The following is a 70728-nucleotide window of genomic DNA, read 5'->3' as shown; positions in this document are numbered from 1 at the left end:
CTGGAGGATGAATACCCTACGAAGAAATTTGTTTTAACAGTATTGGTGAACTTATTTCTAAAACCAGATCAAATATAGATATTGCATATTGTAAATAGTATCTTGATGTATATAAAAAGATGGGGGCATCAGGATTACCCAGTAAGTAATTAAGTAAACACGTAAATATTCATTATGAAAAGTAAAGTCACAAAAATACTGAACTTCGATGAAAATTCAATCGTAAAGTCTGTATTCAAATGGTAAAATAAAATGACAAAACACATCAAACGAATGGACATCAACTGTCATATTCCTGGCTTTGAACAAGCATTTTCAAATGTAGAAAATGGTGGATTGAACCTCGTTTTATAGTACTAAACTTCTCAGTTGTATGATAGTCGCATCGAATTCCTGATTAATTATCTGATTTATATTCAATTATTTATTGCAGAGATTTGATGGAAACTTTGCTATAATCAGAGTAGGATACTCTTTTTGAGTTTAAATATATAACAATTCCGAACGGCTCAATACTGAGATGAAGTTAAAACTCATTGAGGTCGACATAAATATAGATTTTTTACATCGGTACCAGTGGATCATAGTATTTTATCCAATTGAGATAGTTGAATTATCTCTTTTAAAGTCCGAGCCTCGGCGATGACTTTAAATCCAATATTTTAAAAGAGGGACGAAAGATACCAAAGGGACAGTCAAACTCATAAATCTAAAATAAACTGACAACGCCATGGCTAAAAATGAAAAAAGACAAAGAAACAACAGCACACATGTCACAAGATAGAAAACTAAAGAATAAACAAGACGAACCCCACCAAAAAACTAGGGGTGATCTCAGGTGCTCCGGAAGAGTAAGCAGATCCTGCTCCACATGTGGCACCCGTCGTGTTGCTTGTGTGATAACAAATCCGGTAAATAGTCTTATTCGGTAGGTCACATTCATGAACGGGAAGGGGATTGTAGTTACGACGTAAGGAACATATCCGATATCATTTGAGAAACGGTTATTCCATAACGGTCAACCAACTCGTGATGGCGTCCGTAAAATTTACGAAGGGATGATTTCAACTTCACCATTTGGAACTCTTGGTTTAGTAGCTTCCTTGTGAGCAGCAACCCTCTATCAAGACAATCATGATAGGAAATGCAAGCACGGGAATATCGTATCAATTGGGAGATGTATACCCCGTATGCATGTGCAGCTGGAATGTTGCTACTTAGAAATGGAAAGTTCACAATTGGAAAACTGAAATCATCTCTTTTGTCGTAAAGTTTTGTTTTCAACCGACCCTCATTGTCAATTTCTAGATGTAAGTCAAGATATGAGGCCGACTTAACTGTATCTGTAGTATCCTTTATCTCTAGTTCGATGGGATAGATGCGTTCCACATAGTCACCGAATTTTGAATTGTTTAGTGAAAGAACATCATCTATATAGCGGAAAGTAGAGTTAAAGGATAATTGCTAACTTCTTATCTTTCTTTTTAAGAAGTTCCTGCATGAAGTTAGCCTCATATTAATAGAGAAACAAGTCGGCAAGTAGAGGGGCACAGTTTGTTCCCATTGGAATGCCGACAGTCTGTTGAAAAACACGTCCTCCGAACGTAACAAATATGTTGTCAATCAAGAAATCAAGCATCTTGTGACCTACCGAATTAGACTATTTACCGGATTTGTAATCACATAAGCAACACGACGGGTGCCACATGTGGAGCAGGATCTGCTTACCCTTCCGGAGCACCTGAGATCACCCCTAGTTTTTGGTGGGGTTCGTGTTGTTTATTCTTTACTTTTCTATGTTGTGTCATGTTTACTATTGTTTTTCTGTTTGTCTTTTTCATTCTTAGCCATGGCGTTGTCAGTTTGTTTTAGATTTATGAGTTTGACTGTCCCTTTGGTATCTTTCGTCCCTCTTTTGATAATATCAGTTTCAGAGAATTTTTTGTTTGAATCAGAGTGATCCTTTACAAAGTAGGATTTATCCCTCCCTAAGACAAGATACTTGTATCTACGTTGGCCATTCTTTTTAATGAAGCAAAGCAATACCAACTCTTTCAATTTGTCTTTTAGTTTGGAATGTGGAATGCTAGTGTAAAGAGTAGAAAAGTCAAATGTTTTAATACTGTTACAAGATGAAAGAGAGTTAGATTGTATGTACTCTAAAAGATCTTTGGAATTTTTAACTATCGAGGTTGGATAAATCGGATGATCCACGAGTATATATGAAAGAATTTGTTTTTCTAATGATTAAAACATGTTTTTTTGTTAAACAAAAATCTTTTTCGAGTGCCTTCTACATTCCACAAAGTTGTCAATTTCATTAGCACCTGTTAATATGTTTTGATTCATCCAGTAAACGGACAAGGCTGTGACCCCTAATCTGATCCAATCATCTTCTGAGATCACCGACAACCACACGTTGATCATATTTTTATACAATGAAAGCAGAAAGGGATTAATTATCAAAGAATTAGAGAAAACATGAGTAACAGTTGTTAAGGTAAATCACATTTCAAATATTTGCCAGATGCATGAAACAAGCCATTGCTACGTAACGTAAACAAACTGTCAAGTAGTAATTTATATTCATCAAATAAATTTTAAATGGTGTGGCGTTTCGTTAGTGTCTTGATAGTTATCAAAGGTACCAGGATTATAATTTAGTACGCCAGACGCGCGTTTCGTCTACATAAGACTCATCAGTGACGCTCATATCAAAATATTTATAAAGCCAAACGAGTACAAAGTTGAAGAGCATTGAGGATCCAAAATTCCAAAAAGTTGTGCCAAATACATCTAAGGTAATCTATGCCTGGGATAAGAAAATCCTTAGTTTTTCGAAAAATTCAAAGTTTTGTAAGCAGGAAATTTATAAAAATGACCACATTTTGACACACGGCATACAATCATTATGCTATTTATAATTCTCAGTATGCATTTTAGAGTTTATTAATTTCTCTAAGATCTCTTTAAACACTTGAATATATGAAGAGAACGTCTTGTCATACATTTGGTTTTTTGTTATCTTCATCACAATATAACTTTTATGCGATGTGGTGGCGATACATTAACAATGACTCAATCATGATGTGTTTTGTCTGACTATATACAAAAATAATCAAAAACAAAACATGAGATAAAGACATTATTTCGCGCTCTTATTATATGACCAGTAACAAAATAATCTAGTCTGTAATTATCCGACTGTGTCCAGTTTCCCGACTTTTGGAATTTCGAAGGTTTTGATTGGCACGGTGGGGGATGCATCAAAATAGATGGAAGATGCCACGTATCGACGCAACCAATGTCGCGTTTTATGAAGGTTACATGTCCTCTTATTTTATTCGCTATTAATGAGATTCAAACATTGGTTATTTACTCTTACCTGAATGCGCTTATTACACAATATTGTATGCTCTATTTGTTATAAAGACACGAAAAAGGATATGACAATTGATTGTTAGTGACCTAAAAGGTTATTTAAATACACAATTTAGATACATCAATACACTTAATGGTTTGCTTTAGCTGTGCATGTTTCACCTCTCACTTTAGAGATTACGAACTGATGTAAACTGAGTATAATTCTTTGTTCAGAATAAAACGCAAAATATGTTATTGTGTACTAAAAAAACCAATTACTTAAGATTCTAGTGATTAGGATGCCGAAGTATAATTTGTTTTTTTTTCTTCTGTTTTATCGTTAGTTATATGTTTCTTTACGCATCTTCTACATTGTTGGCTTTATATAATTTGGTTACAGCGTTCCTGATGACAGTGAACCCAGATAAACAAGCTTCGGAAGCACGAATATTTAAAATGTTATTCTAATTTCATAAATAAAAAAAAAATATTCTATCAATATAATATTGATTCTTCTACTTTCTGTATCATGCTTGTTTTAGAATACTGATTAAGTTATACAGCAGATTAAATTAAGATTGTTTTCATTTAGTTAAAAATGTTAGTATCTGTTCTTATTGAAGATGAAATTTCTATTGAACAATTTTTCAATGAGTACTTTGGATTCCGTTATTTTCGTGATCGAATACCAATTTTCTTGGATTGAGGAAAATTTGCATTTTCGTGGATATCTAATTTCATGGTTTTGGCAAAATTTGCATATATTTAAAAAAAAATTGTCATTCGTTGAATATTTAAATGAACCAACGAAATAAACAAAAAATGGTATCCAACGAATATAATTGAATCCACAGTAATTGATATATAATTCATTCGACAATAACAAGGAACATCATAAGTAGTTTGACAGTATCTTAGTTTTGTGCAAACAAAAAGAGAGAAAAATTCGTCACGACAAGGTGTACGCATTTTATATTATTTATAGATGAACTAAAGGACCTTGATTGCCTGAAATGTGATGAACTGTTACCTGTCATCGAAGATCTTTCATTAGCTAATCCAAATTCGTTATCATCGTTATTGGTCGTGCGTGAATTACATCCACCTGCTAGATACATTAAACTTCAAGTTGTAACAAAAGATGTACAATTTACAGTTGCATACTGGCCTTATATGTTCGAGCTAAAAATAGATCGTTCTCTTAAATAGTTATCAAAGGTAAAGTTGATAGATCGGAAAGAATAGTTTTATTTGATTTTTGGTACCAGATAAGACACTTATTTTACAATTACAAAAAAATAAACCTGCTTTAAAGGCTGAAAATTATTATAGTTTGAACACAGATACTGTATTTTCTTATCGATGCACAACATGGCCTACAATGGCAAAGAAATTACTTTCCCGTCCAAGACCTTTTGGCTGGCATTCATCCGATACGATTCAAGAGTTGACGTGAAAGGTCATCCTTTTTCATCAGACATAGATTTAGAATGGAGAATTTCACTCTCTTTGCAAGAACGGAAACTCATAACGAATCTTACAGATGTCCAACACAAATGTTACGTTGTTCTTAAAATGTTAAAATCGCGAAACTATTATGCTAGACTGCATAACTTCCTATCATTGGAAAACGTGTTTATTCTATGTAATAGAAGAAAACAACCAAAATGTTTGGGAAAAGAACCTATTTCATTGAATACAACTGTATGTCGCTCAAATGTTAAAATGGATTAAATGTGAGTTTGGTCCAAACTATTTCACTCCAAAGGAAAACTTATTTGATGGAAGGCTGAACACTAGCTCACGATTAAAATCAGAACATATATTGAAGGAACTTTTGCATGTTGGACTGCATTGCTTCCTGCATATACAGGGAAATAGTATATGTGACTTCGTTAGATCAGGGTGATCTGTAGAATGGTTTCAGTGGCTTCAAACAAAGAGTGAAGTCTATGATGAAGTTGTTTACCTCATAAATACATCTGTTATCCGTTCAGCGTTGACTGTATTTAAACACATCATTCTATCATGCTATGGTTTCCAACGCAACACAAAAAATGCTACTTTCATTACATTAATGTGGACTACAGTAGATCGAATTGAAAATAGCGGACCTATAACAGAACACACATGCGATGACCCACATGAGGATGAACACGGATGCGGCCACTTTCATTTTTGACAAAAACCATCAGAAAAGTGATAATTTTTTGACATCTGAAATTTGAGGCCAAATCGGTCCTTACCGGATCAACTCATTTAGCCTTACTTGGTCACAATCATCATTGGGGTATCCAGTTTAGAAAAATGTGTCCGGTGACCTGGCCAACCAACAAGAATAGCTGCCATGGCTAAAAATAGAACATATGGGGTAACATGTATATTTTGGCATATTTCTCTGACACCGAAGCATTTAGAGCAAATCTGACATGGAAGAAAAATTATTTATCAGGTCAAGATTTAACTGCCTTGAAATTTTCAGATGAATCGGACAACCCGTTGTGGGGTTGCCACCCATGAATTTTAATGAAAATTTGCCGTTTTTGGTTATTATCTTGAATATTACTATAGATTGAGATTAACTGTAAACAGCAATAATGTTCAGCAAAGTAAGACCTACAAAAAGTCAATTGGCCCCTTAGAGAGTTATTGCCCTTTATAGTTTTTAACAATATTTCACAAATTTGTTAATTTTTGTAATCTTTTTCAAGGTATTTTAATCTGTAACTACTGGGCCAAGTGTATCATAAGTAGAGACAGTTGTAAGCAGCAAGAATTGTCATTAAAGTAAGATCTATAAACACATCACCATCACCAAAACACCATTTCGTCATGAATCTATCTATGTCCTTTGTTTAAAAAGCGCATAGAACAAAGGCGGGCAACACAGGCTCTTTAGAGCCTCTGATTTTATATTTTTTGCATATCAATTAAAGTATGTATTAGTGGAATCAAGATTATTGGACATTCTGGAAATTTCAATAAAAACAGTGTATTTTTTCTAGATAATGGAGGAGGGTGATTGGAGCTAACTCGTCACATTATTTACTATCAAGCATGGTGTGTTATTGTTTATTGTTTGTAGTGATCTTCTCGCTTTAAAGAAGAACACAACTGTTTACTAGATACAAATGTACGGGTTAGATACGAGTTACGGTCTTCTCATATATTTTATGATGGTATGATACTGAAACCCTAACGGGAGAGGTTGAACTTGATTTTTATATGATAAAAATATAATCTGTCAACCAGTTTAGTTGAGATCCTGAGCTATCATGTCAGTAACTGTAATTAGTCCTTTAATAATTGATGTATCATTGTGTTTACTTTCTTTTGACGACCCAACTAGTGGCCTTCGGCTGTTGTCTGCTCTTTAGTCGGGTTGTTGTCTCTTTGACATATTCCCCATTTACAATCTCAATTTGAATATTTGTTACAATCACTATAAGGTCTAATGAAGTTGCATGACTATCTTTAATAAAAATAAAATACAATCTATAATGATTATAAATAATGTCACTCAACACCATACACTTCAACTTCAGTAAGATGAAATGCCGTTCGTTCGGTATTTACACTCGTTAATTTTACTATTTGTCCTTTTGGTAATGTGTTACACGATGTGACTATGATCTGTCCACTAACAGCTGGACCAATGAACTGACCACATAGCTCAGTGTTAGATGTATCTAAGTTTTCTTTGACATGAATCAGCATTTTTCTTAGTCGACCACCTACAATAAAGAATCTTAATAAAATATCAAGTTTCTATGTCAACTCAGTGAAGATTTGCTCGCGCCGTACGTAACACATTTACAAGATGGAAACACAAAACTACATAGATATATGAAGATGTGGTTCGATTGCCAATGAGATAACTTTCCATCCAAGTCACAGTTTATGAAATTAAATCATTATAAATCAAGTTATGGTCTTCAACATAGAGCCTTGGCTCACACCGAACAGAAAACTATAAAGGGCCCCAAAACATTACTATCAATTTAATTTATTGTGGGTTGTTGTCTTTGGTTTTTAACCTTCAACATTTTTATCTAGGACTAGATAATAGTAAAAGGAATTTTATACGATAATTGATAGCTCATTAAATATTTACCACATGTACTAATTGTGTAAACTGGAAATAATCTAATCAAGCAATTAATAAATATCTATAGAAAAGGGATTATTCAAACATCAGTATTATGTAACCTTGAAAAATCACATTAAATGATCATCAAAGGGGTGATGATTCAGGATTTACTGATGACTATAATCATTTTCTTAGGGTCGATAAAGGATGCAAAAGCTTTGTTCTTATTCTGAAATATAATATTGTCAACTTTTCAGGGACGAGGCGATTTCTGAACTTTTAAAGGTAATTTATAGCCTAAGGTGCTAGAAAAAAATATGCTCTGACGTTACAGAGGTTATGACTAAAACTGATTAGCTTAAAGTGCAAACCCTGGAAATATGCTCTTGTTTATAACCCATGTTCATTTGTTTTATTCTTACAGGAAACCGATTAGTTGAGTATCGTTTTGGTAATCGTTACTTGGCGCCATCGAGTGATACTCGAGTACTCGAGTACTCGTTAACATCCCTAATATAAATTTTGCTTAAATTTGACATACATCGTGGGATTTTTAATGAACTGATGGAGAGAGAGCACAAAGCACATTGAAGAGGACTACAGTAAGTGACTTGGGTAAAAATGTTAATGCTACTCAGGTTTAAAAAATACAAGCTTTTCTAAATTATTGTTATAATCTGAAAATATATGAAAATTGTGAAAAGAAAAGTAAGGGTTGCAGGCAAAATTTGAAATGAAACTACATTGGTTAAACCTCAAAATATCAAACTAAGCTTCTAAAATAAGAGAATCAAATATCTTTGAAGAATGAATATTTTGATAAAATATTACATACAGAGTTAAAAAAAAAAGTGTCAAATATGTTAATGAAACAAAACATAACAGCACAAATTACAACAACAACAAAATCCGAATTTTTATTTTTATTCATCAAGTTTTATTGCATGTTTAACCCTGCCGTATTTGAGCCTGTCCCAAGTCAGGAGTCTCTAGCCTTAGTCTTGTATTATTTCTAATTTGAATTTCTTGTGTACAATTTGGAGGTTAGTATGGCATTCATTATCACTGAACTAGTATATATATTTGTTTAGAGGCCATCTGAAGGACGCCTCCGGATGCGGGAATTTCTCGCTGCATTGAAGACCTGTTGGTGACCTTCTGCTTTTGTCTGTTCTATGGTCGGTTTGTTGTCTCTTTGAAGACGAAACGCGCGTCTGGCGTATATATTAATTAAGTCCTGGTATCTATGATGAGTTTATTTGACACATTTCCTATTTCGATTCTCATTTCTAATAATAAAAATGCTGGTAAATTGCTGAGTAAACTATCTTAATAGTCGGTGAATCGATCTTGATGCGATTTTTAAGCATACACGGATGCTAAATTTAAAATTTGAAATACTTTAGGTAACAACGTCCTTCCGCTTGATAGTCAGAATTCGATCCTAGAAGGATTTTCAGCATATAATTAACGTTTTACGTTCCTTTTATACACCGTTGATAAATTTAAGATGACAACTTCATACGTCATTGACTTTGCTACTTTTTATTGGTTCTATGTGGTTATGCGCGGTATGCGCTCCTGGTGGATGGATCGTTCTATGCGCTCCTGGTGGATTAAAGTATTATCAATATACATAAACCTGTCTTATAACATAGTATACTTCTTACCACAACACCTATGCATCCGATTCGTACTGACCACCTTAAGTACCGTATACACCTGTCCGAGATTGACCCACCAAAAAGGTTCTAGTTCCGGTTTTGTATGGAAGATGTTGGTAAGCTGTTTAATTCCGTCAACCCCTGCTTCTGGTTCGCATAGGTATCCCTTAGCACAGAAAATAGAGCTCTGACCAGTTTGCTTGTTATGAGAAACTAGAGATCCATTTCCTTTAAAATACATATAATAAAACTGCAATTAGAATTGTCTTAATCTTATTACTTTTTGTACTTAATGAATCTTTACTCAAGGAAGTTCACTTGTCATGTATTGGGATTTTTGTCAGATTTTTTTATCTTGGATTTTGGTTTGATCCATGTGAATATTAAAAAAGAAAAGGTGCATATAAAGTGCGAAACAAAATAGAAACGAAAAGAAACGAAACGAAACGAAATAGAAACGAAACGAAACGAAAAGAAACAAAACGAAACGAAAAGAAACGAAACGAAATGAAACGAAATAGGAATAAAATTGAAATCAAATTGAATATTAAGCCGATTATAATTATAAATATTATTTATTGTCTAGTTTGATACAATTTCTTTTAAAGTTGAGAAAAAAAAAACCTGTGAAATTCAGCGTAAACGTTAACAAGCTGTGGTTTAGGAACGACTTAAACACAATATATAATATTTGATTATGAACTCTATATGTTTTACTAGACAGACACGATTAGACACCGACCATTTGACTTTATAAGGGAGGGAGTGGGGTCTTTTTTAAGAAAAAAATATCCAGCACTTGGATTAAAAAAAATAAAAAATCTTGCCAACATTTTTCCAATAAAAAAAATTAAAAAAATCTAAAATAATTTGTCTACATTGTACATGAAAACAATAATCTGTTCCGCGTAGCGTTCAAAAAAAGAATCCTGGTCAACATAAAAAGACCAGACCCCCTTTTCATTTCTGTTATCTTATCAAGATATAGAAGAATGCAGTGCAATTAAAGTGCTCAAGATCAATTTGGTATTCGATGGTATCATATTTCTAACTATGAACTATGCCGAGCTTTAAAAAAATAAATGATAATATTAATCAGAAACCTCTAAATATTTTCGATACTAATACCTTTTTGCAATAAACAGGTCATGCTTTCTCTATTTGTCTGACTGTAGAATAATCTGTTGGACGTGTATAAATCAGCTGAAAACTGCATATTGTAGTTGTAATTCTCTTTGAACTAGCTTTCAGTAATTTATATATTAAGCTTTAATCGATACTTTATGAAATTTATTTGTTGGTTGTTTTGGTTTCATGTCGAATTCAGATTGATCTATACATTGTGTTATTGTTTTATATGTGTCTTCTCTATATTTTTCGGAGTATCGGATATATTACCCCTGTGTTTTCTCTATACTTGACTACATATAGCTACACACAGTTGAAGACCGTACGGTGACATGGCTGCTCACATCAGCGTCGTTTTGATCCGTGTTGGATATAGCTGCCTCAGTCGCAATCATACTAACTCCTGTTATATTAACATTGAGCAGTTTAGTTACAGTTATAAACATTTAATTTTAGTATTGATTAAAATAAGGATAATATTTTTAGATAGATACAACAAAAGAATTCAAGTGATCCGTAATTTGATTTCGTTTCGTTTCTTTTCTTTTCGTTTCGTTTCGTTTCGTTTCGTTTTTTTTTTTGGTTTGGTTTCGTTTCTTTTCGTTTTGTTTCGTTTCGTTTCGTTTCTTTTCTACTTCGTTTCGCACTTTATAGGCACCAAAAAGGAAAAAAATCAAAATCAAAAGCTCAAACACAACAAACGAATGAATAACAACTTTCATATTCCTGACTTTGTACAGGCATTTTTTAATGCTGAAATTGGTTGATTGAGCCTGGTTTTATAGCTGAATAAACCTCTCACTTGTATGAATGTCGCATCCATAGCAAGATTGTCCAATATCAGTAACAGTACATGTATAAAAAGTGGTATAATATAAAAAGAAGATGTGGTATTATTGCCAATGCGACAACTATCCACAAAAGACCAAAATGACACAAACATTAACAACTATAAGTAACCATACGGCCTTCAACAATGCGCAAAGCCCATACCGCATAGTCAGCTATTAAAGGGCCCGCTAAGACAATGTAAAACAATGCAAACGAGTAAACCCTACCCCTAACCTGGACAGTGGTATAACAGTACAACATAAGAACGAACTATAAAAATCAGTTGAAAAAGGCTTAACTCATCAGATAGACAAAAAATACAAGAAAGCTTTTGATTTTATAACATTTACGGCACAAACAAAAAACTTTAAAGAAAGATATGACACATTAACAAATTTTGGACAGTGAATAATAAGTGTTATCAATTAATGCAGGTGTTACTATGGCTCAGTTGGAAGAAAGATAAAATGTACACGACAGTAGGATATGCCTTACCACAAATAAACATAGATTTCCATTGTCCAGTTTTGTGACAGACAGCAAAAGGTGTTCCAATCATTTTTATACTTTTTGTACACGTATACTTCATGCCGCGTCCTACGTCTCTCGAAAGTCCAAATGGTTCGTCCAGTTCAGCATTTACAGCAAATGGTCTTCCAGTACAATCTAAAAAAAAATGTACAATTTTTTACAACGTATTTTTTTTGTATTCAATTATTTCACTAAGGCGTTATATTGATCTTAAATGATAAATTAATTTCCTATTTTTTGAACATCCTCAATAAAAACTATGGATTGTCACGGCTGGTAATCTACACACGCAGAACATTTGGTTCTGCAATGAAAACCGTGAGAGGATTTTCCGGTTGTGCTTGAGTGGAGCAATTGTAACCGCTTCGAAAGGTATATACATTTTTAAATCGCAATTTTCTTATTCGACTGATCCAAATATTAAAAATCGGAGAATGTTATGCTGTGGTGAATACTTGAACAAAGAGATAGATGTATCATTTACTGTTGTACGTGGAGTTGAACTCCTACAAAATCAGTTGCCGCACGAGAATTTGCCTAAAGAAGTGACATTTAAATTTTGAAATGGTTATAATTACAGACCCTCAAGTTCAAATTTACTTTTTATTTGGTCAATGGGTATGAATATCGTTTTGGGCGGTGTGTACGCTGTCCGGTGTTGATCGACATCTTAATAAATCTAAAAATCTCATATTTTCATTATGTCATGCGTGAGGGGATCGGTTCTGATTGAAGACATCGTGAATGCGTGAGAGGACGTGAAATCATAATATTATATCCAAACTGTTAGTCTTTGAAAGTTGCCTAAATGTGGTCAGATTGTTCATGAAAAAACACATTTTGTGCATAAACAAAATTAATGAGATAGAATTTTAAAATACATTGTGGGAAGATAGGTTTTACGAACAATAAAAGGAAAAAAATTGTCAACGATTTGTTTCTAGCTACAAATAAAAGTTAAAAAATTTCATATCAGCCCAGTATACATTTTTTACGAAAAGAGTTAACTCCCCTTGTATTGAGTATTTAAAAAAAAAGATGGATCGCGAAAATACAAATTTTGATATTTGTTTGAATAATTTGATATATACAATACATCACAAAGTTTCTGTATATGATAAACAGTCTAACCAATAAATTGCAAATATGTCTCCAATAAAGGCAACAGTAGTAAACCGTTGTCGAAATTCGTAAATTGATTGAGAAAAAACAAATTCGGACACAAACTAAAACTGAGGGAAACACGTCGAATATAAGAGGAAAATTACGACACAACACAAATCAACAACGGCCATTTTCCTGACTTGGCACAGGACATTTTAAGAAAAAATGATGGGAGGAACCCGGTTTTGTGGCATGCCAAACCTCCCGATTCTACGGCAATGGTAAATATATCATTTAAAGACAACATTACATGACAGGACTACAATACAAATAAATGAGAGAACATATAGGTCAGAGAAACACTCCAATTATAGCTAACAAAAGGTACCCGGTTTAAAAAAAAACTTATACGTCAGACGCGTCTTTCGTCCACACAAGGCTTACCAGTGACGCTCAGATGAAAAAAGTTCGAAAGTCAAGACAAGTACATTGAGGACCAAAAGTTCCAAGAAGTTGTGCCTAATACGGCTAGGGTTTCTGTCTGGAAAAAGAACGTCCTTGTTGTTTCGAATAATTCATAATTTTGCAACCAGTGATGTTTTATAAAATGACTATATAATAGATATACATGATAAAATCGAAGCGGTGACTAACTACACAATAAAAACGGATACATAAAACAACATAAACCAGCACATAAAAATTCACAGCCGAGTTTGCCAAAACCATAAACGCACAAAGTGACGTCACATATGAATTTCTTAAACAATATCCCAAAAATAGGATAGACAGAATTCAGGATTAGATTCGCAATACTGATATAAAATTTATCAATAACAATGAAAATAACAATATTAATTGATATCAAATTGTGGTAGTAAACTATACCGATTATTTGCCTAAATCCACAGATTTAGACACATGTTTGAAATTTATTGGTTAGACTTTTATTCATAAAAAGAAAACTTGGTGATTTATTGTTATTTCAAAATTCTATCTCATAATTTTTATTTTTGCACACAAATTTGTTTTTTCATAAACAATCTAACCATATTAAGGCAACTTTCGACGACTGATAGCTTGTATATAAAGATATGATTTCAATTCCCCTCACGCATTCACGATGTCCTCAATCAGAACCGATCCCCTCACGCATGACAAAATGAAAATATGAGGTTTTTAGATTTATTAAGATGTCGATCAACACCGGACAGCGTACACACCGCCCAAAACGATATTCATACCCAGTAAATAAACATGTATCTCTTTGTTCAAGTATTCACCACAGCATAGCATTCTCCGATTTTCAATATTTTTATCAGTCGAATAAGAAAATTGCGATTTAGAGATGTACATACCTTTTGAAGCGGTGACAATTACCCCACTCAAGCACAACCGGAAAATCCTCTCACGGTTTTCATTGCAGAACCAAATGTTCTGCGTGTGTAGATTACCAGCCGTGATTGTGCTATTTAAACATTACAACTTTTAATATACAATGAAATATGTTTCACTACCATGACTCATTTAACAGTTTGTTAAGCATCTACATTATATTAGTTTCCTAATAGTAGGTTACAACATATACAAAGATTTTTTTTCTGTAAACTGTAAATACGCATAATAATGTACTTATTCAAGAAATTAAAAAAAAATCAATAATACACAATTTTTAGAAGAGCATTAGTTACGGAACAAAACAATCTTTAAATACTGATAGGTCATGGAGCTTCTTTTCGAGATATTTTATTTTTAAATATGGCGGGAAAAGGCTGACTCGGACTTTTCCCTTATATTTGCATTGGTATTATTTGGTTCTCAAATTAAATAAAAAAAAAAAATCTGCTTAATAATTTGGAAAATGACCTTTTATGAGCTATTTAGTCTTTTATGTGGCAGAAAATTTGTCCTTGTATCGTATGGTAATAACACATGGAGCAGGAACATCTGACACAAAACCTCACCAACATACATCCATACATAGCCGAGTAAATAAAACAATTGAAAAATACTCTATATAAGGCCTAACAACAAAATATTTGGGTTCTAACTTATGAAATGTATCTCTTCTACCTGATACTTACACGCTATTACACATGTTATTACTTCTCCTTTCAAAACACATTTGTATCCCTCTGCACAAGTATGCGTAGAACATTTGCCAACTAAGTTCTGAATAACATAAATCCTTTTAAATGTTTTTGAAATGTTATAACTTTGAATAACAACTATCAAAAAACGTTTTGAAAATGTAGAAATTAGGCCGAAAATTCATACTGACTATAAGTAAGATTCTATATGTTAATTGACACCAAAATTTACTGTATAGCTAAACAGTTATACCTCAATTTAGAGAGAAAAAGGTGAAAATGTTCAGATTGAAACTGTTTAACTATGTAATTCCAACATAGTAGTTGTTATTTAAAAGAAACATTTATAATAAGAGTAAATGTCATTTGCAATGCAAAACAGATCTAGAAGAAGACTATTACTTACATTTTTCTATAACAAAGGAAAGGGCCCCAAAACATAACTAGCGTAAAACCATTCATACATGTTCTTTTTAAAAGATTTTTCGGATGAAATGGAACAAATTCTTGTACTACTCTATTTTAAAAATAAGATGTCAGGTAAACATGGTGAACATATTGTATTTTGATACAAAATATCAGATCAGAGTTTTTATGGTTTTAAAATTTTTTTGACAGTTTTAGGTTTTAGCATTTTTATGTCATACATGTGTACAATGTTTCAAAGCAAAAACTGAAATGATTAGATGTGTATGAATTGTTTATAAAGGAAGTAAGAAGGGCTATGAACGAAAGCAAAATAATTTCTCAAAATGTATTTTCATACATTTGAATAAATTGATTTAAAAGAATACTTGATATATAGTCAAAGTTTATGCAATTTTGTATATTATATTCTGATTATTTCCAGGAAAATTCCCCTGGCTCTGGGACAGTGAAGTATAGTTGTAACAAACAATCGTTAGATTAAAGAATATATTTGTTGTTAAAAAAAGAAAAAAAAAGAGGTTTAGCTAGCTATAAAACCAGGTATATATAATCCACCATTTTCTTCATAAGAAAATATCTCAACCATGTCAGGAACTTAACGGTTGTTATATATTCGTTTGATGTGTTTGAACGTTTGATTTTGCCATTTGACAAGGGACTTTCCGTTTTAAATTTCCCGCGGGGTTTTATTAAATTCATGATGTTACTTTTTAATAATATTACATAATCAGTGAACAGACTTACCTTTGACCACGAAGATATGTTGGACGAAAAGCATCCATGTTCTTGAACAAGTTCCACTTCCGAGTTTATATTTCCATTGATATCGCACATTTTCCAGTCACGCCTGTAACTAACGTTAGAACAAGTCGACGTTTTCATACATTCTTTGAGACAAGCTAGAAAACTAACTTTCAGTAATCTACGAAGTGCAGCGTGGTGATAACATTGTCCATAAGTTATCTCCCCTGGTGTTAGGATTTGCGGATTTTGACATTTGCTATCATCAGCGTCACAAACATCATCTAACGACCAAGAACATGTTAACATCACACTTTGTAAAAGCAACAATGACGTCACTTCCTTCATATCTATCTATTTCTTTGGGTGCATCACGCTGCAGTGTAATACGTCACATACATTACTCGACTATATTGCAATAGCTTCAAAACTAGAAATATTCAGAACAGTTGTTTTTAACTATAAACGGAAAAATCCAAAATAAAAGAGAATTTCATGAAAAAAAAAATTAATAATATATGAACTTGTATTTCCATATTGTATAAAGTTAGCAAATATAGGTTTTGTCGATATCTCAATTCGCTTTGGTGATGATTTGCCTTTTCTGTCCTTTTAAATTATAAATAATTTAGTTAAGTTCTCTTTCATCTCAATGCATCAATATGATTTGAAATCGAAGGATATTACATGTTTATTCATTGGAAAAAATAATATAAATGATATATGAAAGGAAAAGTTCTTGCTTTTTCGATCGACACTTTAGGGAGTATATACTTGACATAAACTTATCACATACTCGATAATCATTCATTTTGTTATGTTTTACTTCACATAAATATTTTTTATTGTTTTAATAATTTCATTTGTATATATCTAAAATTGTATACTATAATGTCCGTACAGAGTGACAAGGTTTCCGGTTGAGTCCTGCCTGGTTAGTGACCAGGCTAAAATATCGTTTTAAAAAGTTATCTTTGTAATAGCGGATGTAGTCGTCATTCTTTAACATATGATTTGTGAATGATGGATGTACAAATTTTACCAATTAAGAATTGAATGCTTCTTTTTGTAACTTCATTGAGGTGTAAAAGCGTTGACAGAGTACATTTTGTATGAAGCGCAGAAGCGCTTCATACTAAAAATGTGCGCACGGTCAACGCTTTTACAACGCTATGAAGTTACAAAAAGAAGCATTAAATATTTATAATTACATGTTTTTAGCAATGATCATGAAAACACGAATTTTATTACTGTTTTATTTAATACACCTGTGCACTTTATTGTGGGACCACGTGTTATCATGAATGAAAAGTTTTATTGAGCAATGCAATTGCTTACGGAATAACACGTGATGTGCAGTTAGCCAATCAGAATAAAGTATCATAATGAAACATACATCTAATGTAATTATTTCATCTTAAAATGTATTTCCCATACTTTTCAAATCATAAAACATAAACCAGACCCTCTACTAGAGTTGTAATATGGGTTCATAACAAAATAACGTCAGCCAATCAGAAGACGCGTTACATCCAAAATTATTAGAAGATAACATAACAATACCTGAGTAACACAACATTTACCTTATTATGAGTGATTATGTTTAAATGTGTATCTCGTTATTTATTACAAACGCACTACACGACAATTTGATTGACAATTGCAGTTCAATGCAGAAACATGACAAAATGAAATCACATAGCCCTATAGTTTATGGGGCACAATGTTCTTGTTATATCCACAATCCTTCTTGTTTTCGTTTGTTATGACGGTTAATAAATATTACCTACACGAATTGAAATCGATATTCAAACACTCTCTTGAAACCATGTGCCTTTGGTTTGTGTAAGGGTGTTTGAGCTGGCAAACAATTAAAGTTCCAGGCAAACGAAAAAAAAGCATAACAAAGAAAAATATGTCTGTGTTTTATAAATATTCGGATTATGCCGACTTATAGATCTGACTAAGTAATTTACAGATGTAAATTGGTTACATCATCGACAATTCAATCAAACAAACATTTTCAATTTTGCCAACCACCTTATAAATCTTCCAGCTGATTTTGTTCGGCATTGTTTTGAACAATAGGTGAATATTTTTAATTTGCTACATTTCTCAAAGTTTACGTTGAAGAATTATTTGCTTGACAAATGACACTGAAAACAAAATTTTAGAAATGAACAACTAAGGCTTGCAACTGTACTCCATTGAATTGGTATTGTTTTTTCTTTATTTTATGGACTTATAAAATATTTAAATCCAAGGAATTCATTACGTTTCTTGACGATGTTAAATATGATAGTGGTTTGGTGTCATTAATTCGCAGACGAGCATCCATGCCAACAATGACAGTATATTTCAAGCAGTAAAATTTATGTAGGAGTTACACATTTTAAATATGATAGTGTGTATAGAAATTTATAGAAAAAATATTTAAGTGGAGCTTTTGAGTTTTGCCATTTGCTTTGGGATTTTTTACTGGAGTTCGGTATTTTTGTTATATTTAACTGGTTAACATGTTTTAAGTAATCACTCCTTTCAAAATAACGTTGGCATTACATAATAGTGATTTACTGTAAAATAAACTATTAAGTCATGTAAAGTTTTTATTTAAAAGGAGTAAATGATACGTTGTATGTCAGAATTTTTTTTTCGAAATACTTGTACTGAGTTTTTCAGTGAAGATTTTTGTCATCCTTGCAAGCTTTTAAAAACGTACGGGATTGCTGTGATGCATAGCAGTCTTTCTGCGAGGAGTGGATGTTTTGTTTTTACTTAGAATAAATATCTTCAAACAACAGATCGACTTTGAAATTATTACACAAAAAAAAGGTTAACCTGACTGACACATACAAAACGGTGTTCAGATTCTCCATAATAAATTGATCTGATGCTCCTCTAACAAAAACATTTTTAAGTGATGACTTATATGTTATATCAATAACAAAAATTAGCTTCTTACGGAGCTTCTTGTACATTCTCTTGGTACTCTTTGCTTTATCATTGATCGAGATTGAAAAACTTGGTTAAGATCGCTAAAAGTCATTGCATGTACCATGATCTTCCCAATTTGTTGTTTTGTTTTAACTTTACAGATAAGGGTGAAGGTTTGGTACCATTTAAACGTTTAAACCCACTGCAATTGTTTGCACCTGTCTTAAGTCAGGAATCTCATGTTCAGTAGCTGTCGTTTGTTGATGTGTTTCATAAGTGTTTCTCGTTTCTCGTTTTTTATATAGATTAGACCGTTGGTTTTCCAGTTCGAATGGTTTTACACTTGTAATTTTTGGGGATCTTTATAGCTTGCTGTGTGATGTGAGCCAAGGCTCTGTGTTGAAGACCGTACTTTGACCTATAATGGTTTACTTTTATAAATTGTGACTTTGATGGAGAGTTGTCTCATTGGCACTCATACCACATCTTCTAATATATATGGTCTTTATTTTGAATTTCTCATGAACACATACTGTGTCTGTAATTGTATATGAAAATAGTTACTGTAATTATGAAATGGATTTCTTGTTATACTATAGGTAAGTAAGCAAATTTGACCTCCCCTAAGTCAGGAAGGTACATGGATGTTCGAAAATTCAACAAATGGTGAAGAAAAGGGAAAGGGAAGATGACTGGTAAATGTTTCAAGTACAATTCAGCAATGGTAAGTATATTATTTGTATAATGCGAGATTTTCTTTCTGTGTTGAAAACCATACCTTGTATGGAAAATTCATCCTACCCTGCTTTTCTCATCATTTAGCGTCCGTCGTCCGTTAACTTTTACAAAAATCCTCTCCTCTGAAACTACTGGGCTAAAATTAACCAAACTTGGCCACAATCATCATTGGGGTATCTAGTTAAACACAGCTATTTACTATTTAGACTCTATTACAACCAAAGGCCTCTTTAGAAGCTGCTGTGATAACTACAGACAAGATTAAAATTACTGTTGAAATGTCAAACAATATACGGCAAGTTTATGAATTTTTACAGTTGTATATGTAATTGATACTAAGCTACAAAAGGTCATGTTTTTCTCTGACTATTTATGACGTCTTTACACTAAATTCATTGGATGCTGGATGTGTACGGATTGATAGTTTAGTTTTAGATGCATGATTTTTCTATTAGTTGTTAGTGGCTTTGAACTAGCTGTCTGATAACTGCGAGTACTCTCAGATCTGTTCCTAGTGTCTTTTTGTTGTCGGGATGTTCAAGAACTCGGCCACGTCCAATTGTATTTTTGTCCATCTGATGAGTTAAACCTTGTTATATATTCCACTGCCCCAGGTAAGGGGAGGGTTGGAATCGTCCTTTGTTTATGTGTTACATATTGAATCATATTTGTTTGTCGTTATTTTTTTTTATATATATAAATAAGGCCTTTAGTTTTCTCGTTTAAATTGTTTTACATTGTCATATCGGGGCCTTTTATAGCTGACTATGCGGTATGGGCTTTGTTCATTTTTGAAGGCCGTACGGTGACCTATAGTTGTTAATGTCTGTGTCATGTTGGTCTCTTGTGGACAGTTGTCCCATTGGCAGTCATACCACATCTTCTTTTTTATAGTTGAAAATTTCATTCACCAGAAGATTTCAACATTGTTCCAGAATATCTCAACCGATACCAGAAAATCTCAACATGACATACTTTATAACATATTTAGCTTAATGAAATTTTATAAGTAAAGAAAAAGAACAAACTGTAATTTTATGTTCATAATGTTTTAGAAAAATACTAGTTTACTGATATATATGCTAGTTTATCAATGATATCACTGTCAATTTGTCAATAGCTGACTGCGCTGGCCACATTTACCTGCTGGAGAAAAATCATTACGATGTCATTTTAAATCATATTCATTTGTGTTATACACGAGATAAACTGTAATTCCAATATCTATGGCATGCCATTCTCCGATTTTACAAAAAACGCATTGATTTTCAGTAAATTGACGAAAAGTCGACCTACCCTGTGTTTATTTTGAATATTTTGAACCAGAAAAGCTCAACAGGAAGTGCCAGAATACTTTTTTCCGTCTCAACATTTGGTTGAGATTAGATGATTTACCAGGCGTGTAGTTGATGTTGAAGTGTATGGTTGTTATTGACATTGTTTATTGATCTATGAACTGTGTTTCTATCAAAAAATATAATGCTGCAGAATTATAATCAAATCAACAATTATGTTTGATGTACATAAATAATCTCATTTAAACAATCACATTGCAATATCGTTAAAACAATCGTGCAATACTAGGGATTTATTCATTTTTAAAGATACCAATTTTTGTAGATTAAGGTCATGTATTACAAAACTGTTTGTGAAATGTAATGTATATTTCCTCGACGTTGCCTGAACAAAATAAAATGCAAATAAAGTAAAAAAAAACAACTATGTTCAGTGAACATAAGATACTTAATTAACTATTGAACATGTCGCAGCTAGCGTCTTTCATCTTTGTTTGTAAGCAGTAACGTTGTAAAACCTCTATATATATATATATATTTAGAATTATATCATATTATAAAGTAGTGTTCTAAAATCTAAGAAATGACTACACCAGTAAACCCGACTTTTATTAAACATATGATTGTATGCGTATTATTATGATGTTAAATGGAATATATGCATATCCGTGTTGAAGACGGTACTTTGACCTATAATGGTTTACTTCTACAAATTGTGACTTTGATGGAGCACTCATACCACATCTTCTTATACATTTGTATCTATATATCGTTGCTAGTATAACATTTATTGGATATATACTTACAAGGAAATAAAATCATTTACAACCATGTACAGTATGGTAATTGACACTTTAGATTTAATCGATTTGTCAAATATGCTTTTCATTTCGATTTTATACGTGAATTTTCTACTAGAAAATATTGATCACTTTTTAGGACCGAAGTTGATTCATGTATCATGCTTTTTGCATGTTTCCATGATATCTGATCTTACAACCAGATTAAAAACTTCCAATATGTTTTTGAAATATGTTATAACGTTGTTTCTCAGGAAGGTTGGTTTATTTAAAAAAAAAGAAAAATATATTGTAAATGAAAGTCAAGTTATGACAACATAACATGAAAGTTTTAAATAATTTAGTAAAAACTGTCATGCAGTAATGAATTGTCAACGTTTGTCCTCCCTAAGCGTTCATAATATACATATGAATTCAAATGCAAAACCGTTTTATTGCAATTTATCTGTAAAAGAACATTGTAATAATTATTTTTCCAAGAAGATATATATTATTCACATATTTGTAAAAAAACAAAAGAAGGAAATAGCTTTCAAATGGCTTAATATCGGCTTCCAATAGTATAAAAAACAATAAAATATCGAACTCCAAGTAAAATTCAAAACGGAAAACTCTTTAAGGAATGACTGTAATATTGTTTCTGTCTATAATGAATAAACATAAAAAAAAATGTGGTGCATACTGAAAACTACGCGAGACCCACAGAATTATACTTATTACCGGGTTTGTACTAACATGAACAACACAACAGGTGCCTCACGTGGAACAGGATCTGTTAACCCTTCTGTAGCAGAAGAGATAACCCCCAGTTTTTAGTGGAGTTCATATTCCTCAGTCTTTAGATTTATATGATGTGTTTTTAAATTAATAAATCCTGCAAACAAACAACGTGTAATTAAAATTTTCTACGGCAGGCTGCATTTTATTTAAACTATATTTAAAAAAATTAAGATCATCTCAAAATGGTTTTTTTTTATTCTAAAAACAGTTGTTGGCATGACACGGGTTATGTTCTTCTCATATATGTTATGATGGTATGATACTAAACCCCTAACGGGAAGGATTGTGCCTGATGTTCATATGATGAAATCATAATCTTTCAGTCAGTTTAATTGAAGTCTGGAGCTGGCATGTCAGTTAACTGCTAGTAGTCTGTTGTTATTTATGTATTATTGTCATTTTGTTTATTTTCTTTGGTTACATCTTCTGACATCAGACTCGGATTTCTCTTGAACTGAATTTTAATGTGCGTATTGTTATGCGTTTACTTTACTACATTGGTTAGAGGTATAGGGGGAGGGTTGAGATCTCACAAACATGTTTAACCCCGCCGCATTTTTGCGCCTGTCCCAAGTCAGGAGCCTCTGGCCTTTGTTAGTCTTGTATTATTTTAATTTTAGTTTCTTGTGTACAATTTGGAAATTAGTATGGCGTTCATTATCACTGGACTAGTATATATTTGTTTAGGGGCCAGCTGAAGGACGCCTCCGGGTGCGGGAATTTCTCGCTACATTGAAGACCTGTTGGTGACCCTCTGCTGTTGTTTTTTATTTGGTCGGGTTGTTGTCTCTTTGACACATTCCCCATTTCCATTCTCAATTTTATTTATCTTGAGAAATGTGAACTTTTATAAATAAATGACACGAAATAGTAAACATGCATTATGTTCATGAGGAACAAATGGTAGATGTATTTGGCCCATTGGGTACGAAATGGTTTTTATCATGGATACGTAATGGTAAATGTTGGGTACGAAATGGCAATTTTGGGTACGAAATGACAGAGGTACGAAATGGTCAAGGGACGAAATGACTTGTTACCGTTTTGTTCACACATGTTTGTCTGTTGGTCTCTTTCTTTATAGTCTTGACGTTGTCAGTTTATTTTCGAATTATGAGTTTGAACGTCCTTTTGGTATCTTTCACTTCTCTGGTAAAACATACCACCTTGTGAATGTTTGGCATTATATATTTTTTATTTAACTTGTACAATTTATATAAACAAAAATGTTGTTTCTGTAAGCATATAACTACAAAACTACACAGAATTACATGTTTAAAACACGAATTACCTGATTAGTAAATAGTAGTAAACGAAGGAAATTTTTTCGATGAATGTATTTTATTGAGGTCATCATCAATTACCTGAATGAGTAATTCGTAAGACGTAATTTTATATTTTAAAAATAAAAAAAATAACAGTCTAACATTTTACTTTGGTTACGTTCATTGCCTTTTTTTACTTAAAGTATCCTTATTAGAATTTGTACTTTTTATCCACATGAACAATAATTTTAATTCTTGAAACCTTTAATACTTTATTTATTTTATAAGGTTGTGTAGATAGTGAAGTAAGTTTTTGGTTCCAGAAAAGTAGGAAGCAATTTGGCTCTTAAAGTTTAACAGTTGTATGTCTTGTACAATCACCACATTGAACAAATGTGTTTGTTTATTTGTCCATATTGTATTTACAATAGTATTGATTTGCCTTTCCAAATAAAAGGTTACATTACACCTTTTATAATTATTTATAATTAAACAAGTGAAAGGTTGTTTTAGTATTTTAACGCGTCAAAGTGTATTTAGATCTCAAAGACGTGAAAATTTTATCCTTCAACTCTGAAAGATTTCTGCACGAATGATTTGGCAGCTCGTACTGTAAATTAGAAATAAGGTTTTTCACATTGAATGGCGATTTAAATGATGAATTTCACTTGTTATCATCAGTATGAATAAATCATTTTGTTTCGTATTTAGAATGTTTAATCGTGACAAAAACAAAAGGACATAGCATAGCAACGAGCTTTGAAGGATAATGGCATTTAACGTCATCTACTATTAAATGTTCATCAGCATTTTCTCTGTCATGTTTATTTCCTTGTGTTGGTTGACTGCAATGAAAAAAGAAACGTTATTGCTTGTTTTACTCAATGTGATGTCAATGTCGTCTTGGTCATTGAATGATATTTGTAACACTGATGACATTGACTGTCAAGATTCACAAATATCTAAACCAGGGGAGATAATTTACGGACAATGTTACCGCAACGCTGCACTTCGTAGATTACTGAAAGTCAGTTTTCTAACATGTCTTAAAGAATGTATGAAAACATCAACTTGCTTTCATGTTAGTTATAGACGTGGCTGGAAAATGTGTGATATAAATGGAAATCTAAACTCGGATGTAAAACTGGTACAGGAACACGGATGTTTTTCATCGAATATAAGTTCATGGTCTAGGGTAAATATGTACAAAGCATTTAGGATATACAAAGTTTCACTAATTACTTAGAGATCCATACAACAGAAAAAGATGAATATTTTTTTTTTTATCTCTCTGATTACAGGCAACCAGGTAACTCAAAGCAATACAGTACACCTTTGAAAGCTTAAGTGTTTTTAAGGATAACAAAGATCAACATTGCACATGCAGCATCTGGCTTCAAAATAATTATTGTCTTGAATATGTATTTAGTTTACCACTGGACATATAACAGCCATTCATCCGATCATCAAATATAATGTTTAAAGAGTTCCTATTGTCTGAAAATGCATGTATAAAAAAACTAGAGATTAATATAAATCAATTAAAATGACTGCAAACTTACAAACAAAAGGTAAGAGTATCGAATCAATTTACTTTGAACCATAGGTCGGTTTCTTCCTATGGAGTATCGTGTAAACATGGTATATTATGGGAACTTGACCTGTTGTTAATACTTAGTAACCTCCCTAGCTTTTCGTTTCATTTTCTCTTAAAGATACCGAGCAACTAATATACAATATTGGCTGAAGATTGATTTGAGTCCGGCAAGTGTAGTTTAAAAGAGTTTTAATGTTCCCTTTGGGTGCTACTGTGTCATGGCCCAATAAAGACAACATGGAAATATAATTCTTATATGATTTGCATATCTATAAATACTTGAATTGGATTGGTCAATTATAATTTTTCTCTTGGTTTACACTTCGAAAAACCATGTTTCCGAAACTACTTTCGTAACCTTCCCTGTGATCTATTCATGCGCGATACACATGCATGTAGGGATCCCAAGAATTCCAGCTAATTGAGATTAAAAAACAAATACATGACAGTTGTTTCTATGCATATATCACAAAAAGAATTAACGCGGTAAAGCTTCGAAAATGTATAAAATTAAAATTAAATAAAATTTCGCGAAATTTCACTAACGACTTGGCGAATTTACGTCATGGCAAAACACCACGTCACGAATGAAAACGTTCAAGGGAAAGATTATTTCGTTACTTGTTCGCTTCAAATGCGGATAATATCTTATTATAATGGAGTTTTTGAGGTAGGTGCTTTTCATTTTAAATTCTGTTGCATATATCGAACATTTTTGGATTTTAGAAATTAGATATAGGAAGATGTGGTGTGAGTGCCAATGAGACAACTCTCCATACAAATTACAATTTAAAAAGTAAACCATTATAGGTTAAAGTACGGCCTTCAACACGGAGCCTAGGCTCACACCGAACAACAAGCTATAAAGGGCCCCAAAATTACTAGTGTAAACCATTCAAACGGGAAAACCAACGGTCTAATCTATATAAACAAAACGAGAAACGAGAAACACGTATATTACATAAACAAACGACAACTACTGTACATCAGATTCCTGACTTAGGACAGGTGCAAACATTTGCAGCGAGAAAGCCAATCAATATGGCGGCCAACTCCTTAGTCCTGATCTGTCAACTTGATGGTTATTATAGTAGCCATTCCACAAAAAACTTAATAAAAAATCGGGAATATTTGGCTAAACAATTATAACGATTAAACACATTCTTTTTAGAGGTTATTGATGTGTAAACCTAGAAAATCGCCCCGGTTTGCACATCAATAACCTCTAGAAAAATGTGTTTAATCCTATAAATGATTTTGTAAAGTAGAAGTTTATGCTTAATCCATTGGAATAACAATTATAACAATGAAACTACAAATCACATTGATAACGATATTTGAATACACCGAAGTGAAGTATAATATATGCTTAGTAGTTTCAAAACGATCCAATGTGTTAATTTAGTTTCTCCCTTGCTTAAGCTTGACAGATATACTTCTTGCTCCTTGATGAATCTGAATTTGACTGTATTAACTTATCCAGCAAAATACTGTGGTCTATCCATATTTTAATTCATTCTTTGAAACAAAATTGTATAATTTGCTACATGCATTAATATCCTATGTGTCTCACAGACAAACAACATTTCTTCCATTCATTTTGTATCAGAAATCAAGCGGCATCTTCATTTTTGTCACTTACGATCATTCCCAATTTTAACTTGTTTGTATCTCAAAAACGGGCAAAATTAATAGCTTATTTTTTCCTAATTTTAAATTAATGAACACGATAGATTAAGGTGGTATGGGAGTCTAAAACAAAAATGATAGAATTTGTTCATACTTTGCCAAAATGTAGTGTCTATTGATATATGCTGAAAAATATAATAAAAATGATAGGTCACCGCGCATTTTCTCAAGCTACAGGGCGTGACAAAATGACTCATTTTGTATGGATTATACAGGAACAAACACCATTTTGTGATTAGAAACTAAACAAAATGATAGAATTGTTAAATACTTAAGAAAAAGATAGCTTTCAGACAATGCTTTTAGAATATCAAAAGAAAAGATAGGGTCACCGTACATTTTTCCCCGCTAAAATACAAAATAGGAAAATTCCATGTAGAATCCTTCAGAAAACGCACTGTTTTAGAGTTACCTCCCCTTAAAATGCCAATTAATTAATTTTTTTAAAAACAACCAAAAATAATCAACATTCGCAAAAATATTAATATTGATAAGTTATGTTCTTATAAATTGGTTCTTTTAAATGAAAATTCACGTTAAATATCTGCATTCCTGCATCAAATTTTCCTAACTCGATAGAAAATCTGGACCTTTGGTTCTCTGTTTTTTACAATCCAAGATGGAGGAAGACACCCATACCACCTTAAAAGGGCGTCAATTGTAATTTTTTTTTTAATTTGCAATCTAGTAAATTTACTGTGGATTCGTTTATTTTCGTGTGTATCAATTTTCGTAGATTGAGGTACACATGCATTTCTTGGGATTTTTGATTTCGTTGTCTTGCAAATCTCTGCATAAAAAGCCTATATAAGAAATGTAATTTGTTGTACATTTGAATTAATGTTCGTCTGTGCCCAAGAAACCAACGAAAATTGGTATCCAACGAATAAATCCACAGCACTTGTATATTTGCTAAAGCGATTCATCCTACATGTGCATCAACTCTCTTACATGCAAATTCATACCAGGTAAGACAAATATAATTAGTCGGCGTCAGTAAACTAATGTACCTGTCATTAAAACTATTACAGAATTTTCTGCATTGCAATCACCTTTAAGAAAGAACAAATTCGGACGGACACGGAATAAGAAGAACAACTTGTTTTGACACTTTTAATTATTTATTCATTTCAGGCCCTAATAGGCAAATGTGCAAGACACAATTGTGCAGAAGGACACAAATGTGTTTTGATAGAAGATAAAACAACATGTGAATTAGCATGTAAGTTTAAAAACAGTTTAAAAAAGATTACAGAGATCTATCACGTTTACTATTACTTTAATTCTTAAATTTTACAGCAATACAACAAAAAACTAAATGAAATGGGATTCAGTAAGCTTGATATATATCTAAGATAGCTGCATAGTTTGATGAAAATCCAAGTTGATTTGAAAAAGTTATAAAAAAAATTAAAGTGTACTATCTCTATTTTGTCCGAATTGCAAGTCCTAGCTTTTTTTACCAAGATTACTTTAATTCTTAAATTTTACAGCAAATCAACAAAAAACTAAATGAAATGGGATTCAGTAAGCTTGATATATATGTAAGATAGCTGCATAGTTTGATGAAAATCAAAGCTGATTTGAAAAAGTTATTAAAAAGATTAAAGTGTACTATCTCTATTTTGTCCGAATTGCAAGTCCTAGCTTTTTTTTACCAAGATTACTTTAATTCTTAAATTTTACAGCAATACAACAAAAAACTAAATGAAATGGGATTCAGTAAGCTTGATATATATGTAAGATAGCTGCATAGTTTGATGAAAATCAAAGTTGATTTGAAAAAGTTATTAAAAAGATTAAAGTGTACTATCTCTATTTTGGTCGAATTGCAAATCCTAGCTTTTTTTTACCAAGATTACTTTAATTCTTAAATTTTACAGCAATACAACAAAAAACTAAATGAAATGGGATTCAGTAAGCTTGATATATATCTAAGATAGCTGCATAGTTTGATGAAAATCCAAGTTGATTTTAAAAAGTTATTAAAAAAATTAAAGATGCCTATCTGAATTTTGATATAATAATTTTTATTTTTACATATTGTAAAATTAAATTCTATCATTTCACAGCAATAAATCAAACTACCTTATAAGCTTGAATTTTGTAATATCAATATTTAATTTAGTTAGATGGGCTGATTTACACCAGTCAAAACTAAACTTGAAGGTCAAGACTAGTTGAGACAGGTCGAGACTGGTTGAGACTGAGTCGAGACTAGTCAAGACAGGTCGAGACAGGTCGAGCCTTGGTCAAGACCATTTCAGACTACACAAAGATCATCAAGTACTGAATCAGACTAATTAAGTAAAGTCGAGACCTAGTCGAGTACACTTAAGTACAGTTAAGTACAGTCGAGAAAATGTCGAGACTAGTCGAGTAAAATGTGTGCTCGATTTTACTGGTCGAGCACAAAAACTGGTCAATTCAGACTCTGAGCAGTTTGTAGTGTTAGTTTCCAATTTTCAGTGTTTGTTTTTCTGTTAAGTCAATCTCTGTGTTATTGTCAATTCATTGTCTGTTATTTTCCATTATCAGTGTGTATTTTTCAATTTTGATAGCGTATTTTTCAATTCTCAGTGTGTATTTTTCAGTTTAAATATTATCAGTTTGCACTTTTGAAATCTTAGTGTTTAATTGTTTAAACATGTTATACAAATTTCGTAAACACATTTTTATGGAGAACGGCTTGCCATAAATATAGATTATGTGTTCATATGATCATCGTATACCATGTACAAGTAAATGAATATGCAAAATCAGGCAATGTTACCTTTCAATATACGTATTTTCTTTGCATCAAAGAAAGGTCCAAATGACCTGTTAAAAGTATTAAATGCAAAAGAGGAACGAAAGATACCAGAGGGACAGTCAAACTCATAGATCGAAAACAAACAGACAACGCCATGGGCCAAAAAAAAAAGAAGACACACAGACAAACAATAGTACAGATGACACAACATAGAAAACTAAATACTAAGCAACATGAACCCCATCAATAACTGGGGGTGATCTCAGGTGCTCCGGAAGGGTAAGCAGATCCTGCTCCACATGTGATACCTGTCTAGTTGCTCATGTAATTACAAATCCGGTAAATAGTCTTATTCGGTAGGTCACATTCATGAAAAGGGAAGGGTATTGTAGTTACGACATAAGGAACGTATCTGATATCATCTGTGAAACTAATACACTACTTTACAAGATGAAAATTAATAGTAGCAATATATGTAAATTGTGCAAAGAAGAACAAGAGATCATAGCACATCATATTGTCTCCATTTTCTGGCATGAACTAAACAACTGCATTTTTAAACTGACAAATATTAAACTGCCTTTGTGAAAATTAAGATTATTCTACTTAGTAACTTTGAAAATATCAATTTTAACTTTGTAAGAAATAAGATTTTTTTGCTTACAAATATTATATTTACCTAACAAAATTACAAGAAATATTGCAAAATGTATATGCTTTTAAAAAATATTTAAAGGAACACATGAACTTAAAAAAGTACATGTCATTTAAAAACCACTCCACTCGTAAGAAGAATTTAACAAATAATGATTCCCTGGATCCCGATTATAGGCTTACTAATAAATGTCTGTTTTGGTCGATCAATCTGAACACCACAGTTAGATATTCAAAATCGAATCAAAATTCCCTCTTTATAAGATATGTATGCATGTTAAACCCAATTGTATACCATTATATTCTCCAATGTTGTTTTTGATTTGAAACTTCCTTGCTGGGAATATGCCACTATGTATATCTTTGTTCATACATGTTGTGTTAGTCTATTTGTGATAATAAAGTTAATTCATTAATTAAAGAAATGAATTTTAGATTGTATCGGAAATCCTAATGTCCCCAATGCTCTATTGAATGAACCATTTGGACTTTCAAGAGACCTGGGCCACGGCATTATGTATAAGTGTATGAAAGGAATGAAAATATCTGGGAAACCTTTTGCTGTCTGTCGTGAAACAGGAAAATGGAAATCTATATTTATCTGTGGTAAGACATTTACTCTATAAATTTAGCTGACATTTTTTACCGATATTTTAGTCTCAACAATTGATCTAGAAAAGACAAATAAAGGTAGCAAACAAAAATAGCACGAAATCAACAACATTGGCATAATGTATTTTGGATAAAGAGGGAGGGCAAAACAAATTGTTCTGTCACCGAATATATGTGAAAAAGTATGATCGAAAATCACGTGACGAAAATACCGAACTACAATTTAATCCAAAAAGGGGGAGGTCCATAACACCTGACAAAATCAGATGTTATCACGTGGTCGTCGACAGAAATGAAGTTACGATACCAAAGGTGATAGAAATGCAGGTTCAAGTAGGTCAATCTCTTTATCCTTCAGAGTTAATTCTGTAATTGCATTTGTTATTTAAGGATTGACTGTAATATTTATTTTATTTTAGGGTAATTTTAAAGTGTGCACCAAATTTTTGATGTTATTTCGAATAGACAGAAAAAATATTCCTTATAATGTAATTCTCAATTTCATTTTAAGCCGAATTAAATAATGAAAAACGTTGACGACGTCACGGTCACATGAGAAAATAATGTATATGAGCTGATCGACAAAACATTGTCAGCCAATCAGGAGACGCGTTACATCCAAAATTAGATTGTAAGGTATTGTCTGGTATACTGATAAATATCCAAAACCTCTCCATCTGAAGTAGATACCTGTAATGTGTGAAATATAGTTTAGATATTCCGGGCAAAACATTAAATGAACTTGTTATATGTATTATACCAGAATGAAAATTCAGTTAAGGTATGGTATTATATATTTGTTTCTTCTCAGAAATACAATGTGAGAACGGATGGATAGTATTTGGTGGCCATTGTTATTACATCGGACCTGATAAAAAAACGTGGGAAGATTCTGAGGTAAGTGGCATATGGTAGAAAATTTTACACTACTTTGAGTAACGATAATATGAACAGTACATAGCCCTACTTAACATGTATAAAAATTACGTTGAGGAATTAGATGTTAAGCTATGCAAGTTGTATTAGTCTGCGAAACTAAATGAAATTTCAGCAAGGTGTAAATTAATTACGATTTTGATCACCTATGTGTTCTTCACATATGTCATACCTACAACACGCTTATTAGCGTATTAATTGGTTGATTGATTCATTGATTCGTGTTTATACGACACTCGAAGAACTTTTGGCTACTTCTTTGTGCTCAATTTTTTATTGGTGAATGAAGCCGGATTGCCTGGAAAAAATCTGACAATCCTTGCATTTATTACAGTTAATGATTTTGAAACAAGTATTTTTTAGTCCAAAGATGGACAATTGTCTGTTTTCAGGTAATTTGAAACCAAATGATACCACTCGCCACCGCCTGTTTAGCACACACACATACACCAACATTAAATGATCGGTTCCATAATTTTCTCTACGAAACTGATTAGTTCAAGGTGGCATGGTAGTACTTACTGGGTCATACGGATAAGCATAGCCTATAAAAAATGTTCACCACATTCTTTCAATGAACAGAACTTATATACACAGTTAACTGAAATACTTTTATTATGATATTCAGAAACAAATTTGAATATGTATCTGTATTAGCCCCAGTAGTGTTTCTATGTATTTTATCATGCACTGAATACAACATAAAAACATAATAAAACATCTATATGTAAAAATATTTCATATTTTTCTACACCTGGTTCAGCCCAAAGCTTGGGAAAAATATGCTCAGTAGAACCTGTTTTTTTAGAGTGCTCTGATACATTGACCTAAATAATGTACATAAAAAGCAACACAGTTTCCGAAGGGTAAATACTACCGTGCTTCCTTCAAAGCCAAAATACTTTTAAACATATCTCATAACTTGCATATATGTACAAACATTTGTAATTATTTAAGGAGGTGACAATCGTGCATTATTTTTAATGATAATATTGTTGTGTATTTACTCTTTTTACGTTTTTGTAACAAGTGAAAATAGTTTTATATGAAATTATCAGATTTTTATTCAATCATTGGCATATTAGAAATGCGTTTTTTTTTAAATAGTCTTTTTGCAATTCAAGCACAAATTGTTTTCATTTCTTAATCGAAAACATGTGCTCGATTGAAACAATGAACTGCTGCCTATGAAAATCATAATACGTTTAAAGTGTTTAGCAAGCGTTTCAGTATTTGTAATGAATATTGATATCAAACTTTTTAAAATATAATGTCTTTTTGTCTCAATGAAGGTATTAGCACATTTCCTAATCTATTTTGAACGTTACCAAACACATTTACCGTACACATTTACGGTTTTCTATAGCAATGCATCGTTCTCCAGGCCAATTGATATTTTTGATTAGAGCAACTGATAAATTGTTGATTTATCTTAACTTGAATATGCACATGCTTAAATTTCTAGCATATTAACAAAGTTACGGGTATCTTTACAATTCTTACCAAATATGATACCACTATCGTAATATTTCAATTACGCTTTTTTTGTTGATTTCTATTTTTTCTCATTACAATGATTCATATGTGTATAACAAATAGTGCTTTTACAAAAAGAATTATACCATATTATTAAAAAGTCATAATTTTAAGACTGAAAACGTCCATCATCTGGATGTGCTGTGCATGTACCTTAAATTATGCCTACATATTTCCTTAAATGATTTTGGAAGATCTCTTGTGTAATACGTAAAATATAGTGCAAGTGTAAACTTTGATGTGGCAATTTTGATAAACAGATGACACACATATCGAGGCGACTTTATCGTTTCAGACTGATTGCCAGAGGAAAGGTTCTCACTTGGTTAAAATAGATGATGCATCTGAAAATATCTGGCTGCAAAATGTTATGATTGGTGAGTATACACTCGTAATGATCGATGTATAACTTGGTATATTGTGTATCTGATTTAGAAGAGTGTGTGTAAACCGCTGGATGACTTTTGGATATTTTATTCCTTGAACTGCTGTTGCATCCTTTCATTCAATCGATCGTGACTGTTTATATTTCTTTATTATTTACCTTATTCCTTTGTTATATTTTCAATCATGGCGATTACTAAGGATAATAAAAAAAAGTAATTCATATACTCTGGAGATCATGAAAACACTTTGGTTTACTTAATTGTCCATGCTTCGGATGAAGCGATCTCGAGAGCATGACAAGAATAATGTTTATTTATTTATTTATTTTTTTCAATTAGAAGAACCCGATTGGTATATTCAGTCTCGTACATTAGTTGGATACATAGTGTTGCTGATCAATTTTGCTGGTTACGGGTTCAATTATAATTTTCAAGATAATAGGAAGATACAAAGTAACAAATAAAACAAGCATGATTTACAGCACCAAACGTCAACGTCTGAATTGTAGGCTCACGATATAGATATAAGAAGATGTGGTATGAGTGCCAATGAGACAACCCTCTATCCAAGTCACAATTTGAAAAAAGTAAACCATTAAAGGTCAAAGTACGGTCTTCAAAACGGAACCTTGTTATATAAGTTATGCATGTTTTATACTGGCTGATTTTGGTCAAATCTTATATCATCGGAACAAATAGTGATACACCCGTGAATATCCAGTTAATAAATACCATGATTTATCGAATTATTCAAAAACTATCACAAGAAGTAGTACATACAGTTTTTATTACGGAACTATGTGATATTTCAAATGCATCAAATCTTTGCAGCTCATTGTTTTTCGAAAAATCAATCTATGTTATCTTTCAGAGAAAAACATTGATAAACTGAGAATTGGTGCACATGATATTGTCCAAGAAGGAACATGGCGATGGATTTATGATGACACATTTGTAGATTTCACGAACTGGGGCAATAACCAGCCTAATAATTATAGAAATCAGGATTGTGCAGAGTTGTTGAAATCCTTTTCGTACCGATGGAACGATGTTTCTTGCACATCGTTGTTGCAATATGTATGTGAGAAGTAGATTGGAGCTTGACATTAATTAACATAATCAGATGTATGTTATCTTTTTCTTGCTTAGGACACTACCTACATTAACAATCCATAAAATAAATAATATCTTGACTATCAAAGTCATATTGTTTAGAACGTATTAGGTTTTTATACATCATTAGCTTTCATTTTTATTCGTGTGAGTGTCCCCAAATGAAAACTGTACTAAAGCTAGAAAGTTAAAGACAGAAAAATTTTAAGACGGAAAATTGCAAAACTAAACTTTTTGTGCATCTCAATATTTGTAATTATGTTCAGGGTACGAAATAATGGTCCATGTCAACATTGAAAGACCCGGTCAAAGTGTATGACCCGGTTTCTTCCCTAAATCTATCAAAGCATGATCCGGTTTTGTCATTGAAAAATTGCAAAACCGTATAAAGTAAATTAAAATAAATCGTTCAACAGGAGTGTGATGCCTTGTTGGAAAACGATTTCATTAAGAGGACAACTTATCGTTTATTTGATTCCGTAAACACTTGAATTCCTGCTTATTGACAAAATATAAAAATAATTTTGCTTTGAAAAAAAACGAAAACTTTTACGGCGAAATACAGAGAAACGAATACTTTTTTTCTTAAATTATGAATTATGTAAATCCAAGTGTTCATATAGTGTATAAAAACTGTTCGGCCTTGTAAATTGAATGACACACATTTGAATGCGATTTTCTTAATAAATATTCCAATCAATCAAGGTGGGGTTACATGCACGATTAATTACTTATTTCGAAAGATTCCCTTTTAAATAGATTTCAACACGACATGCTTGCTTTACAATAAAATAAATATTGAATTTCGTTTGACGGAAAATGTTCAGATACAGGTCTCTTGTGTAGATTTGTCTCATTGGCAATCATACAACATCTTTTTTTTAATATAACGTTGCTTTTTATAAAGCTGTCGTTGGAAAACCGGGTCCTATACAAAGAGAAAACGGAGTCCTTCCATTTTGACATAGTCCATTTTTTCGTTCCATTCAAATATATACAAACATTGAGACGCTTTAAATGACTAGTTTTGCAATTTCAATGTTGATATCTTCTTTTCATACATTTCTTTCTGTACAATGTGCACAATTGAATGATAATTAAACATATTTGAGGCAAAGTTAACTTTTTTCTTCATTTTTGACTTGCCGTTTAACTTATTTCTCCGTTTCTCTTGAAGAGTAGAAGAAACTACTACTTATAAATATTAATTTTACTGTTTAGTATGTGTGTGGTGGTATACATTTGATGTGGCTCTGTATTTATGCATCCCGTCATTGTGTTATTGTTCTATGATGATTTTCGTATTCTTGTCTTTCATTTTTGCTAGTTTGCTTTGTCTATTTGCCTTTTGTTTTTCTTTGTTACATATGACGTGACTCAGTACTGATACATACCGTTATTGTGTTATTGTGCTATGATAAATTTTTGTATTCTTGTCTTTCATTTTTACTTATGTGCTTTTCCCATTTCCATTCTCAATTTTATTTTGTGTTTTTTGTTACATATTTGTTTGTCTTAATAGCGATTAAGATTATAACACATTGTTGATTGCTGTACCCAAATGTTTTAAAAATATTTTTACCTATCATGTCTGTATGTTGTGTTCACAAAGTAGGTTCGAAAAGGCCCTAAAATTGCCCCTTTTTTAGCTTAAATTTCAAATTAGGGTTTATTGACCAATATCACGGTGAATCAAAACTGATACAGCGATTAGATAGGGGAAACACCTTTTCTTGAACATTTACGTACCTGTGTTTATTTCATGACGTCTAAAATAGTACTCATTTTGATTTTCAACGAAAAAATCAATGAAAATGAGTAACTTTACATTGATTATTGGACAATGTCAAATTTTGCCAAAATCTCTTATCTTGACTTATTTGGTATGTAAAGATCAACGCTTTAGAATAAAACTTACACAGATAGATCTATTTAACTTTCGCACATGTTTTTAAATCAACTTAAAACATTTTTATCTTGTAACAGTAAACCTTATAATCGGGGTCAAATTCTATTTCTGGCTAAAAAAAAATTAAGAAATACATGGAATTTTTTTATAAGGACACAAGATTGATTTTATAGAATGTTTTGAGTTTTAAATTCTGCGTTTCATTTACCGACAAAGTACTAAGTCATGTAGTTTGCGAGTGAATGAGACATGATAAAATTGCAAAACAGACTCCAAAATGAACCCATTAGAAGTCAGGGGTCCGTGACCTGTCCTGTTATTTAGTGGTTATCGTTTGTAGCTGTCTTAAAAGATGTTTTCCTGTAATCAGGTGCTTATTTTCTTTAGGTTAAAATTGTTCCCCATTTTGCATGCAGGTGCCTAATATAGCTGATTGCTTTATATAGGTATAACTTTTTGCTGGAGGTCGTACGTTGTCTACAAAAAAGTCACCAATGACGGTCGAATAAAACAAAATTAAAAGGTCAAACAAAGCACGAAGTTGAAGAGCATTGAGGACCCTACATTCCGAAAGATTTTGCAAAATATAGCTAAGTTAATCTATTCCTGGGGTAGAGAATGAGAGACGAAAGATTATTTTAAGTCAAAAATAAACTGACAATGTCATGGATAAAAAAGGAAAAAAGATCAAATGACAAACAACAGTAAACAAGAAGCGTGTTTCGTTAACAACAACTTTAATCAAATACGAGATCTTCAACAGTGGTATACGACTTTTGCCTTTATTTAGATAACAACAATTCTGAAAAACTGCGCTAAATATAAAAATAATTTGCAATGAGACAACTCTCTACGTGAGACCAAGTGACACAGAAATGAAGAACTATAAGTCATTGTATGTCCGTCAACAATCAGCAAAGCTAACGACTTAGGCAATGTGCAAGTTTACTCTTATGATTCATCATTTCATATACAGTAAACATATTAGTCTTAGATGCATGATTTTTTTTATTAGTTGTTAGTGGCTTTGAACTAGCTGTCAGATAACTCAGAGTACTCTCCGATCTGTTCATTGTGTCTTTTTGTGTCGGGATGTATAAGTACCCGGCCACGTCCACTTATATTTTTGTCCATCTGATGAGTTTAGCCTTTTTCAACTGATTTTTATAGTTCATTCTTATGTTGTACTGTTATACCACTGTCCCAGGTTAGGGGGAGGGTTGGGATCCCGCTAACATGTTTAACCCCGCCACATTATTTATGTATGTGCCTGTCCCAAGTCAGGAGCATTTATATTCAGTGGTTGTCGTTTTTTTATGTGTTACATATTTGTTTTTCGTTCATTTTTTTACATAAATAAGGCCGTTAGTTTTCTCGTTTGAATTGTTTTACATTGTCATATCGGGGCCTTTTATAGCTGACTATGCGATATGGGCTTTGCTCATTGTTGAAGGCCGTACGGTGACCTATAGTTGTTAATGTCTGTGTCATTTTGGTCTTTTGTGGTTAGTTGTCTCATTGGCAATCATACCACATCCTCTTTTTTACATAGTAAAGCAATAAACAATAAATATATCAATGATATTTATTCTCCACATAACATCGATGACTACTTGGCTGGTAATACCCTCGGACGTGCATATATCCCAGTTAAAGATACAACATATAAGAAAACAATCTGCTTCATGATACAATCCTAAATATGGACTTCGATAAACGATTCAAAACTAGAATCTATGACTCTCGTGTTGATTATAATTTTTAAACGGCATATATCACAGCAGTTTCATACCCTCTAATCAGTCGTTTGTCTTTTATAGATCTCACTAAAATCGTTACGTTTGTGCATGTTTACACTAACACTATACGAACGTCAATGTCAGGCGTGTGCTCCGTACTCAAATACTAATGCAACATAGTCATAAAGATGAACAAATGAGATCGACCCGACACATGTTTTACAGTCACTATCACCAATTTGTTAACCGATAAAAAGACACACCATACGGTGACCTATAGTTGTTAATTTCTGTGTCTTGTGGAGAGTTGTCTCATTCTATATCGTACCACATCTTCTTTTTCACATCTAATTGTTTTTGTAAAGACATATCTAATTTGTTGTGTTGTTGTAATTTTACATATAATTGCTACGTTGCATTGCGTATTTAGCAATGAATGTACGATATTGATATCATGTCAAATCTTTTTGTATCGTTTTAATGTGTAATGAAAGCCGTATATTGACACCAAGATGTCGTGGTTTTCTTTTTTTTTTTGGGGGGGGGGACCGAGTTTCTTGTGTCGTTCATTGTATCTTGTATTTGCATTAGCTATCTTAATTTAAATATCGTGCAAGACTTCAACTATAATTTTGGATTTGGATTTTAAGATCGAGTTCATACGCATGTGATATAAACCTTGAGTACATCCATGTTGAGATGAAATTATAGCACCGTAGTTTATAATGAGCACTCTACCGGAAGACATGTCGCTCCATACGGATGCATTAGTCAGAGCCTAATACTATATATATATATACGAATGAAAAAATAAAACAATAAATTATTGCTTATTTAAGGTAAAACATAACTGTATGCATGACTATTGATACTGTATTCAGTTTATTTTAAGGAGTCCCCAAAGTGAAATTTCGATTGGTAATAAACTTTCTCTATCTTTGATGTAAATGTAATTTATTTAATTTTAGATCAAAAACCAAAATGTTTTGCTGAATTTATCTTCCATATAAAGCATTATCCTATACTTAATAAATCTTTTTACTACACCATCTAAAAGAGAAAAACCTCAAAAAATATTTCGGTGAAGTGGATCACCACAATTAATTAAAGGAACTATATATGAGTTAAGCAAAGTTTCAGAATAAAATCCTGCTGAAAATATTAAATCAAAGGTATAGTTACAGATTTAACAATAACAGGACAACTTGTTTTTAATATTTCATTTAATATGAGATCAGGACTGTGATCATTACCTCAACATATCAAACAGTACATACATTGTGTTTTTGTACGACATAACAATAATTGAGTCTTCCTATTTGCACCAGTAATCTTGGGGAAAAAAGATTGTCCTATGTTAAGAATTGTCTCTCTGTACGCACATGTCTTTCGTGCCCTTTTTTTTTATCAATGTTGATGATACATACTATCTGGATATATTTACCAGTTATAACAGGTAAGCCTTATCGAAACAATACGACACATGTAAGTTTACTTTAATGGTATATACATGTACACACATGGTCCATAATAAATACTCAGACTACCTGTAAGCTGAAGCAAGAAACAAAAAGAAAGAAGAGATAACATAACATAAGCAAAATGAAACAGAAAGACACACGTCAGTTTTCTTTGCAATTTATTCTAGCATGTTACAACACAAATACAGCTTAAAACTATTATTATCCGTACTGACAAGATTTTTTTTCTCCATTTGAAGACCCCAATGTTGTAACTCGTATTGAATCCGTTTAGATGATTTCTCCCCACTTGGACAAAAAGATGGTATAAGCCATGTCGAAGTGTTATGATTGAATATACAAAATTCAAGAAAACACCTAATAGATATCGTTTCTTTGACTCTAGTTCTGGATTTAAATTTCTCTTGACGCTCAAACCTCCACATTTGAAGGTCAAGGATGTATGAATACACGAATACGTTAGGAGATAACTGACTTAGAGAATTAACCATATGAATTATTAATGCAGGTAGTTGATAAAGTTATAAAGCAAGATATATTACATCTGCATATCGTTTACATATGTAAAATTCTTATCTATCTCTCACACATGTATCGCAACAACGATGTGCAAGGACGATCATTCCATTTGTACGAACGATTTTTCGCTATGTCTGCACAATTCTCATTTCCTTTATTATTATTAGGCTCTTTATTACTCCAGTTCGTGAAATCTACAGTTGTCTTATCATAAATCCATTGCCAAGTTCCTTCTTGATCAATATCATTTGCACCAATCCACATGATAACTATGTTGTTATCTGAAAAATTACATAATATGGACATTTCGAATACTGCTCTACAATGATTCATATACTAAAAAACTGTCAAGTATTATAACAAGAACTGTGTGTTCAACTAGTTTGTATATAAATCTGTGTTGTTTTTATAGCGAGAATCTTAGTTCCGAGTACACAGTTATTTCTTAGTAAATTTCTTTTAGACAATAAATGAAAATTAAAAAAATCCCACCTGCGCCTTTTCAATTATATTTTTGCAGTGTGTTGTACCAATTTTGGGACAATTTTTCTAAATTATAGAAAACGTCATCAGCTCTAACTCTAAAATCTTTTGACATCTTCAAAGTGCTAATTTTAACCTTTTTCAGCTGGACCAAATCAATTCTTTACTTTAAAATTCAAGACCCAATTGGTTTTTTTTTCAGTGTCATTTCACCCCCTACTTTGTATACATGTACACATATGGTCCATAAAAATTACTTAGACTACCTGTAAGCAGAAGAAAGGAGAAATTTTATGGACCATATGTGTACATGTATATACCATTAAAGAAAACTTACATGTGTCGTATTGTTTCGATAAGGCCTACCTGTTAAAAAATAATGAATTTGGAAGAGGTATAAAAAAAAATTTGGCATGTAACACACTGTCCTAATTAAAGACTATATTCGTAGACAACTAAAATCAATGAACGATAACTATGTACTCGGATCATTTGTCGTCAGGTAAGCACACGACCTTCAAAAATGAGCAAAGATAAGACTATTAAGTAACAGTTAAAGACTGGAATTACAAACTGTTAACTCATTGAAAAGAGTAACCTAACAGCCTCATTAACACAAAACGGATCAAGTGAAAATTTATTTCCTGACTTAATAAAGGCATTTTCGAAGAAATAATCTCGAATAAACTCACCAATCATTACAGATTGCAGCCATTGATTTTCCGATTCGTCCTCTATTTTAATCAAGAAAGAACCCCTTCTCTTGCAATCCGCCTGAATAGATAGTTAAATAATTATAGTTGTGCCCTTTCTTAATCTATATTCCAATTTTTTTGCGAATATACCTAAAATAATGATCCAAATTCAGTCATCATATGTTTGATGAATATACAATTGAGAATGGAAATGGGGAATGTGCCAAAGAGACAACAACACGACCATAGAAACGAATATATAAGCATGTTCAAGAACTGAGTTTCGTTATTGATGTTGGAGTTATACAACATTTCGCTATGTCAAATATTAAAATCATGACATATTCCATAATCGAAGGTTTCCGTAGAGGCAATATACCATTATGTCATTTTTAATATTCTACATCATAGTAAACTTCGGACTATTGAATATTAAACAACCAATTAAATTAGCTGTAAGTCATTCAGAATTTTAAAATAATTATGAAATATTGTATTAATGGATTTCTGTTTCTTTCTTGATGAGATATTGGTAACTTTAGTGCTTCTGCTTCCCCCACAAAATGAGAAATGACATCCCATAAATTAAATTTCAAATGATTTTATTACTGCCTTGTTTGAATTTTCTAAATTTGCAAGCAGCGATGGGGTAATCGAATATGTAATGGTAATTAAGTGTAATGCATTACAATTTTCCATGTAATTGAATGTGATGTGTAATTAAGCATTTTTTAAATTACATGTAATTGTTATTTAAATAATTACAATGAAAAAAGCATGTAATGATCAATAACTTTTGTATTACATTTCAATTACATACCAGTACTTTTATGCTGTTAATGATAGGAAATTGTCGTGTAAAATTTAAATATTATTTATTTGACATAAAGAAATGTTTCCTTAATAGTCTTATAACTTTAAAAATGCGAGAATCATATATTGGTGTTGTTCGGTTTTTAAGAAAGATCTTTATCTGAATAGATTGAAAACATGTATATAGTATATATATATACCACCAAAACATGTATGTATGGTTAAACAAATGTGTAAATCTCTCTTTAGACAGTTCATTTAGAATTTTAAATCAATGTACACAATAATTTTGTCAAATTAGTATCCACAAAAGGATTATAGAAATAAAAGTTATCAGCTGTAAAACAAAACAGCAATTAATCAGATTAAAATTTGTAGTAACAGCCTAGGGACATGCCACTATTACATGTATTGTATCTAATATTTTGACATTATACATAGACGTATTTACACTTGTATGTACAAATTTGTCCGCCATTACGTAAAACCATACAGGTTCCCTTAAACTTTGACATTATAATTGAAAACATTTGACGTAATAATTAAAAAATGATTGTTGCTTGACGTCAAAAAGGTTATTCGGAGTAGATTTAAAGTCATTCGGAGGGAAAATACAGCTGAATACCAAAATTGTAAATAGGTTTATTGCTTGTCCTAAAAATTATTTTTAATCTTGTAACAATCATATTTTTGAATAATTGTAAAGTAAACAAACATGGAAAATTTTGATATTTAATCCATTTATATTATGTTTAATTAAATGGCTTCATTTCTGAGTTGTGAAAATATCCCTTAACGTATTTGCAAGTTTATAGGAACATATTCCTTCTTCTATCAACACATCTTATGATTGAGATGAACCTGCCACATCAACTCCTGCCGAAACAAAGTGTTCGGACCAGAGAGATGCAGACTAAATGACAAAACCTTAAAAAAAATCTAATAATGACCAAATGCAATGGTAAAACTATGCTGTAAGTTTTGATGAATATTTTACACATGCTATTTATACATGATATATATTGCTTAAAAAGAAAAAAATGTAATATGTAATTTAATCAATTACCTTAGTAAAGTAATTGTAATTTAATTAATTACATTTCAAAAACTGTGTAATGTGTAATTAGTGTAATTGACCTTTTTTGCAATGTAATGTGTAATTTAATTGATTATATTCCAATGTATCTGACCACAAGTCTGTTTGCAAGTGCTGTTATCGGCCTATTGATTAGTCAGCAATTAAAACAAATGTCCCTGTCCTAAGTCAGGAGCCTTGAGTTCAGTGGATATCGTTGGTTCATGGCTGCCATATTTGTTTTTCCTAAATAGGTTTGACATTGCAAATTTCAAAAAACTTCGTAAGATAATATAAAGCTGGTTCATCTATTTTATTAACTGTCATACTGTGCTTGATATTCATATGACGAAGACGTAATCTTTTAAGCTGTTTAATTGAGGTCTGTATCTGGCTTGTCTGTATCTGGTAGTAGTCCTTTTTTAATTAATGTGTCATAGGCATTTCGTTTAGTTTATTTTGTTAACAATCTGACATCAGACTCTCACTTCTTTTAAACTGAGTTTTACTGTGCGTATTGTTGTGTGTTTAATTTTTTTTCTACATTGTTCGGCTGTTATCTGCTCTTTGGTCGGGTTGTTGATTCTTTGACACATTCCGTATTTCCCTTCTCAATTGTATTATCTACCATATGTTACTTACGTTAGAATCGTTCCACGTCTTTTGGTCAGGTCCGATGTAATAACAGTGGCTACCGAAATTTATCCATCCTTTCTCACATGACATTTCTGGAAAAAATACGTAATAGGTATATATATATATATATATATATATAAATATGAGCCAAAATATTTGTCAACATGATTTAATCACAACATTTTCGTATAATTACATCTTATATCAGTTCGTCTAAATAACAGTCCAACAATGTTAGATCTGTACATTTGCGAAAGCATTTGTTTTGTTCTTCCCTGACCGGGATTCGGATTCATTCTACGATGATATAGTGGCACCAAATAGCTTTGAAGCGCTAGACCACTCGATCATCTAGGCTTTACTACAGTATAGCTTTTGGTTTTATCTTTTATCGTTAGTTTTATTCTAGCGTCGTAACACAGTACATGTGATATAAGGCATGAAGATGGAAATTTTACTTCAGATCAGCTTTGTTCATCTATTGTAGATAATTTTACAAATAAATGTAGGATGCAGTCACAAAATTTTTGTATTATAAGTACGTCTGAACCAATGACAACTATATGACAAATTTAATGTATCTGATCACAAATGATAGTGTTACAAGGCTGATATATACACATACATATAATGTCAGTGACCGCCAAGGGAAGTTGGAGGAAAAAAGTTTCTTTCAGGTTAATTTCATGTAGATGGGATATGGTGTTCAGACTTTGTAGGTTATAAAAATGTGTAAGGGGAGATGTGGTTATATCTTACATTGTTAAATTGTACGATACTTCCTTTTGAGCTAAAATTTCAAAAAATCAATGAGACCTTTTAAATCGAAGGATCTGAATATAGAAATATGGTTACTAGTATCCCTTAGTCTTTTTCTGACCGGCAGTAAACCCTGGCTGTGCGGGATGTATAAGTCACTTTCCTCAGATATTGGTCGTTACATATGATGTCAAGTGTAGATAGAGTGCCAGGCACTCTGCACGTTAAGAAACCTTTCAATACATCTTTGAGGTTCCGTTTGTGAAAGGTTGAAAAGAACAAAGTTCAGTATACATCCATTTTCCAGTGGATTTCTATACTTTCTGTCACTCACACCGGTTAACTATCTATAACAGTCTTTATCTCTTACTTAATTGTTAAAGTGTTCTTGTTCTCGTCCAGATTGTGCCTCACAACAACCAATCAGTCGTTATAATTGTGTTTCTACCAGGTGAAAACTTGGGTATAAACTGACCTTTCGTTAAAAATCACTAACAATGTACCAGCGTCAGTCCATTAGGTTATTGAATTTTTTTCTGAAATGCTTCTATTTTTTGCTTTGATATTTTGTATATAGTATATAATCAGGGAATACGTATATAGTTTGAAATATGGTTTGGTCGAGTTACACTTGTCAAAGTTTTGGTCCTACGAAAATTATTATTACTTGGGATTCTTACTTTTTGATATATTGGATTTTACTCTTCTGTCTACTGAAAGTCATATTAAAATAAGTTACAGATCAAGTCTGAAATTCATTCTGGTTTGGCAAAATTTTCGGCTTCAGAAGGTTAATGTACAAAACAATAAAATATGAGTGAATGATAGAATATGCAAACGTAAGAGAATACTCATGGACAATACTTAAGATACAAAGCACGTTGGTTGTTGTTATTCAACATGGCAATAATTTGACAGCCAAGACAAAGAATTGACGCGATCGCCAAAACTCTAAATACCTTACCACAAACAAACATAGATTTCCACTCTCCTGTTTGGCGACAGACAGCAAAAGGTGTTCCAATTATTTGTGTCCTATTCGTACATTTATACTTCATGCCGTGCCCTAAATCTCTGGAAAGTCCAAATGGTTCGTTCAGTTCAGCATTTACGACAATTGGTCTCCCGGTACAATCTTTGAATACATAACTAAGTTTAATTATTATATGTAATTCACCAGGATAAGATATGGGTTCAGATTGCTTAAATTATGTTTAACACCCTTATCAAAAACTTTTAATTTCCCATTCGCGATTACGAAATATATAACAGAATTCATATTTCTATGCACAATAAAATATTTCAGTACCATGGGGAAATTTAAATAATTAGTTGAGCATCTACTGTATAATGTTTGGTTATATTGAATGATAATGTGACATTTCTATTAATAGTTAATTCGATTTTCGAGCGAATCAGAATTAAAAAAAACTTTTGATTTTTAATCAGGTATAAATACGTGATGTCTCTCTTTGCTACTTACATGCAATTTCACAAGTAAATCCATCTCCTTTAAAAGCACATTTGTATCCCTCTCTACAGTTATGTCTTGCACATTTGCCAACTGGCGCCTAAAAGACATATAAATTCTTCAGAAAAATCAAAAAAATCACAGACTATGAATGCGATGCAATAGTACAAGCCTTATCAAAATGTTTTGATAAGTTAAATATGAGTCATAAAATTCTGTAACTGTTTCTTTGTGAGATACTTCAAATCGATTGACACTTTTTAGTTAAAGGGTCTACTCGACTTTATTTTTTGTGTTGAATGAGAAAACATTGACCGTATACCTAAATAATCGTAAATAGTTTAACAAATTGATTGACTAAAAATGTACATTTTGTAACATTTCCACTTTTAGAATCGGTCGTCATTTTGACGACATTAGAGTTGGCCAAATATCTTTAAAATTACAGGGAACCTTATTAACGCCGTGTGTACTCGTAAATACTTCTATTTTAAAAGGTGAGCAATAGTCTTTTGTTCTCAGAAATATTACACACAAAACCACCAGTCAAGCGTTGTCTATAACTGAACAATGATTGAAAACATAAGGTTGAATGTGTTCAACAAATGCTGTTAATCAATGTTAGAAACTAAATAGTCTTTAAAGGTATACAAAAATCAGGGTAAACAATAAAAACTAAAGGGAATCACATGCAAATATTTCAAATGCTGGTGTGTTGACACGGTTAATATTTCCAGATGTGCATGTATCAGCGGATGTGAAGATAAACCAAGTGAAATGTCACCGTCGGGAATAGAACCCGATCGGTTATTCTTCATAAAATAAACTTTTGTGGTATGTGAAAATCTAAGACATTGAAAATAAACTCATAGATACAAGGATTGAATTTGATATGTACGCCAGACATGCGTTTCGTCTACAAAGAATCATCAGTGACGCTCGAATAAAAAAAAAATTAAAAGGCCAAATAGAGTACGAAGTTGAAGGGCATAGAGGACCGAAATTCCTAAAAATTTGCCAAATACAGTTACGGTATTCCTATTCCTGAGGTAGAAAAGCCTTAGTTTTCTCAAAAATTCAAAGTTTTTTTCAACAGTTAATATATAATTATGAACTTATCAATGATAACTGAAAGCAAGTCGTTTGTAAACTGAAACACAGACACTCGTATCGGTCAATCAATTCGTGATGGTGACCGTAAAACGGCTGTAGTATTGGTTTCAGGATGTCGGTAGGATATCTCTGTTAATTAATTCCGTATACTGTGATCATGCACTAGCGTAACGAATAAATTGTATGATTTACCCATATGGGAGTATATCACTGCTGAGAAAAAAGTGATTTATATTAATAGCACAAAACACTTCTTTTGATCAAACAAAAAAAATGGGATCTCTTTTGCTCTTGTCTTGGCAACTAGATGATTTACAAGCACTGTTTTTCTTAGAGATATTTTAACGACGATTAAGGTTTTAAAGATGTATAACGCTGATGGAATTTAAAAAAATAATTCATGGAAGTGCATAGATTTGTTGATAATTTACAAATAGCTTGGGCCATGATATTCAACATGTTAAAATTTTATCCTGAGCGTAGGCGAGGGATGAAATTAACGAATATCACGGTCCAAGCCATGTGTAAATTTAAAAACAAATCTATGCCTTTCATGCATTATTTCAATTCAAATAGGCCATAGACGGTCATTCAAAAACTGAGACGATGGTAGGTATACTGTGTCTGTGGCTATTCTTTTTTACTCCCTGTTAGATAAATCTCATTCAATCTAACAAATAGGTTGGTTGCATGAATTATTTCGTAAATAACCAAATAACCGATAGAAAAAATGTTTTTATTCCTTTAAATTTAAAATCCAACATTGCCATTTTTGATTTTCCTGTTTTTCTCGTAAGGTACTGTCAAATCCAAATTTGACATTTCGTAACGAAGGAGCCGACCTGTTGACTTGCTGAAACCAAAACATATGCAAATAATGCAATAGAATCGAAAATAAAGATAAAACCTACCTGAAAAATCGATTTTGATAAAATACTATATGAATTTCGATGGTTCACGTAATGGAAAAACCTTCCTTTTTAGCGTTTTCGTTTGTACGACGTCATTTTTTGAAATGATTAAATGCATCAGAGGCAGTAATGGACTTTCGCGGATTTTTAATTTATTAAGATTCTGTTGATTTCTCAAAGCCATTTTGCATTAATTCTTTTTGTTATGCATCCTTATTAAAATATAAGTTCTGTAGTGGGTTTTTTCAACTGCAATTTTAAAACAATAAAATTGGCGTAGCGGAATAGTTTCCAATACATGTGGATTTACGTGGCGGTATATTGTAACATCTTTTATTTTGTATATGTCTGAGTCTGCGCTACGTATATATATATCGAGAACTTTATCACGGTGTTGTTTACAAACCGAAAGAATCACGTCATATTAGATTACCTTATGATGACCAACTAATTATATCAAATATTATCACAACTGTAATATGTATTTATATTATAACGGTATGACTATGAGATAAGTTAAAACTATTAAGGTAGCACAATACAAAGATTTTTCATCCCCAATCAGACACCTTTAAACTCATGTAATTCCACTCATCTTTCTTTAAATTTTATAAATGAGGTACCAAAAGAAAGAAGAATGATTATTCTTTCAAATTGTGATAATTTCATTATGACATAATTATTGCATAATTAATTGTTATGTAATAAGTTGCCATATTGTGATATCCATACTTGAATGAATTTAGCTTCTTTGTTATTCATAGCATCCCAAAATATTTTATAGATTCTTGACCTCCAAAACTGTGTCTCAGATTTTTCCTATTGCATTTCATTCCCTCAAAAATCTTCAATGAAGTTTGCAACATCAATTCATAAGAGACCACTAAATTCAATTGGGTATAAAATTTGTTCTATTGAAGTTTTTGGAAATCTGAGACACAGTTTTGTAGGTCAAGCTGTGTTGTAGAAGAATTTATAAACTATTTTGGGATTCGATGAAGAACAAAGACGCTAAATTCATTCAAGTGTGGACATCACAATATAGCAACTAATTACATAACAATTAATTATGTAATAATAATGTCATAATGAAATTATCACAATTTGAAAGATTAATCTTTCTTCTTTCTTTTGGTACCCCATTTATAAAATATAAAGAAGGATGAAATGAATTACATCAGTTTAAAGTTGCCTGATTGGGAGTGAAAAAATCTTTGTATTGTGCTACCTTAAATAAGCAGTTAAACCATTTACCTTTGACCATGAAGATATGTTCGACGAAAAACATGTTCTTGAACAAGTTCCACTTCCGGGTTTATATTTCCATTTATATCACATATTTTCCAGTCACGCCTGTAACTAACTTTAGAACAAGTCGACGTTTTCATACATTCTTTGAGACAAGTTAGAAAACTAACTTTCAGTAATCTACGAAGTGCAGCGTGGTGATAACATTGTCCATAAGTTATCTCCCCTGGTGTTAGGATTTGCGGATTTTGACATTTAATATCATTAGCGTCACAAACATCATCCAATGACCAAGAACATATTAACATCACATTTTGTAAAAGTAAAAATGACGTCACTCCCTTCATTTCTCTGAGTGCTTTTTTTTTAATCTAAACAGAATTAATTTAATTTTGGATGTAACGCGTCTTCTGATTGGCTGACGTTATTTTGTTATGAGCCCATAGACATAAGTTAGTCATGTGACTGTGACGTCATCAACGTTTTTTCATGGTTTTCTACGGGTTAAAATGAAATTTAGAATTAAATTATAAGAAATGACTGTAATATGTTTTCTGTCTATTCGAAATAACATAAAAAATGTGGTGCACACTGTTAAATAACCCGCTGCGCGCCTTATTCAGTGTGCACCAAATTTTTAATGTTATTTCTGCATAGACAGAAAAAATATTACAGTCATTTCTTAACAAAAAACTACTTTTTGGCCGTATGATTATCATGCTGTAGTGAAACATGGGAAATAGATAACTCGAAACATTAAAAACAATTACTGTCAACCCCAAAGAGAAACTCATGCGGAATGAGCAATTTTGTATGAGAACTAAATGATATATGAAGTTGAATTTCATTATTGTTTAGAGGTTGCTAACATGCGTTTTGTGGATATGTCTATTTGTTACTATTTGACATTGCAGATATTATCTGTGCGTTTATACTTTAAATAATTAAATTATGTTCTGTTTCATATAAAGGAATCAATATAGTTTTGAAAAGAAAGGATGTAGTGTTGTTCTTTATAGAAAAAATATCTATGACAATTAAAGTCTCTTGAGAAATACTATAAATCAAAATACAAACGTTAAAGAGCTGATTAATCAAAAGGACCTAAAGTATAGCCAATACTGGACATATGGTCAGGTTAAATAAAATAATTCCATGATCTATTACGCAGCATCTTCCTGAAGAAGTGTAGTGTTAAATTACCTATCAAACCATTATTTTGAAATCAGAAATAAACGAGCCCGGTAGTCAACGCTTTGTTGTTTACGTGAATATCAATAATGTGGTAATCTTTTTTATAAATTTCCTGTTTACAAAACTTTGAATTTTTCGAAAAAATGTGGGATTTTCTTATTCCAGGCATAGATTACCTTAGCCGTATTTGGCACAACTTTCTGGAATTTTGGATTCTCAATGCTCTTCAACTTTGTACTTGTTTGGCTTTATAAATATTTTCATATGAGCGTCACTGATGAGTCTTATGTAGACGAAACGAGCGTCTGGCGTACTAAATTATAATCCTGGTACCGTTGATAACTATTTACACCACTGGGTCGATGCCACTGCTGGTGGAAGTTTCTTCCCCGAGGGTATCACCAGCCCAGTAGTCAATACTTCGTTGTTGACATGAATATCAATAATGTGGTCATTTTTTTTTAAATTTCCTGTTTACAAAACTTTGAATTTTTCGAAAAACTAATGATTTTCTTATCCCAGGCATAGATTACATTAGCCGTATTTGCACAACTTTTTGGAATTTTTGATCCTCAATGCTCTTCAACTTTGTACTTGTTTGGCTTTATAAATATTTTGATATGAGCGTCACTGATGAGTATTATGTAGACGAAACACGCGTCTGGGGTACTAAATTATAATCCTCGTACCGTTGATAACTATTTACACCACTGGGTCGATGCCACTGCTGGATGACGTTTCGTCCCCGAGGGTATCACCAGCCAAGTAGTCAACACTTCGTTGTTGACATGAATATGAATAATGTGGTCATTCTTCTAACTTTCCTGTTTACAAAACTTTGAATTTTTCGAAAAACTAAGGATTTTCTTATCCCAGGCATAGTTTAACTTAGCCGTAAATATTTTGATATGAGCGTCACTGACGAGTCTAATGTAGACGAAACGCGCGTCTGGCGTACTAAATTGTAATCCTGGTACCTTTGATAACTATAGACAATCAATAAATAATATATCAAGAGGTACTGTTCGTTTATTTCCGATGTCAAAGTAATTGTTTAATAGGTGAACCCTGAGAAACAAGCTTCGGAAGCACAAATATTTAAGATGTTATTCTAATTTCATAAATAAAACAAATATTCTATCAATATAATATTGGTTTCTTCTAAATTCTGTATCATGCTTGTTTTAGAATACTGATTAAGTTATACAGCAGATTAAATTAATGAGTACTGTGGATTTAGTTATTTTCGTCATCGAATTCTAATTTTCTTGGATTGAGGAAAATTTGCATTTTCGTGGATATCTAATTTCATATATAAAATATATAAAAAAAAATTGTCATTCGTTGAATATTTAAATGTACCAACAAAATCAACAAAAAATGGTATCCAACGAATATAATTGAATCCACAGAAATTGATATATAATTCATTCGACAATAAAAGGGAACATCATAAGTAGTTTGACAGTATCTAATTTTTCCGCCAAAAAATAAAGATATATTAGTCATGACAAGGTCTACGCATTTTATATTATTTATAGATGAACCAAAGGACCTTGATTTCCTGAAATGTGATGAACTGTTACCTGTCATCGAAGATCTTTCATTAGCTAAACCGGATTCGTTATCGTTATTGGTCGTGCGTGATTTATATACACCTGCTAGATACATTAAACTTCAAGTTGTAACAAAAGATGTACCATTTACAGTTGCATATTGGCTTTATATGTGTGAGCTAGAAATAGATCGTTCTGTAAAAATTGATAGATCGGAAAGAATAGTTTTATTTGATTTTTTGGTACCAGATAAGACACCTATATTACAAAGACAAAAAAATAAACCTGCTTTAAAGGCTGAAAATTATTATAGTTTGAACACAGATACTGTATTTTGTTATCGATGTTTAACATGGCCTTCAATGGCAAAGGAATGGCTTTCCCGTCCAAGACCTTTTGGCTGGCCTTCATCCGATACGATTCAAGAGTTGAAGTCTCTTGGATTCTTTGTTGTCAGAAAATGTCATCCTTTTTCACCAGACATAAATTTAGAATGGAGAATATCTCTCTCTTTGCAAGAACGCAAACTCATAACGAATCTTACAGATGTCCAACACAAATGTTACGTTGTTCTTAAAATGTTAAATCGATATATTATCAAGCTTGTCTGCATAACTTCCTATCATTGGAAAACGTGCTTATTCTATGTAATAGAAGAGAACAACCAGAATGTTTGGGAAAAGAAGAACCTGTTTCATTGTATACAGCTGTGTGTGGCTTAAATGTTAAAATGGATTAAATGTGGGTTTTGTCCAAACTATTTCATTCCAAAGGAAAACTTATTTGATGGAAGGCTAAACAATAGTTCACGATTAATATCAGAACAAATATTGGGGGAACTTTTAAATGTTGGACTTCATTGTTTCCTGGATGTAAAAGGAAACAATATATGTGACTTTGTTAGATCACGTGGTTTTGTAGAGTGGTATCAATTGTTTCAAACAAACAGTGCAAAAGTTTATGATCAAGTTGTATACTGCGTAAATACATCTATTATCCGTGCAGCGTTGACTGTATTTAAAAACGTCATTCTTTCACGTTATGGTTTCCGAAGCAACAACCAAAGTGATACGTTCATAACATTAATGTGGAGTACAATAGATCGAATTGAAAAAAGCGGACCTATAACAAAACACACACGTCATGACACAAAATATGCTCTATCTTTACTGTTACCACATATCTACACGTGTTTGGCTAGTAGTATTTCTACACTGTTGATTAGTAATTCGAATTCACAGATTCGGGATTTTCTTTTATTAGGATCTTTTACATACTTTATGAGAGGTAAATTATCAGGATACCTCAAGTACCTACTGTACGCTATGGAGTTTTATGATGATTGCGAATGGTGGCTAGACCAAATGATCGAGGATGAAATAGTGTATAATCCATCATTTTGTTCTTGTAGATACACTCAAAGTGATTCAATAGTGACACTGTATAATGGTACTAACACTCTATAATCCATCATTTTGTTCTTGTAGATACACTCAAAGTGATTCAATAGTGACACTGTATAATGGTACTAACACTCCAATGATGGAGGTGTCAACCTGTGTTTTATTTATGCCGAATGAACTTCCGATTACCCCTGACGCATTGAAGTATGAAATGTTTAGGTTTGTTGGAATTTCTTTAAAGAAGGAAGATAGAGAAAACAAGTTTTGCCTTTGGCATTATAGAGCTGTTGTTGATAGTAATGTTTTGTATTTTCTGCTGAAATATTTAATAAAGAGAAAAGTCGGAAGAATCCAGGAGTCTGATGATGCTGTAAATTGCATCATCAACATGATGGACGTGAAAAATGTGAGACATCGTGATGTAGCATATAATATAATAGGATGGATTTTACACTCCGAATTTTTTACACCACGAGCGCTTTATTATTTCAAAACATCATGGGAAATTATGAATTCCTGGGATTTAGTCTGTTTCATATTTACAGAAGAAATGAGACGCAAACAGTACCTTTTTAATTCCGCAAAGATACACGCGTTGGTCTTTTTGTACGATATATGGGTTGCAAGCAAGACACATAAGATCCACTACTGCTTTCACTGTTTAGTCTATGATATTAATCTACGAAAATGTAGCAAATACAACAGCCGCATATTGTTCAAAACTATGTAAAAAGATTAACTGGAAGATTCATAAAGAAGTTTATAAAATTGTAAGAACGTTTCATAAGCAGATCTGATTGTTTAACAAGAATTACATCTGCAGACAAATGTTCTACCTAGCTGTTATTTAACAAATGTTGGATGAAAAGGGCATATTCGAATTAATTATCACTAACCATTGATCGAGAAACTTGCACTGTGAACAACTAAAGACAATATTTATTCATCACCATAATATACATACTTTCAAAACTCAGAATAAATCATATTTGAGCATTGCATATATACGGCTGTAATGATATTGTAATTATTGATAATACTTAACTTAGACTAATTTGTTTTGTGTGATCTGATAAGATACTTACATAGTTGTTCACATGTTATAATCTGAGTGCCAATGAACACGCAGCATTTGTAATATTTCAATTTAAAAAAATGATTCCCTATATCGGTTTAAAAATGAATTTTTAAACTTCTTTCGACTACTTTAAACTTGAATTATTTTACGTGCTTGGTTACAGAAAAGAGGGTGAATTGAGTGCACCGCTATTTTACGCACGAATAATTTATGTGATGTTTGTTTTGGAAAGCTTTGCTTTAGAATTGAATTTTGCATCTTTTTTGTAAGCCATTGCAAGACATTCACACTACCAAAGACATGAAGGTTAGGGCATGGTGCAAGGTGTCAACAGGAAACAAAACGGAGCATGACGGTAAAACAAATTCTATTCGATGTTTATTTGAAATATTGGTTCGTTTGTGCCCACGAAACCTACTAACATTGTATTCAACGAGTAATAATGAATCCACAGTACTTGTTTTTTTTGCTAAAGCGAATCCTCCTAAGTGTGCATCTTAAAACTTTAAAAACCCGCTGCATTTGTTTGCACATACCCAAGTCAGGAATCTGATGTTTATTAGTTTGTGGATGTGTTTCATAAGGGTTTTTCGTTTTTCGTTTTTCAGATAAAATTGTCCGTTAGCTTTTCCGTTTAAATGGGTTAACACTAGTCATCTGTGGACCACTTCTGTTCCGTTTGAGACACTGATCCGTGTTGAAGACCATACTTTGACCTTTAATGTTTTTTATTATACAAATTGGCACTTGAAGTCTTTAGTCGGAGTGTTGTCTCTTTGACATATTACCCATTTTCATTCTCAATTTAAATGCTTGTTACCATAACTTTAAACCCAAATTAGTACTGCAACAAGATTCCATTTTTTAAAACTTTAATGGTCCGGAAGAACACCTAAATTATATATTGATGGAAAGAAGAAAACAGTTACAATAAGAAAAGTTGGGTCGTAAAAATCCAGAGTGGACACATTTTTGTCAAAGGTCAGACCTAAAAATATCAATATTTCAATCACAAGGACAAAAAGGAGAAATTTTCTGATATTTATTCAATAGAATTCTACAAAACGATTCAATCATAAGCATATGATATAAACGATGTTAAAACGACTACTTATATGACGAGCTGCCATTACAAAATGGCGTTGATATGGAACCTTCTTATTTTGATCCATTTATGACATAGCAAACGAAGAAGTGGCCTTGACCTTTTCACATCAATAAACTTTCATATTGTGTATAGTGTTTCACTACAGTATATTACAGACTTATTTTTCTAAACTATAAAACATCAGTAAATCAAATTATTTCAATATTTTTTCTATCTTTGAAAAAAAACAAAATTCAAGCGATGAAACAGTGTTTCTAATTTTGCATCTAAAAGGTTGTGTATTTTGTGAAAATTAGTATCTAGTTATAGATAAATACATATTGTGTATTTGCAAAGTCTGGACAGATCAGTTATATATATATATATAACACAAACTATACCATAGTCACCCGAGGCGAATGCGAGGTTTAAAAAAAACATTAGCGTTACTTGCCTTGATTAGGGGTTTGGTTGAGTTTAAAACAAAGTCAGTTTGTTGCATGAACATTGTGTGTTTTAACATTACCACTCATACCACATCTTCCTATAGGTGTAATACCACAAAATCATGGTACGTAACATCCGGTTGTATACGAAAGTAAGTCAAAAAAAATATTACCTTGAATTTGACAATTGTGGGTTATTAAATCTACATTTTATTGCAGTAAAAACATTTCTGTGTGTCATAAACATATGTCTTGGGTATTTCAAAAAACCATTATTTTTTATTAGGGATTTCCTCAGAAAATTTTGTAATCTTGAGGTTACATGGTGACTAAACCTTGTACACAGATAAGATAAGGGGAGAAATTTGATTGGTTTACTTCCAATGATGGTTATTTTCTAATATACAATTAAATGTTATGTGAAATGTTTTCTATAGTACTGGACAGGATAAAACTTTACTCGTGCCAATTATTTTTTTATTTGAAACAAAGATAGATTCTGCACATTTTTTTGAAAAGTGCAAATTTAACAAAGACTAATAGGGGGAATCAATGGTGGTATTACACCTATATCTATTAAGAAGCTATGCAGGCATCATTTCCATAGAAATACCCAAAGGCGGACATAGCTTATAAGAGCCCTGGCAGTAGGGTGAAGTAAATGTTCTTCTTTTAATGTATCCTTGATATTTTCAGACACACCTTGGTGTAATTCTGAAAGTCTTGACATAGACTTCAATTTTCCTGCTCAGATATGACATCCCCTATATTGAGTTCAGAGTTAAACTCTACATTTCATATCCATTAGCCCCACTGTGTCTGAATTGTAAGGTGTCACAATATCTAGTTAGTTCTGGAGTGTGGCAGTTTGGTAAGCATCAGAGACAATCGTAAAATGTAGAGGATGTGCTACACGAGAAAGGCTTTTTTTTTTTTTTTTTTTTTTTTTTTTTTATGGAAGAACAGATTATCACTAACAATCGTTATCAATAAACTGACAGCAAGTTCAAATTTTAATTTTTCAGTAACTGTTTTACCTAATTGCACAGGTGTTGACTTCAATAAGTACTTGGTAATGCATGGATACATGATAACTCACATTAGTTAGCACAACTTAAAAGACTGTCAACACGTTTAGAGGACTCAGTTTTGTGTAGTTATCTGGTTTTTTTTAAAAGGTTTTCCTTTTACACAAAAAAAACTGTTTTCATATCCAAACTACAAGGAAATTGTGCGCGAGATCGTATAAAAGTGTTAGGTTGTGAGGATACATGTCGATCAGTTTGATAACATATATAGATTTCTGTTGTTTTTAATATAAGTTCCCCAAAGATGACTGGGGAAACGAAATATGGTCAAGTGGGGCGTTCGTTTGGCTGTGCGGGATGTATCAAGTTCGCAGTCACGTCCAGTCAGAATGGAGACGTTAAATCCGATGCCTCATGTAAAGAGAGTGCTACGTTCTTTGCACGTTAAGAACCCTTGCAACAACTCTTTTAGGGATCCGTATCCAATATACCATCATTTTCCAGTGGCAGTCGAAATTTTCCCGACCATCATCCCAAATGGCCAATATTATAACAAGACCTACCTATTGCTTTATTGTTAACCTGTTCTCGTCCTGAACATGGATTAAATGTTTGCCACTGGACGTGAATTAACCAACAATCAATTAATCAATCTAATTTAAAGACGCAACAATTTTTCCTTCTGATACAAGTCTCATAACATCACTGATGAATCGCCCAAGGCAAGCAGAATATCAAGAGAAGTTGGTTGTAGCATCACCTTGTCACACACCAAATCTCTGCGAAACTTCAGTAGTACTTTTTCCCCGACCACTTGCATGCATAATAATTGCTCTGATATTAGACATTGACATACAATGTATTTTCACACAATATCAATAATAGTCATTATCCAGAAAAACCTCTTATCCGAAGGATTTGGTTAACTTTTATAAAAAGTAAAAATTTTATTAACAAAAATATAACCTATTTACAGAAAATACACGAAAAAAATACTATATATATATATTCAAATCACTCAAAAATAAATTAACTTCTCCTACAAAATCTATATTATCACATCGATACTATCAAATTCATAGTGAAAGAAACATTAAATGGTGGAGCTGATTGACGGATAGGAAATTTTCGTAATTAAAAAAGGTACAAATGATGTTTTTATTTTTGAGTTTTGGACAAAATTGTTTGGAATTTGCCCAACAAAATTTGCTTGTAGTATCTTAATAATATGTTTTGTCCTCTCAAATGTCAAATATTGTTTTTGAATCATATGTTTTCTCGTTTTCAAAGAAAAACACGTTAAATTTCTATCTAAAAAACAGTCAACTTTAAGTTTGAAAGTTTTACTTGGAGATGATATTATATTTATGTCTTCATCATTCCGATTATCCTTCATGATATGTGCATAGAAAATATTTACGAAAATATCAAAAAATTTAACCAAAAAATGTATTTTTGGATTTTAAGGTAATTACCCAAAACCGTAAATTGAGGGATACCCCATTAAAGGGATAAAATACAAAAATGTGACCATAGAAACTTTTTACGACCAGACAGAAATTAAAATATAGATACTATTCTATGATTTAAAACAACTTGCAGCCGTGTGTTATTCCAGACCATTAAAATCGTTAACTAAGCGTCTTTTTCGATATCAGTTGCAGGACTAAATACAGTATCATGATTATCTTTAATTAAACTAAACAAAAAATTATGTTGATTATGAAGAATATCACTCAATACTATACACTTCAACTTCTGTCAGATGAAATATTGTTGGTACGGTATTTACACTCGTTAATTTTACCAGATGTCCTTTCGGTAATGTGTTGCACGGTGTGACTATAACCTGTCCACTTACGGCTGGACCAATGAACTGACCACATAGCTCAGTGTTAGATGTATCTAAGTTTTCTCCGACATGAATCAACATTTTTCTGAGTCTATTCCCTAAAATGGTAAAATCTTAATTGGTACTGATTTAACAAAATATAATGTTTCTATTGCCATTTATCACACATTTGATTTTGGAAAATTGTGAAAAGAAAAGTAGGGGTTGTAGGCAAAATTGATAATCCTACAGTTATAATAAATATTTAGTTTTTAAATAGTTCTAATTAACATCTCTGTTGTTAAATTGCTGAGTAAACTATCTTCTTAGTACTCGGTAATTCGATCCTGTTACGATTTTTAGCATGTATTTGTTCTCCTTTTGAATACCCCGTTGCTAAGTTTAGAAATTTCAAATATCTTTGGTACCAATTTCCTTCCTCTTCATAGTCCTGACAGGATGTTTAGCATATAATTAAATTTGTACTTTTCTTTTATACGCCGTTCATAAATTTAATATGACAACTTCATACGTCATTGACTTTGCTACTAAAATGGTTCTATGTGGGTAAACGCTCCTAGTGTATCAACGAACTATTGATATACATAAACCTGTCGTAAAACATAGGTTTTTACTTACCACAACAGCTATGCATCCGATTCGTACTGACCACCTTTAGAACCGTATAAACTTGTCCGAGATTTACCCACCAGAAAGGTTCTAGTTCAAGATCTGTATGAAAGATGTTGGTCAGCTGTTTAATTCCGTCAACCCCTGCTTCTGGTTCGCATAGGTATCCGTTAGCACAGTGAATAGTGCTCTGACCAGCTGTCTTGTGATGAGAAACTAGAGACCCCTCTCCTATATTGATAAGAAATACATATACTAAAATTGCAATTAGAATTGTCTTAAGGAAAAATGAAGGATGTACTTAGGTGAGGTTTGGGAATTTGTGTCAAATGTTCGGACTCCTTGGTGTTTTTCCATACAATACAATGTAAAATATTTTGCCCCATAACACCCATTTATTTTTTGATATGAGACCTAATAGCTCATGAAAGGTCATTTACCAAAATTTTAGAAGATTCTTAATTTCCTTTCTTTTGTTTTGAGACCTAATAGTACCAATGCAAATATAAGGTAAAAGTCTGAGTCAGCCTTTTCCCGCCATATTTCAAATCTCAAATATCTCGAAAAGGAGGTCCATGACATATCAATATTTTTAGCTTATTTTTATCCTTAATTGAACCTCTACCAGGTTATAATGTCAATTTTAACTTTTTAATTTATTAACTTTCACCTAACCTCACCTAAGTACATCCTTAATATTTACTGTAATTAATGAATTCTATAAAGTAAAATCATAAAAATACTGAACTCAGAGGAAAATCAATTCGGAAAGTCCATAATCACATGGCAAAATCAAATAACAAAACGCATCAAAAACGAATGGATAACAACTGTCATATTCCTGACTTGGTACAGGCATTTTCAAATGTAGAAAATGGTGGATTGAAGGGTTAATATAATCTGATATCGTTAGTCTTGCAATGATGTGCACTAAAAACCCAACTTAAATCTTTGCATTTGTTAAAATCATGAACTATTTATGGTGATCTTCTGAATGCATTCTATTTCTAAAATAAATATTTGTTCACACGGCCTTTCAGAAGCAAAAACTAAATTCTGAAACATTTCACTCTATGCATGACATTAAATAAGTGTGATGTTTTTAATTTAGACTGTAATTTTTATTTTGATAATCTTTTTTCAAATTATCATCATAAAATGATATCTGTAATGCAACCTTTAGTAATATTCAAGCAAAATATAACATATCAACTTTTGACATATAACGTAATTTATTTCATGAACACAAAATAAAATCACAAAAATACTGAACTTTATCAACTGTACTTTGACTTTGTATATGCATTTGCTTATGTGGGAAATCCGGTTTTATAGCTAACTAAACCTCTCACTTGTATGACAGTTCTATCCATATCAAAATTGTCAAATATCAGTAACAGTACATGTGTGAAAAGTGGTATGATGATCATTTGATTTAACAACATTTACAGCACAAACAAAACATTAAAGAAAGATATGATACATTAACAAATATCTGAATAATTAGTGTAATCAATTAATACAGGTGTTAATATGCCTCAGTTGGAAAAACGATAAAATGTAAAAGATTGTAGGATATGCCTTACCACAAACAAACATAGATTTCCATTTTCCTGTTTGGCGACAGACAGCAAAAGGTTTTCCAATCATTTGTATCCTATTCGTACATACATACTTCGTGCCATGTCCTAAATCTCTTGAAAGTCCAAATGGTTCGTCCAGTTCAGCATTTGCAGCAAATGGTCTTCCAATACAATCTAAGAATATATCAAATGCTTTATAACGTAAAGGATTTTTATCTCAATAATTTCACTCAATCTTAAATGAGGAATCGATTTCCTATTTTTAGTACGTCCTCAATAAAAACTATCGATTGGCGAGTTCCCTTTTAAAAATTACAACATAAACATTACTACTTGTAATATGCATTGAAGAATGTTTCATTATCTTGACCAGTTTTATAGTAGTTAAGCATCTACCTTATATCAGTTATCTAATGGTTGGTGACAAAGTAAACTGTAAAAAATACGATTGAGCAGGGTAAATATAACAATTGAAAAATACTTTGCCAACAACAAACTATTCGGGTTTTTAATGTCTTTCTACTTCTTTCTACTTACACGCTGTTTCACATGTTATTTCTTCTTCTTTGACAACACATTTGTATCCCTCTGCACAACTTTGTGTAGAACATTTGCCAACCAGTTTCTGAATAATATTAATCATTTAAAATGTTTATGAAATGTCATGACTTTGAATAACACCTGTAAAATAAACACAACGCTTTGAAAATGTAGAAATTAAGCCGAAAATTAAGTTGCAGATTATCAGTGAGATTCTATAAGTTTATTGACACCGATATTTACTGTATATCTAAATTGTTATACTTATTATTTGAAGACACAAGTACGTAATCAATATCTTTGTAAACGCTTCTACTTTTAGGATCAATAGTCACTTAGCGCCGATTAACCATTTTCAGATCATGAATCTTTAAAATTATTATCATATAGCAAATGCTTATATTTAAACGTTTAAATCATTAGCCAATTTTTATTTAACTGGAAAGGATTTAACACGTGATGTTAAATGAACACAATTATCAAAGGTGCCAGGATTTTAATTTAATACGCCAGACGCGTGTTTTGTCTACATAAGATTCATCAGTGACGCTCAGATCAAAACAGTTAAAAAGCAAAACAAATACAAAGTTGAAGAGCATTGAGGACCTAAAATTTCAAAAAGTTGTGCCAAATACAGCTAAGGTAATCTATTCCTGGGGTAAGAAAATCCTTAGTTTTTCGAAAAATTCAAAGTTTTGTAAAACAAGTGATAAATAAAGATCATAATAAGCTAAAGGGTAAAAATACATGTGTATGTACACAAATGATTTAGAATTAAATATGGTGTAAGAATTGCAATATATATCCTGAACATAATGGACTAGTTGTTTACCAATTACCGAAACTTATAAAACCATAAAGAAAACACAAATCGAGGCCAACCAAAAAATTAGAGGTACTCGTATGAAAATTAAAAGCTTCGATTCTGGGTTAGTCGACAAGGTAAATGGCTCCCTGGTGTGCATTTATCAACCGTAATGCGAAACCGCACAAAGGAAAAATGTCCTAATTTAGAATAGAAAACATCGGTAAATGTTCATATAATAACAAATGATCTTTGGATCTAAAAAATCGAAAATATGTTACTTATAAGTTATGACACTGACACAATGTGTAGGTTACCGTAAACTTTAGTGGCGTTGATTTTGGGATGTTAGGATACATCTTCGTTAAATAATTACATAACGTTGTGAAAAAGGAAAACACAAACAAATGAATCCAGGTATTTACATTCCATACGGATGTATATCACTGCTGAAAAAGATAGTTCTACGAAACGATAGCAACATAATATATCTATAAGTCAAATACTTACAATGGAATATTGTTTACTCTTGTCAAGGTAGCTATTGAGCTTTCATCGTTGTAAAAAGTAAAATCATAAAAAATACTGAACTCCGAAGAAAATTCAATCGGAAAGTCTCTAATTACATGACAAAATCTTATGAAAAAACACATAAAAAGAATAGATGACAACTAAATTCCTGACTTGGTACAGGCATTTTCAAATGTAGAAAATGGTGGATTGAACCTGGTTTATTAGCGCTAAATCTCTCACTTGTACGGCAGTCTCATCAAATTCCCTTATAGTTACAACTATGCGTGAACAAACCAGATGCTGCTTTAATTTACACATAGTTAAAAAAAAAATGTAAACAAATATTTCAAGTGTAATATGTTTTTCATTGCATGAATTAATGCAACTATCATACAAGTGAGAGGTTTAGCTAACTTATCCACCATTTTCTTCATGTTAAATTGGCTAATACAAGCCAGGAATATGACGGTTGTTATAAATTCGTTTGGTTTTGTTGAATTTTTGATATTGCCATTTGATAAGGGACTTTCCGTTTTATATTTTCGGAGTCTTTTTACTTTTATGATGTTATTTTTTAATAATATTAGACAACAGTGAAAGGATTTACCTTTGACCACGAAGATATGTTCGACGAAAAACATCCATGTTCTTGAACAAGTTCCACTTCCGGGTTTATTTTTCCATTTATATCACACATTTTCCAGTCACGCCTGTAACTAACGTTAGAACAAGTCGACGTTTTCATACATTCTTTGAGACAAGTTAGAAAACTGACTTGTAGTAATCTACGAAGTGCAGCATTGCGATAACATTGTCCATAAGTTATCTCCCCTGGTGTTAGCATTTGCGGATTTTGACATTTAATATCATCAGCGTCACAAACATCATCTAACGACCAAGAACATGTTAACATCACATTTTGTAAAATCAACAATGACGTCACTTCCTTCATATCTATCTATTTCTTTGGGTTCATCACACTGCAGTGTAATACGTGACATAAATTACTTGACTATATTGCAATAGCTTGAAACTAAAAGTATTGAGAACAGTTGTTTTTAACAATAAACGGAAAAATCCAAAATAAAAGAGAATTTCATGAATTTTTTTTTTTAATAATATATGAACTTCTATTTCCATATTGTATAAAGTTAGCAAATATAGGTTTTGTCGATATCTCAATTCGCTTCGGTGATGATTTGCCTTTTCTGTCCTTTTAAACTATAAATAATTTAGTAAGTTCTATTTCATCTCAATGCATCAGTATAATTTGAAATGGAAGGATATTACATGGATATTTATTGGAAAAAAGTTCTTGCGTTTCCGATCGACACTTTAGGGATTATATACTTGACATAAACTTATCACATACTCGATAATTATTAATTCTGTTATGTTTTACTTCACAGAAGTATTTTTTGTTGTTTTAATAATTTCATTTGTATATATCTAAAATTGTATACTATAATGTCCGTACAGAATGACAAGGTTTCCGATTTAGTCCTGCCTGGTTAGTGACCATGCTAAAATATCGTTTTAAAAAGTTAACTTTGTAATAGCGCATGAGGTCGTCATTCTTTAACATATGCTTTGTGAATGATGGATGTACAACTTTTACCAATTAAGAATTGAATGCTTCTTTTTGTAACTTCATTGAGGTGTAAAAGCGTTGACCGAGTACATTTTGTATGAAGCGCAGAAGCGCTTCATACTAAAAATGTGCACACGGTCAACGCTTTTACAACCCTATGAAGTTACAAAAAGAAGCATTCAATATTTATAATTACATGTTTTTAGCAATGATCATGAAAACACGAATTTTTATTACTGTTTTATTTAATACACCTATGCACTTTATTGTGGGACCACGTGTTATCATGAATGAAAAGTTTTATTGAGCAATGAAATTGCTTACGGAATAACATGTGATGTGCAGTTAGCCAATCAGAATAAAGTATCATATAATGAAACATACATCTAATGTAATTATTTCATCTTAAAATGTATTTGACATACTTTTCAAATCATAAAACATAAACCAGACCCTGTACTAGAATTGTAATATGGGCTCATAACAAAATAACGTCAGCCAATCGGAATACGCGTTACATCCAAAATTAAATTATCAGAAGATAACATAACAATACCTGAGTAACAAAACATTTACCTTATTATGAGTGATTATGTTTAAATGTGTATCTCGTTATATATTTCAAACGTACTACATGACAATTTGATTGACAATTGCAGTTGAATGCAGAAACATGACAAAATGAAATCACATAGCCCTATAGTTTCAGGGGGGAACAAAGTTCTTATAATATCCATAATCCTTCTAGTTTTCGTTTGTTATGACGGTTAATAAATATTACCTACTCGAATCGAAATCGAGATTCAAACACTCTGTTGAAACCATGTGCCTTTCGTTTGTGTAACCGTGTTTGAGCCGGCAAACAATTAAAGTTCCAAGCAAACGAAAAAAAAAAGCATAACAAAGAACAAAAGAGCAGAATTTTTTTTTAGATATACATATGTCGGTGTTTTATAAATATTCGGATTATGCCGACTTATAGATCTGACTAAGTAATTTACAGATGTAATTTGGTAACATCATTGACAATTCAATCAATCAAAATTTTTCAATTTTACCAACCACCTTATAAATCTTCCAGCTGATTTTGTTCGGCATTGTTTGGAACAATAGGTGAATATTTGGATTTGCTACATTTCTCAAAGTTTACGTTTAAGAATTATTTGCTTGACAAAGGACACTGAAAACAAAATTTTAGAAATGAACAACTAAGGCTTGCAACTGTACTCCATTGAATTGGTATGGTTTATTCTTTAATTTATGGACTTATAAAATATTTAAATCCAAGGAATTCATTACGTTTCTTGACGATATTAAATATGATAGTGGTTTTGGTGTCATTAATTCGCAGACGAACATCCATGGCAACAATGACAGTATATTTCAAACGGTAAAATTTATGTAGGAGTTACACATTTTAGATATGATAGTGTGTATTTAAGTGGATCTTTTGAGTTTTGCCATTTGCTTACAGATTTTTTACTTGGAGTTCGGTATTTTTGTTATATTTAATTAGTTAAAAAAAACGTTGGCATTACATAATAGTGACTTATTTTACATAAACTTTTAAGTCATGTAAAGTTTTTATTTCAAAGGAGTAAATGATACGTTATATGTCAGAATTTTTTTTTTCGAAATACTTGTACTGAGTTTTTCAGTGAAGATTTTTGTCATCCTTGCAAGCTTTTAAAAACGTACGGGATTGCTGTGATGCATAGAAGTCTTTCTGCGAGGAGTGGATGTTTTGTTTTTACTTAGAATAAATATCTTCAAACAACAGATCGACTTTGAAATTATTACACAAAAAAAAGGTTAACCTGACTGACACATACAAAACGGTTTTCAGATTCTCCATAATAAATTGATCTGATGCTCCTTCAACAAAAACATTTTTAAGTGATGACTTATATGTTATATCAATAACAAAAATTAGCTGCCTACGGAGCTTCTTGTACATTCTTTTGGTACTCTTTGCTTTATCATTGATCGAGATTGAAAAACTTGGTTAAGATCGCTAAAAGTCATTGCATGTACCATGATCTTCCCAATTTTTTGTTTTGTTTTAACTTTACAGATAAGGGTGAAGGTTTGGTACCATTTAAACGTTTAAACCCGCTGCAATTGTTTGCACCTGTCCTTAGTCAGGAATCTCAAGTTCAGTAGTTGTCGTTTGTTGATGTGTTTCATAAGTGTTTCTCGTTTTTTATATAGAATAGACCGTTGGTTTTCCAGTTCGAATGGTTTTACACTTGTAATTTTTGGGGATCTTTATAGCTTGCTGTGTGGTGTGAGCCAAGGTTCTGTGTTGAAGACCGTACTTTGACCTGTAATGGTTTACTTTTATAAATTGTGACTTTGATGGAGACTTGTCTCATTGGCACTCATACCACATCTTCTAATATCTATGGTCTTTATTTCTCATGAACACATACTGTGTCTGTAATTGTATATGAAAATAGTTACTGTAATTATGAAATGGATTTCTTGTTATATTATAGGTAAGTAAGCGAATTTGACCTCCCCTAAGTCAGGAAGGTACATGGATGTTCGAAAATTCAAGAAATGGTGAAGAAAATGGCAAGGGAAGATGTTTGGTAAATGTTTCAAGTACACTTCAGCAATGGTACGTATATTATTTGTATAATGCGAGATTTTCTCTCTGTGTTGAAAACCATACCTTGTATGGAAAATTCACCCTACCCTGCTTTTCTCATCATTTAGCGTCCGTCGTCCGTTAACTTTTACCAAAATCCTCTCCTCTGAAACTACTGGGCTAAAATTAACCAAACTTGGCCACAATCATCATTGGGGTATCTAGTTAAACACAGCTATTTACTATTTAGACTCTATTACAACCAAAGGCCTCTTTAGAAGCTGCTGTGATAACTACAGACAAGATTAAAATTACTGTTGAAATGTCAAACAATATACGGCAAGTTTATGAATTTTGACAGTTGTATATGTAATTGATACTAAGCTACAAAAGGTCATGTTTTTCTCTGACTATTTATGACGTCTTTACACTAAATTCATTGGATGTTGGATGTGTACGGATTGATAGTTTAGTTTTAGTTGCATGATTTTTTTATTAGTTGTTAGTGGCTTTGAACTAGCTGTCAGATAACTGGGAGTACTCTCAGATCTGTCCCTAGTGTCTTTTTGTTGTCGGGATGTTCAAGAACTCGGCCACGTCCAATTGTATTTTTGTCCATCTGATGAGTTAAACCTTGTTATATATACCACTGTCCCCGGTAAGGGGAGGAAGTGGATCCCGCTAACATGTTTAACCCCTCCGCATTATTTATGTATGTGCCTGTCCCAAGTTAGGAGCCTGTAATTCAGTGGTTGTCGTTTGTTTATGTGTTACATATTGAATCATATTTGTTTGTCGTTATTTTTTTTTTATATATATAAATAAGGCCTTTAGTTTTCTCGTTTACATTGTTTTACATTGTCATATCGGGGCCTTTTATAGCTGACTATGCGGTATGGGCTTTGTTCATTGTTGAAGGCCGTACGGTGACCTATAGTTGCTAATGTTTGTGTCATGTTGGTCTCTTGTGGACAGTTGTCCCATTAACAGACATACCACATCTTCTTTTTTATAGTTGAAAATTTCATTCAACAAAAGATTTCAACATTGTTCCAGAATATGTCAACCGATACCAGAAAATCTCAACATGACATACTTTATAACATATTTAGCTTAATGAAATTTTATAAGTAAAGAAAAAGAACAAACTGTAATTTTATGTTTATAATGTTTTAGAAAAATACTAGTTTACTGATATATATGCTAGTTTATCAATGATATCACTGTCAATTTGTCAATAGCTGACTGCGCTGGCCACATTTACCTGCTGGAGAAAAATCATTACGATGTCATTTTAAATCATATTCATTTGTGTTATACACGAGATAAACTGTAATTCCAATATCTATGGCATAACATTCTCCGATTTTACAAAAAACGCATTGAATTTCAGTAAATTGACGAAAAGTCGACCTACCCTGTGTTTATTTTGAATATTTTGAACCAGAAAAGCTCAACAGGAAGTGCCAGAATACTTTTTTCCGTCTTAACATTTGGTTGAGATTAGATGATTTACCAGGCGTGTAGTTGATGTTGAAGTGTATGGTTGTTATTGACATTGTTTATTGATCTATGAACTGTGTTTCTATCAAAACATATCATGCTGCAGAATTATAATAATCAAATCAACAATTATGTTTGATGTACACAAAGAATCTCAATAAAACAATCAAATTGCAATATCGTTAAAACAATCGTGCAAAACTATTGATTTATTTATTTTTAAGAGTACCAATTTTTGTAGATTAAGGTCATGTATTACAAAACTGTTTGTGATATATAATGTATATTTCCTCTACGTTGCCTGAACAAAATAAAATGCAGATAAAGTAAAAAAATAACTATGTACAGTGAACATAAGATACTTAATTGAACTATTGAACATGTCGCAGCTAGCTTCTTTCATCTTTGTTTGTAAGCAATAACGTTGTGAAACCTCCATATGATATATATATATATATATATTTAGAATTATATCATATTATAAAGTAGTACTCTAAAATTTAAGAAATGACTACACCAGTAAACCCGACTTTTATTAAACATATGATTGTATGCGTATTATTATGATGTTAAATGGAATATGTGCATATCCGTGTTGAAGACCGTACTTTGACCTATAATGGTTTACTACAAATTGTGACTTTGATGGAGCACTCATACCACACCTTATTATACATTTGTATCTATATATCGTTGCTAGTATCACATTTATTGGATATATACTTACAATGAAACCAAAAAGCATTTACAACCATGTACAGTATGGTAATTGACACTTTAATTTTAATCGATTTGTCAAATATGCTTTTCATTTTGATTTTATACGTGAATTTTCTACTGGAAAATATTGATCACTTTTTAGGGCCGAAGTTGATTCATGTATCATGCTTTTTGCATGTTTCCATGATATCTGATCTTGCAACCAGATTAAAAACATCCATTATGTTTTTGAAATATGTTATAACGTTGTTTCTCAGGAAGGTTGGTTTATTTGAAAAAAAAGAAAAATATATTGTAAATGAAAGTCAAGTTATGACAACATAACATGAATGTTTTAAATAATTTAGTAAAAACTGTCATGCAGTAATGAATTGTCTTCGTTTGTCCTCCCTAAGCGTTCATAATATACATATGAATTCAAATGCAAAGCCGTTTTATTGCAATTTATCTGTAAAAGTACATTGTAATAATTATTTTTTCAAGAAGATATATATTATTTACATATTTGTTAAAAAACAAAAGTAGGAAACAGCTTTCAAATGGATTAATATCGGCTTCCAATAGTATAAAAAAACAATAAAATATCGAACTCCAAGTAAAATTCAAAACGGAAAACTTTTTAAGGAATGACTGTAATATTGTTTCTGTCTATAATGAATAAACATAAAAAAAAATGATGCATACTGAAAACCACGCGTGACCCACAGAATTATACTT

The 70728-nt window shown here is 31.9% G+C and overlaps 1 protein-coding gene across 1 annotated transcript; it reads right to left on the bottom strand.

Moving 5' to 3' along the window:
• Nucleotides 1-32521: 32521 nt before the first annotated feature.
• On the bottom strand, nucleotides 32522-64570 carry LOC143050745 (uncharacterized). The gene is made up of 7 exons (XM_076223864.1): nucleotides 64212-64570; nucleotides 46651-46738; nucleotides 46132-46302; nucleotides 44415-44500; nucleotides 41882-41963; nucleotides 41447-41455; nucleotides 32522-32568 (listed from the first exon to the last, which is right to left on the bottom strand). The coding sequence occupies exons 1-7, from the start codon at nucleotides 64554-64556 to the stop codon at nucleotides 32522-32524; spliced, it is 828 nt and encodes a 275-aa protein (XP_076079979.1). The 5' UTR covers nucleotides 64557-64570.
• Nucleotides 64571-70728: the final 6158 nt, after the last annotated feature.

This window comes from Mytilus galloprovincialis, chromosome 11 (assembly GCF_965363235.1).
Source record: "Mytilus galloprovincialis chromosome 11, xbMytGall1.hap1.1, whole genome shotgun sequence".
Classification (NCBI taxonomy): domain Eukaryota; kingdom Metazoa; phylum Mollusca; class Bivalvia; order Mytilida; family Mytilidae; genus Mytilus; species Mytilus galloprovincialis.
Note: the sequence above shows the minus strand (reverse complement) of the source record. Positions and strands in the feature narration are given on the sequence as shown.

Bases quoted from the DNA above. Each gene is read 5' to 3' on its own strand.
- LOC143050745 (XM_076223864.1), bottom strand. From the start codon at position 64,556: ATGAAGGAAGTGACGTCATTGTTGATTTTACAAAATGTGATGTTAACA. The intron at 46,739-64,211 runs GTAAATCCTTTC...TATGTCTTTTAG, and splicing joins ACATATCTTCGTGGTCAAAG to GCGCCAGTTGGCAAATGTGC. The intron at 46,303-46,650 runs GTAAGTAGCAAA...ATGTATTCAAAG, and splicing joins ATTTACTTGTGAAATTGCAT to ATTGTACCGGGAGACCAATT.